The following is a 61,044-nucleotide window of genomic DNA, read 5'->3' on the forward strand; positions in this document are numbered from 1 at the left end:
GGGGAAGATCACACGCTCTTAATTAACTTTCTATAGTCATCCAAAATGGAAGTCTGTTCTAGTGATCCACAAACAAGCTCATCCGATATGGAGGAAGGCACTCAGAGCCAACGCGCAAGCTTGTTTGCATCACTTACAAACCAGTAATGGAGACCATGGGTTTTACTTAAAAATCCCTCTCCCACTTAGTTATTTATAAATAAGGAATTTTAACTATGCTAGCCTACTAAACATGTATACTAACATACACACAGCACAATATAAAAGCAATAAATAGAAAATCTAATTTTCAACTATTATGGCTTTTATCTATGGTTGTCCTCCGTGTGTTGTCATCCCAAGCTGCTGCCATATTTGGCCACCGCCACCGGGTCTAGCTGTCGCATTCATCTTGCTCCTTGTTCCGTTGCGCCTCTGGTCCTCAGAAGGTTCCACGCTTTGCAAGATTCGATCCGCGACATAAATAGAATTTTACAATTTTGATCTTATATTCCATAAAAGGAATGTACATGTATCTAGATCAAAAATAAAATCCTAATAAAATTAAATACAGCTCCTGCTGTATTTTATAATACAATCATGCACACACATATAAATGCCCTTGACATGTCCAAGGGTCCAATCACACACATAAAACTATAAGCCATAATAGTTGGATCCTGCATCCATAAAGTTAGCACATCCTACTATTATCCTGCCTAAATTATGTATGACATGTGCATAATTAAACTAATACCAAATACACAGAGGCAAAACCCTAGCTCTGATATCAATTGTTGGTTGCTACTCGGAAAACCTAGAGGTTCTACTGTACAAAATTTTTGTACAAAGGTCTGAACCATTTCCTAGCTACCATGTGTTCTTTTAAATTAAATTTTGGATCGCCTGCGGAACTTAACACGTTTGATCCAAAACTTAATCTATTCGTTCTTTTAGGTTTTGACTTGGGTCTCCTGCGGAACTTAACACGTTTGACCCAAATCACCTTAAGTTATTAATTCCATTAAATATTAATTTCCATAATTGGTTCCCAGTACTGACGTGGCGAGGCACATGGCCTTCTTGGATATGCGAGCAACCACCACCGACTAGACAAAACCTTTTATGGAAAGCTAATATTTAATTTCCTAAAATAACTTTAGGTTAACCGAAAAGAACAATCAAATCACAAGAAAAAATAAAACAAAAGAACACAACATCGAAAAACATATTCGAAATACTAGAATCGTAAGCCTCTTGTATTTGGTATTATTTCCATAAATAACTAGTATGATGCGGAAAGGAAAAATTACTAGTTATACCTTCTAGAAAGACCTCTTGATCTTCTACCGTATTCCTCTTCTAATCTCAGACGTTGTGTGGGCAACGATCTTCCGAGATGAGAAACCACCAACCACCTTCTTCTCCTCCTAGCTAGGTTCGGCCACAACAAGGAAGCTTTACCAAGGATGAAGAACAAATCACCAACCAAGCTCCAAGGGATGTAAGCTTTCTCTCCTTCTTCTTCTTCTTCTCCAAGTAGTATCCGGCCACCACAAGAGCTCCAAGGGAGATGAAGAATTCGGCCACCACAAAGAGGAAGAAAGAAAAAGAGAATGGTCGGCCACAACACCAAGGAAAAGAGGGAAAGAACAATAGAAGTTATCACCCATGAAGGCACCCCTACCCCTTCTTTTATATTCCTTAGCTTTGGAAAATAAGGAAATTTATTTATAATAAAATTTCCTTAACTTTCTTTGACAATAATTAATTAAGAAAATTTTAATAAAATTTCTTAATCAACTAATCATGGTCGACCACCTCAAATAGAAAACTTAGGAGAGTTTCAATCAATAATTAAAACTTCCTTATTTGTCTTTGGAAATTTTTAAAAATAAAATTTCCCTTTATAATCCCTTCATGGTTGATAAAAAGAAATTTCTATAATTTTAATTTTTCAACATGTGAATAATTTTTAAAGAGAAAAAATAAAATATCTTTCCAATCTACAAATAAGGAAAGAGATCTAATCTCTTTCTTTAATCTTTTGTAGATCCTTTTAAAAGAGATATTTTAATTTTAATTCTCTTTAATAAATTATATCTTCCACATAAAAAAATAAAATTAAAATTCTTTTTAATTTAATTATGGCCGGCCCCTCTAGCTTGGGTTCAAGCTAGGGTCGGCCACCCTAAACCATGCTTAGGCCGGCCCTAGCTTGATTCCAAGCTAGCTTGGCCGACCCCCTTTAGGTGGGTATAGAAGGTGGGTATAGGTGAGTATAGTACTCTATAAATAAGAGGCTACGATAGGGACCGAGAGGAGGAATTGGTTTTGGTCTCCCGATAAAATTAAGTATCCCGTATTCGCCCCGAACACACAACTTAATTTTATCAATAATAATTCATTCTACTAGAGAACTATTATTGAACTACCGCACCAATCCCAAATTACATTTTTGGGCTCCTTCTTATTATGAGTGTGTTAGTCTCCCTGTGTTTAAGATATCGAATGTCCACTAATTAAGTGAGTTACTGACAACCCATTTAATTAATATCTTAGTCCAAGAGTAGTACCACTCAACCTTATCGTCATGTCGGACTAAGTCCACCTGCAGAGTTTAACATGACAATCCTTATGAGCTCCTCTTGCGAACATTATCAACCTAGTATCTCTAGGACACAGTTTCCTTATATAATCAACAACTCACACTATAAGTAATATCATTTCCCAACTTATCGAGCTTATTGATTTATCGAACTAAATCTCACCCATTGATAAATTAAAGAAATAAATATTAAATATATGTGCTTGTTATTATATTAGGATTAAGAGCACACACTTCCATAATAACTGAGGTATTTGTTCCTTTATAAAGTCAGTATAAAAGAAACAACCTCAAATGGTCCTACTCAATACACTCTAACTGTACTAGTGTAATTATATAGTCAAGATAAACTAATTTCTAATTACACTACAACCTTCCAATGGTTTGTTCCTTTCCATTTTGGTCGTGAGCTACTGTTTATAATTTATAAGATACTGATAACATCATCTTCTGTATGTAGCACCACATACTATGTTATCTACAATATAAATTAATTGAACAACTACAACTAAATGTAAACAATTTGACCAAATGTGATTCTTTATTCAAAATAAATGTTTACAAAAGCTTAGGCTTTCAGTATACACTCCAACACCTCTGGCGTCCGCTCAGACGACTCCGGGCCGGCGCCGCACTGTTAGGGCCACTTTGCACCTCCCCACCGAAGCGTTCATGGCTGAGTCTAATCGGCCAACGACCCCCGAGCATATGATTACTATGAAGGGGCCTCTCGCTGAGATGTGGGCGGACGCTAGGACCCGTGTGGCCATGATACCGCTCGACAAGCTAGCCGACAACCACATGCAGCAGTCCACTGGGGTAAGGTTTACTTCTTTATGTGGTTTTCCCAATCGGCCTCCTTAACCTTTTATTGTCCATCAGCGCTGGGTGGAAGAGATTGTTGTCTCCAACCGCTTGGCGATGGTGGAGGACGAGCTGAAGAGACTGAAGAGTCAGGGCGGCCCGCATCCTCCCGAGGCCCTTCTTATGTCGAACTACAGAAGGAGCTTGACAAAACCAAGGCTCTATTAGAGGCCGAGAGGAAGAAGACGGCCGATCAGGCCTACATGTTAGACCAGCTAGACAAGAAGGTCAAATCCTATGATCGCAAGATTGAGCTGGCCACCACTCGAAAGAACACCGTCATCGCCGATCTGGATAAGAAGAACGTGGAAGCCCACGCTTTGGAGCAGCGCGTGAATGAGCTAGCCGAGCTGCTAGAAGGCGAGCAGAAGGGTCGCTCGGAGGAGGTGACTAAGCTCAAGGGCGATTCGAAGGACCTGCAGGCATCTCTTGACGCTTCCCGTGCTGCCTTCAAAGAGTACCAGGAGGCGGAGCTGGGCCGCGTTGCCGCCTTGAGGCAAAACTACATCCGCTCGGCGGAGTTTGTAGAGAAGGTGTGCGACCGGCTAGTCATCGCCTTCGAGTTGGCCATCACAGCCACGGTGGATTATCTGAAGACCAAGGGTCAGCTCCCCGAGTCAGTGGTCATCCCTGCGACGGAGCACTCAGCGCTCCTTACTACCATCCCAAAGCATGTCTTCGACTTCCTTGAGTGAAGTATTTTCAGGAGTGCTTCCGATCGGCATGTCTTTTATTTTCATGTGGCATCTGTAACTCTCCAATCTATCTTTAAATGAATGCCCGTTCATGCTGTGTTAACCCTCCATTTCGGGTGTTTCTTTTAACTTTGCCGACCGACCGCTCTACCCTTTTCCCGCAGGGAATTTCTTAGCTTCGCCGATCGGTTAAACGACCTCCCACTAGGGATTTCTATAAGCTTTTTGTTGTGTTTTCCTTTACTACGCCGATCGGTCAGACAACTTTCCACTAGGGTTTTTTATGTGCACTTCGCCTAGCGTTTCCCTTTACTGCGCCGATCAGTAGGGCTCTCCCGTAAGGCCTTCCATGAGCTTTTCGCTTAGTGTTTTTCTCTATTGCGCCGATCGGTCAAGCGACCATCCACATGCCTTGGGATTTCTATGAGCTTTTCGAAGTGTTCTTCTCTATTGTGCCGATCAGTCAAGCGACGATCCGCGGGTCTTGGGGTTTCTATGAGCTTTCCGTCGATCGGTCAAACGGAAAATCGTTTCCGTTTCTCATGGACCTTCCGTCAACGTATCGTTGAAGTGCCTTAACGCGACGCTGCCTCATCTGGGGGGTTTATAGTCGCCAGTCTGACTCTAAGGTTTAACGTCGGAGCTCGGCGGTCTTCAAGCCGGGGGGTTTATAGTCGCCGGTCCGACTCTAGAGTTTAACGTCGCCGCTCGACGGTCTTCAAGCCGGGGGGTTTATAGTTGTCGGTCCGACTTTAGAGTTTAACGTCGCCGCTCGACGGTCTTCAAGCCGGGGGGTTTATAGTCGCTGGTCCGACTCTAGAGTTTAACGTCACCGCTCGACAGTCTTCAAGCCGGGGGGTTTATAGTCGTCGGTCCGACTCTAGAGTTTAACGTCGCCGCTCGACGGTCTTCAGAAATGAGTATTTAGCTTAGATAATATACGCTCGGCCGAACGGCACGAGGTCTTCACCATCGAGCATTTGGCTCGGATAATATACTCCCGGCCGAACGGCACGGGGTCTTCACCATCGAGCATTTTGCTCGGATAATATACTCCCGGTCGAAAGGCACGGGGTCTTCGCCATCGAGCATCTGGCTCGGATAATATATTCCCGGTCGAAAGGCACGGGGTCTTCGCCATGCCTTTATACAATTATCCGATGGGCGCACAGTGCTCATGTCTTTGCTTTGTTCTTATAGCTTTCATTCCTGCAGCCAAAAGGTACATTCGAACGGTATATTCATGAAATACATTACATCGGCGCACCTTTCATCCGCCCCGATAGGGCTGGAGGTGGTTTGCGCTCCATGGCCTATCCAGCCTTCATCCATCCTCATCTTCCAAGTAGTAGGCTCCCGACCGGAGCTTCTCAACGACTTTGAATGGTCCTGCCCAGGGAGCCTCCAACTTGCCTACGTCCCCGACCGGCTTCACTTTCTTCCAGACCAAGTCGCCCACCTGGAATACTCTAGGAATCACGCGGCGGTTGTAGTTCTGCTTTATTCTCTGCCTGTAGGTCATCAGTCGGACGGACGCTTTGGCTCGCTCCTCGTCGATCAAGTCCAATTCTAACTATCTCCGCTCGGAATTATCTTCATCGTAGTTCTGGATCCGGACGGACTCTACGTCGACTTCGACTGGGACGACCGCCTCGCCTCCATACACCAGATGGAAAGGTGTTACTCCCGTTCCCTCTTTAGGGGTCGTGCGGATGGCCCATAAGAATCCTGGCAGCTCATCCACCCAGCTTCCTCCCATGTGGTCGAGCCGAGCCCGAAGAATTCGGAGTATCTCCCGGTTGGCTACTTCAGCTTGACCATTGCTTTGGGGATACGCCACAGACGTGAAGTGCTGCTCAATGTCATATCCCTTGCACCATTCCTCGAGCTGATTTCCGACGAACTGTCGGCCATTGTCCGACACGAGCCGACGCGGAATGCTGAACCGACAGATGATGTTTTGCCAGATGAATTTCTTGACCATGTGCTCAGTTATCTTGGCCAATGGCTCAGCTTCCACTCACTTGGAGAAGTAATCTACTGCCACCAATAGAAACTTCCTTTGTCCGGTTGCCATAGGGAAAGGTCCTACATGTTCATGCCCCACTGGTCGAACGGGTAAGACACTGTGAACGCTTTCATTTCCTTCGTCGTCTTATGCGAGAAATTATGGTACTTCTGACAGGAAAGACACGTTGCGACAGTCCGAGCGGCGTCCTCATGTAGCATTGGCCAGAAGTATCCGTCCAGCAGGATCTTCCTAGCCAAAGATCGGCCGCCCGGATAACCTCCGCAAGATCCTTGGTGTACCTCCTGGAGAATGTACTCTGCGTCTTATGAGCTGACGCATTTTAGCAGCGGTCGGGATAAAGCCTTTTTGTAAAGTTGATCTCCGATGAGAGTGAACCGACCAGCTCTCCTCCTTAGTAGCTGGGCTTCCTCCCGATCGGACGGCGTGGCGCCCGAGCGCAGAAACTCTGTGATGGTTGTTCTCCAATTGCTCGGGAAGGTGAGGCCATCCATCCGGTCCACATGCGCTACCAGAGATACTTGCTCGATTGGTTGCTGGATGACGACCAATGATATTGAGCTTGCTAGCTTGGCCAATTCATCTGCTGCCTGGTTCTCCACTCAGGGTATCTTCTAGACCATCACCTCGGTGAAGTTAGTCTTGAGTTTTTCAAAAGCCTCCGCGTATAACTTAAGTCTTGCATTATTTATCTCGAAGGCACCCATGAGTTGTTGAGCGGCAAGCTAGGAATCTGAGTGGATCACCACCCGACTAGCTCCAACATGTCGTGCGGCCTGTAGTCCGGCTATGAGAGCCTCGTACTCTTCCTCATTATTTGTTGCTCGATAGTCCAGCCGGACGGATAAATGCATGCGCTCTCCCTGAGGCGAGAGTAGCAGGATCCCAATTCCGCTTCCGAGCCGAGTAGACGATCCGTCCACATATATTTTCCATGTAGCTTCGAGCTCGGGCTTTTGTACCTCGATCATGAAATCTGCCAAGGACTGTGCTTTAATCGCCGAGCGGGGTTGGTATTGGATGTCAAATTCGCTTAGCTCCGTCATCCACTTGATGAGTCATCCGTATGCTTCAGGGTTCAGGAGTACCCTCGCTAGCGGGCTATTCGTTATCACAATAATGGTGTGCGCCAAAAAATAGGACGCAACCTCCGAGCGGCCAGAACCAAAGCGAAAGCCAACTTCTCGAGACCAGTGTAGCGAAACTCAGCATCCTTTAAGATATGGCTTAAAAAGTATACCGGTTGCTCCTCGCCGCTCGACCTTACTAATGCTGAGCCCACAGCATGCTCAGTTGAAGATAAGTAAATGCGAAGCGGCTCACCTACGGCTGGTTTCGCCAACATGGGTAAGGAATTCAGGTAAGTCTTCAATTCCTCGAACGCCCGATCGTACTCCTCGTCCCATTGGAACTTGGTGGCTTTACGGAGAATCTTGAAAAATGGCAAGCTCCGGTCGGCGATCTTAGAGATGAACCTTGACAGTGCCGTTATCCGACCGGTGAGACGTTGTACCTCTCGGAGATTTCTGAGAGGTTGCATGTCCTGCAATGCCTTTATCTTGCTGGGGTTTGCCTCTAGGCCTCGCTCGGTCACAATGTAGCCCAGGAAGCGCCCGCCTTTTGCTCCGAAGAGGCACTTCTGAGGGTTAAGTTTGACGCCATACCTTCTCAATGTTTGGAAGGTTTCCTCCATGTCCACGTAGAGATCAGCCGCCCGGAAGGACTTGATAAGTATGTCGTCTACGTACACTTCCAAGTTGCGTCCGATCTGCTCCCTGAAGACCTTGTTCATCATACGCTGGTAGGTGGCTCCTGCGTTCTTCAGCCCGAATGACATTACATTGTAGCAGTAAGTGTCGTCCGCCGTGACGAAGCTGACCTTCTCTTGGTCTTCTCGGGCGAGCGGCACTTGATGGTAGCCTTGGTATGCATCCAGCATGCATATCAGCTCGCACCCAGCCGTGGAGTCTACCAGTTGATCGATCCAGGACAAGGGGTAGAAGTCCTTCGGGCATGCCTTGTTCAAGTCTCGGAAGTCGATGCAGACTCTCCACTTGTTGCCCGGCTTGGAGACCAGAACCACATTGGCAAGCCAACTTGGGAATTGCACCTCCCTTATGTGACCGGCCTCTAGAAGCTTTTCGACCTCCACCCGGATGATTACATTCTGCTTCGCGCTGAAGTCCCTCTTCCTTTGCTTCACCGGACGAGCGTCCGGCCGGACGTGAAGTTCATGCTGCGCTACGCTTGGCGAGACCCCAGGCAGCTCATGGGTCGACCAAGCGAAGACGTCGCAATTTCGCTGGAGGCATTTGACCAACTTCTCCTTCTGCTTCTCTTCCAAATCAGATGCAATGAAGGTGGTGGCCTCCGGTCGGGATGAGTCAATCTGCACCTCCTCCTTTTCTTCATAAACCAAAGAAGGGGGTTTGTCGATTATAGCATGTACCTCGACTCGTGGCACTTTTCGAGCAGACTTGGCTTCGGCTCGGACCATCTCCACGTAGCATCTTCGAGCTGCCAATTGGTCTCCTCGCACCTCCCCTACTTGATCTTCTACCGGGAACTTAATCTTCTGGCAGAAGGTAGAGACGACCGTCCGAAACTCGTTGAGAGTCGGTCGCCCCAAAATAACGTTGTATGCAGAAGGAGCATCAACCACGATGAAGGTGGTGGTCCTTGTTATTCTGAGCGGCTCCTCGCCCAACGAGATAGCCAGCCGGACTTGGTCGACCAGCAAGACTTCGTTTCCAGTGAACCCGTAGAGGGGGGTCGTCATTGGCAAGAGTTCAGCTCGGTTTATTTGTAGTTGGTCAAAGGCCTTCTTGAATATTATGTTGACCGAGCTGCCTGTGTTAATGAAAATGCGGTGAATAGTATAGTTAGCTATTACTGCTCGGACGATCAAGGCGTCATCGTGTGGGACTTCGACTCCTTCGAGGTCCCTAGGCCCGAAGCTGATCTCAGATCCGCTCGCCCTCTCCTGGCTGCAGCCGACCGCGTGGACCCTCAGCTGCCTTGCGTGTGCCTTTCTGACTCTATTGGAATCTCCGCCGGTCGGGCCTCCGGCGATGATGTTGATCTCTCCCCGAGATACATTGCCCCTATTTTCCTCCTCCCGAGCGGAAGGTCGAGGTCGTTCATGCGACACTCGATGGTGGGCTCCGTGCTGCTGACGATGATGTCGCTCGGGGGATCGCCTTTCTATCCTTTGCACGGGGCTCCATTGTCGATGTTGCTGGTCTGGTGAAGGCGATCGGCGGCGGTAGCTCCTTGGCACAGGATGAGTGATGGGGGGTAGGCTCCGACAGTCGCGGGTATTGTGAGTGGCCGACTGATGGAGTGAACAGAACATCAGGGTCCATACCTTCCCCTTGGGCTTGGGTCGATCAGCCACGACTTGCTGGACGGCATGCGGCCGAATGTGCTGATGAGGATGGGCGGCTTCGGCTCTCAGTCCTCTGGGTGGCTGGTGACTGACTGGCTGCTTCCGCTCGGCGGAAGCCGGTTGGTCGCTCTGGGCTTCCTTTCTTCTCGCCGCCTGGGCTTCCTCCACATTGATGTATTCGTTGGCTTTGTGCAGCATGTGGTCGTAGTCTCGAGGCGGCTTCCGGATGAGCGATTGGAAGAAGTCACCGTCCACGAGCCCTTGCGTGAACGCGTTCATCATCGTCTCCGAGGTGACCGTTGGAATGCCCATGGCCACCTGGTTGAAGCGCTAGATGTACGCTCAGAGCGGCTCCCTCGCGCCTTGCTTGATGGCAAACAGGTTGACGTTTGTCTTCTGGTGGCGCCCGCTGCTTGCAAAATGATGGAGGAACGCCGTTCGGAATTCATTGAAACTTGTGATAGACCCGTCCGGCAATCTCCGAAACCACCGATGCGCCGATCTGGAAAGCGTCGTGAGGAACACTCGGCACTTCACACCATCTGTGTATTGATGCAGAGTGGCGGTGCTATTGAACTTACTCAGATGGTCGTCTGGGTCGGTTGTTCCGTTGTACTCCCCGATTGCGGGGGGCGCATAGTGCTTCGGTAGTGGATCGCGAAGAATGGCGTCTGAAAACTGCTGGTTGATCCGCTCGGGTGACGAGTCCGTTCGGGGCGCCTTTCCTTTTCTGACGTCCCGGACGGGTGCTTCGTCCGATGAAGATCCCTTCTCTTGATTAGCTTGCGCCACCTCCGAGGGCGTCTGGAACAGAGCCCGATGAAAAGGTATCGGGGCGGGCGGCGCTCTCATCTGTGTGCCGGCCGGCCCCTTGTTTTGCCCCCATATTGAGAGCTGCTCCTGCCTGTCTTCGGGTGGCGCTCGGCCCCCCGAGGCTGACGTCGCCTGCTGTGCTACCCGCTCAGCTTAAGCTTTCTGTTGCTGCTCCATGATTTTTGCGGCTCGCACTTGGACGAGTGCTTCGAGCTCCTCAGGAGAGAGCGTTACCAAAAGTTGACGTCCAGCTTCTTCCATCTTCTTGACTCGGACTCAGGTGCGTTCCCACAGACGGCGTCAATTTGATCCTGTCCGAGCGCTGAGTCGACGGACGCTGGGGACGTGGCACGCTCCGCTGTCTCCGACTGGTGGTGTAGCTCTCCGACGAACCTGTAAAGAAGCCGAGCCGGGAGGGGTTTCCCGGCGACGGCCCTCTGACGTTCAAGTCAGGCAACGAGAGAGGTAGCGTAATGAGGCTACAGTAGAGATGTGTGTATACCTTCGTCGACGTTTGGGGGTCTTTATATAGGACCCCGGGGGAAAGCGGGCACGCTTCTCGATGCGTACACGCTTCCCCAAACATACCTTAACGAGCCTGTGTCAGAAAAGTACCTCTGGCGTCATTCCGCAATCGTCCGAGCATATCCCGGATGTGACGGTGGAAGCTTCCACCGTATAATTCTGTGTACGGCTCGGCCGCCAACTCTGCTGCTTGTCAGCGGCAGGTGTCTCGAGGATCATGTTATCCCCTGTCTTTGTTGTCCTCTTGTGTTCCCTGCCTGTTCCAGGGCTGAGTGGATCGGCCGCTCGGCAGGCGTATCACTTCTGCATCGGTCATATGCTCGGATGAGACTGCTCCTGCCTGTGTTGCCTTGTGCACCGGCCGAACGGACAGCCCGCTCGACCCTTGAAACCTTTTTACCTTGAGCATCGGAAACCCGACCTCTAGTCGGGTTGTCTGTTATTCGGTTCGGGGGATTCACGGCCGGTCGGCCTGTGGTACCTGGTCGGTAGGCCTGCTTATTCCAGTCGGTCGGTCTCCAGGTTGACTCTCTTGACCTTTGACCTCCACGTGTCGTTGACCTTCCACCAACAAGGATCCCCCGTCCTTATCACCGGATCACCCAGAAACTATCATGATTCCAGATTTTCCAAAAAATCACTAAACATCAATTCAAACATCACTATACACAGCGCAGTTACAATATTGCATGAATATCACAGGAAGAGGAACTCCATAAGAAACTCACACATAATGATCACACAAAAGAAGAGAACACCAGAAAATCAGTGAATATATTCCTCCCATGTCCAAATAGAACATTTCATAAAGGTCCAAAATGAGAAGAAAACAAACTAGGAACCATACAAAACCACAGAGTCCTCCAGCAAGCATAGTGAACCTACACAGAAAAAGAAGACCAGCAAAAACTAGCCAGGTTTACAAGATATGGTAACCACAAAAGTTCCACAAAATATGCAGCACATGAGTTTTGAGGAGTTTGCTTCATTACATATTTGTTTGCATTCCATTGTAATTTGATGTCGACGATGCCTATATTGACATCAATCACTCTTTGTGGTGTTCTTTAGTTGATGTGCATTCCATTGTAGCAACATCCACACCATTGAAGCACCTGGAGAGAAAAAAAAACAAGTAAAGCCATGTAAGTCTACTAAAAATGGCAGATGCTACTAAAAATCTTATCAAATATCATATATATAACATGAAAAGATACTAGAACTAGTGAAGTTTGATAAGCAGCACATACTATACTATCACAATATTAGTGATGGCATATTATTATCCTCATGTGCAATGTGCAAGTCTACTAAAAATGGCAGATAGAAATTTAACTCACCCTCTCATGTGCATGTATACTAGAAATAAAGTAACGATAGGCAAATTGCTATCAATTTGCCAGATTTCAAACTGTGCTAACAAGGTGTTAACAATAAATGTTTAAAACATGGTTAAAAATGGTACAGCAATGGTGTAAACATGGTTAAAAAGCATACTGATACAACAAATTGAATCTTATGACAAATGGTTAAAAAACAATAAAGGTGTAAACATGGTTAATTTCTTACCATCCTTCCCGATTATTTGTTTGAAAATAATCATTATCAGAGTGAACCTGAGATAGTTGTGTTGACAAAAGTGGTGGAAATTGAGTTTCGGCCATACTCAAACCTTCAACACAGTTATAATTTGTAGGCTAAAATAATAAAATATAGTTTTAGATAGTGATAACATAATTATTTTAGTATACTAAAGTAAACCTTAACTTGATTGATCATCCGTTGACATTCTACACTTGGCATGCTCGATATACTTTCATAATGCTCTACTACATCCTGTTATAAAAAAAAAATAGAATGATTTAATTCTATATACTTTCTCAAATGTAACGACAAAAAATAAACAACACTTTAGTAAGAATGGGGATGAAACCTTAACAATTGTTGAAGATTGGTTGGTTCTTCTTGTTGCTTTCCTTTTCTTTGAAATTTTATCTAAGCCACCTTTCAACCTCTTACCTGAAATTGTTTTCTTCTTTGTTTTAATTCCTTTGACTCCAAGAGAATTTCCTTCACCTATTTTGAACTCTCTTTCAATTGAGTGTTGGGCAGTTGGTTCATTAACTTGTAACCTCTCATCCACCATCTTAAACATACTCAACAAACCATCTTTAACAACCTTGTAAGTATCTTCCCTCTCCGCTGCCTTGGTAACCAATTGAACATACAACCCACTTAATTCTTTATATCGCAAATTGGAGCAAGCTTTTGGATCCAAACTACCTTTGTTTGCAATTAAATCAATAACACCAATGTATCCATCTTTTGCTTTTCGTGTCCACCTCTTCAATATATACTCACTTGGGATCTTCATGATATTTTTCATTGTAAATATTTTCAAAATATGAGAACAAAAAATCCCAGCAAAATCATATTTTCTACAGCTACACTCAATTTTTTGACCCGATGAATCAAGTGTCACTATATGATGGTAACTCTTTTTGTAAGAAGTAACTTTATATTTTGTATGTGATCCAACATCTTCACAAATTTCTACACTAGAATCATGAGATTTGTACCACTCTTGTTCAAAAAACTTGTATACCTCAGGAGTATAAATACAACTTTCATGCTTTAAAATTTGAATTGGATACAATAAACATGGAACACTTGTATTTGATTTAAAATCAGCTTTTAACTCCTCATATCGACGATCATCAAGCAGTCTTTGGAAGTAATTGAAAAAGTCTAAAAACTTGTGTTGATAAGTGACGTATCTTTTTACAATACTATTCATGCTCTCACTTCTTTGGGTTGTAGTCATATCCGCACAAAACATTTGTCGCCCATAAACTAAAGTCCATTTTTCCTTTATGCGAAATAGACGTCTCAACCAATCGTTGTCTTCAAGTGCATACTTGGTCAACATTATGTTCCAAGCTGAAATAAAATCTTCATCTTCATTAAAATCATATATACATGAGGCAAAATCTTTAATAAACTCTTTGAACTGAGAAAAAACTCTACTCAAATGTATTGCAGCATTTTGATAAATGTGCCAAATACACAAATGATGATGTGTTTTAGGCCATCTGGAAGCTAAAGCCTTTGCCATTGCTGCATCTTGATCTGTAAGAATAGTTATTGGTTTTTTCTCACACATAGCCTTGGTAAATGTATCAAACAACCATTCAAATGTCAAAGATGTTTCATCATATAATAAAGCTACACCAAAAATTATGGATTGCTTGTGATGATTAACACCTACAAATAACGTAATTGGGCGACCTTCATTATTCTTTCTGTAGGTTGTGTCAAAGCAAATAACATCTCCAAAATTTCCATAATCAGCTCTCATCTTAGCGTCACACCAAAAAATATTAGTTATCAAATCATCTTCATCAACTTGAATAGCATAAAAAAAATTAGGATCATCGAACTGCATTTTCTGCAAAAACTCTAATACACCTCCTGTATCACCAACTCTCATATTTCTTGTTCTTTTGGATCGCAAGTAGTTTTTATAATCTTCAGGAATAAAACCTAAATTCTCTCTCCTACCTACTTATCTCACCATAAGATCATGAGATGCTTTTGGGGGGATTCCCACATCACTTGCCATCTCAATCTGTATCGCCGCAGAAGAAGATATATTCCTATGACATCTATAAAGGTGAGTTTTGTTTGGACTTGAAAGATAATGATTATGCTCTTTAACAAATTGCTCCACAGTCAAGTTGCCATTATTTCGACAACTAATCTTCATTTTAGCCTCACAATCAAATCTTGTTTCAGGACGACTTGATTTCACATAAACATCTCGTTTGTCTTTTCCCCTTTTACCTTGTGCAGTACAACAAAAAATTCTGTCAACTAATTTACCCGATTTATTATTGTGACTTTTGCTCCTTCTTACACCAAATCCAACTTGTTTAGCATATTTCAAATAAAATTCATAGGCTTCCTCTTCTGTCTTAAATTCCATACCGATTTTTGGTATCAATTCTTCTGTGATAGATTGGTCAGAACTCATCAATAACATGGTAGAGTCCATATCCTCATTAATAACATCAAACTCATCATCCTGACAGTCTTGGTTTACATCAAAACTCAACCTACGACAACTTGTAGATTCAACCAACGACAACTCCATGATAATTACAATTAGGCCTGAAAAAAAAAACAACCAACCAAGAAATGTATATTCATAAAATTAGGTGCAAAAAGAACTCATGTAGTACCAAGAAAATGAACTGGAGCAACCACCAAAGGTTATTAGGTGCTGTGTTTGGCTGAAATGATTTAATTTCAGTCCATTAAGCCATGTTTAATCAATTTAACAATCCCTAAACCTCTAAAGCGCTTGGGTAGCATTTAAGGATAAAGGAATGCAGTAGCAATGCAACAGCAGCATATTAAAATTTCCCACAACAAACTATCTAAACAGTATCAATTAAAATTGGAATTGCAGTCACCTCGATATTATATAAGAATATTTTTTGAAATTAATCATTCATTGGATAACCATTTCTAAAACTTGAAAGATCACCACATATTTGTGCAAGAGCCATGATCATTTTGATGCTAAAGAAATTAACAAAAGGCAAGGATTTGATTAGACTAACTATTATTGGATTTGAATCATGTAGAATTATGCTCTGTGAAGTGGTAGAGATAGCTAATAAAAGGTTGTAAAAAGTTTAAAATTTTTGAGGACCACGAAGGGAGATACATACCTGCTGGAGTCGACGAAGGGAGGGGAAGCCGGAGCTGCTGGAGTCGCCGAGATGGCTACTGGAGTTGCTGGGGAGGAAAGGTAGACACCGGGTTGCTGGAGTTGGGGAGGGGACGGAGAAGGTTGTCGTCGAGTCCGAATGCGACGGCGGAAGCAGTGGGGTCGGGATGGCTGCTGGAGTTGCTGGGGAGGAAAGGTTTTAGGGCGTCGCGGGCCGCTGGAGTTGGGGAGGGGACGGAGATGGCTGTCGTCGAGCCCGACGGCGACGGCGGAAGCAACGGGGTCGGCTGGAGTTTGGGTTAGGGCACAGCTTTGGAGTTGCTTTCGGGAGAAAAGGGCTTCGGCGAGTGTTTACACGGCACAGAGAGCGAAGGAGCAAAAGCACGTGTTTGGCACGTTTTTTTGTCGTTTTCTGAATGGGACACGAGGACAGAGGCATCTTCGGGACAGAGGATCCAAACTGGACGGGTTCGGCTTTTTATTCTCATTCGTTACTAAAATAAATTAAGAAACGCTAATCAATGAGCGATTTGATCTCACACGAATTTTTTTAGTTGACATCGGACATAGATTAATATTTAGGAATATAAATAAATCAATGTCACTCGTGAGCTATTCGAAGTTCGATTCGATAAAAGTTCGTTTGAGCTCGTTTAATGAGGTTCGTTAAAATAAATAAATCAAGCTCAAATTTCACAATATTCGACTCGTTAGCTCGTGAACATATTCGTTAAGCTCATGAATCAATTTTTAAATGACAAAATTAATAGCTTTGATATTGAATTTATAGATTTTATACTCTATTTATGAAAAATATAGACAAATATATTAAATTTATTTATTAGAATAAAATTATAAATTTTAACAAGAATATTATAAATTTTAACTAAAATATTATAATTTTTTTAAAAATATATAATTTAATTTTTAATGAATATTTAAATTTATAATTTATATTTATTAAGCTCGTTTAAACTCGATAAAAGTTCGAATAAGCTCGTGAGCCATGAATATATTCGTTAAATAAAGCTTGAGCTCGGCTCGATTATAAATGAGTCAAACTCAAACATTCAAAAATTCGACTCGGCTTGACTCGATTATATCCCTAAATATTAGGATAATCGACCTTCCACGAATTTTTCACCGACCATCAAAACCGTTAAAAGAAATTGATCGGTTAATTCGCAGTTACGACAATGGAAGAATATGAATGAGAGGCATGAGATACGGAGGAGCCCTTCCTCTTCCTCTCAACTATCGCCATGCCAATGCGTGTCTCAGTTCTCTCGTCTCCCTCTGCGGCAGAGAGAGGAACTATCGTCTCGGGACATCGTTTCATGCTGCTATTCTCAAAATTCTCGACCCTTTCGCCCTCCACGCTCGTAGCCACGCTATCCACGTCTGGAATGCGCTCGTCTCCATGTACTCCAAATGCGGCCAAATGGTCGCCGCGTCCAAGGTGTTCGATGAAATGAGGCTTAAAGACTCCGTCTCGTGGAATTCCGTCATTTCAGGTTGCTTGATCGGGAATGACTGGGAAAGAGGGATTGGCTACTTCAAGCGAATGCATCAGTCGGGGATCAGCCTTCCCGATCATGCTACCTATTCCACAGTTTTGTCAGTCTATGTCGAAATGGAGCTCTTCCTGGGGATCACCATGATCCATGCTTGCACAATTGTTAGCGGATATCTAGTAGTGGTTCCAGTAGGCAATGCCCTCGTGACAGCTTACTTTAGGTCCGGGTCTCCGAGTTGTGCCCGAAAGGTGTTCGACGGAATGCGGTGCAGAAATGTGGTTACTTGGACCGCCATGGTTTCTGGGCTCGCTCAAAACCTTCTGCCCGAGGATAGCTTAGCTATGTTTCACAACATGCGATTTGTGGAGGAAGCAAACTCTCTTACCTACACAAGTGTCCTCCTCGCTTGTTCTGGATTGCGTGCTCTCCCCGTAGGACGACAGATTCATGGTCTCATTCTAAAGACTGGGTTTCATATGGACCTCCATGTTCAAAGTGCTCTAATGGATGTGTACTCAAAATGTGGCATGATGGAAGAAGCACTTGAACTCTTTCAGGCCTGTAAAAAGACTGATGAGGTATGTGTTACACTGATTTTAGTGGGTTTGTCACATAATGGATTCGAGGAAAAGGCATTCAAACTGTTTGCTGAGATTGTCAGATCAGGGAAAGAAATTGACGAAAACATGTTCTCTGCTGTTTTGGGTGCATTTGGTCCCTCGGCACACCTCTCTCTAGGCAAGCAAATACACTCAATGGTCATTAAGAAGTCACTGGGATCAAATATTTTTGTTTCTAATGGGCTGATCAACATGTATGCTAAATGTGGTGAACTGTGGGATTCATCCAAAATTTTTACACGGATGGAGGTTAAGAACTCGGTGTCGTGGAACTCGATCATAGCAGCCTTTGCCTGTCATGGATACGGTGGGGAAACACTCAAGCTATATGAGCATATGAAAGCCGAAGGCATGGAACCAACAGATGTCACCTTCTTGTCTTTGCTTCATGCTTGTAGCCATATAGGTTCTATCGAGAAAGGCATTGAGTATTTAAAATCAATGCACTTGCATCGCGGGATCGTACCGAGGATGGAGCATTATGCTTGTGTCGTGGACATGTTGGGTCGAGCAGGGCTTTTGAACAATGCAAAGAACTTCATTAAAGATCTTTGTGCAGTTGCCGGCCCTAATGCTCAAGTTTGGCAGGCATTGCTTGGTGCTTCTAGCATTCATGTTGATTTGGAGATAGGAAGATATGCTGCAAAACGTTTGCTTGAAATTTCACCAGAATGCCCTGCAGGTTATGTTTTGTTGGCAAACATATGTTCATCGAAGGGAAGATTGGTCGAGAGAGCTAGAATCCTCAAGCAGATGAAGAAGAAAGGAGTGAAGAAGGATACAGGAGCAAGTTGGATTGAAGTGGAGAAGGAGGTGCATGTTTTCGTCGTCGAAGATAGGGTTCATCCTCAAGGCAAGGTGATTTATGAAGTATTGAACAACTTGGTTGCTGTTGTTAGGGACCAGGAGCATGAGGCGCACAAAAGGTCTTTGTTGTATGATTTGGAAATAACTACCATGAAATGATTGTTTAATGTAGCATTTTGTATCAAAATCTTAGAATAAATTACTAGAAGAAATGATCATAATTCCCATTTCATTTTATTTTGTTTCACCCCACCAAATCTCCATAAACTTATGTAAAACTAATAATATCAATGTTATTCTTGGAATCACATATAAATAATCTGAATGGTCTATATTTTGATTAAGATTTGATTAATAGGATAAAATTGAAATACCTGTATGTATATTAATAAAGATTTATAATTTTTAAAATGATAAGTTTAAATTTAATGACTTTTAATATATATAGAAATGTTCTTCTGATGCAGTTTTTATTTTTTTTTATATATTTTTTATTTTTTTAAAGTTCCTAATTATGACAATAAAATTTTACCTTTAAAATTTATTGGTTAGATTATAGTATTAAATATATTTTTTAAAATCTATTTTTTTTATTTCTTATTATGATAATAAGATTTTGACTTTAGAATTTAAAGTTGGACTATAATATTAAATATTAATAAAAAATTAATTGTGCACAGAGTATGCAACATAAAGTCTTTAAGGTATTATTTATATGATCAAATTTTAAGGGGAAAAAAATTAGGACCATCTTATTCAAATTATCAAAAGGATTCCTCCATCAACCTCTTGTAAAACAGTTTAATTCTTCTGTCCCGAAACTTCCCCTGTCCCTCTATCCCACACAGTAAACGACAAAGAGGAACAGTGTTTCTCGCGTGAGAAACACGCGACGCCAAAGAAGAACGAGTCAAAATCGTCGAAAACACTGCGACGCTAGAAACCTATTCGTGAACTCACGCCGCCCTCTCTGTGCCCTAACGGTCCTTCCCACGCCGTCTGTCCCGATGAAGGCCCACCGATGCGCAGTTCAAGCCGTCTTCCAACTGTCAACAGCAACAGAGACTCCCAATCGACAGTTGAATCCCGACGCAGCCCTCTTTATGCCCCAATAGGTTCTCCTTCCCACGACGTCTGTCCCGACGAAGCCCCGCTAGCGCCAAATCCCGTCGTCTTCCAACTCTCGACGGCAACCGGTTTCCATGGAGGTCAATCCCTTCTCCTTCCCACTTGCCCTCTCTGTGCCCTAACATTTATCTTCCTTGAACCTAAAAAAACCATTTAACAATTAGTTTGTTGTTAATTGTTTCTCTATGGATATCTGTTCGACTCTTTCGTATCACGTATGTTGGAATCTTGTATTCAATTGTTAATTGTGCACATTTGCTTTGCTTTGAAGCTAGGCACAATTCATTCTGTTCTTTTGATTTATTTAGAGAACTGACCATGAGTTTAAGCTTCTGTCTTGCAAATCTTCATAATATTTCCCTACTACTTCCATGGTTCTACTTTCATTCGAATCACTGTTGATGCAAAAATAGCTCAGTTTTTAATTATCTATAACTATTTTGTCATCACATTTTAGAATCCACATTGTGATATGTGTAGAAAATATATACATTTCTTGATTTTTTTTTTTTTTTTTTGTTCAGGATCAAGCTAATTTTAATGGAGTTGTCGTTGGTTGAATCTACGAGTTGTCGTAGGTTGAATTTTGATGTAAACGAAGATTGTTGGGATAATGAGTTTGATGTTATCGATGAGGGTACGGACTCTACCATGTTATTGATGAGTGATGACACATCTATCATAGAAGAATTGATGCCAAAAATCGGTATGAAATTTAAGACAAAAGAGGATGCCTATGAATTTTATTTGAAATATGCTAAACAAGTTGGATTTGGCATAAGAAGGAGTAAAAGCCACAATGATAAATCGGGTAAATTAGTTGACAGGATTTTTTGTTGTTGTGCACAAAGAAAAAGGGGAAAAGACAAACGAGATGTTTATGTGAAATCTCATCGTCCTGAAACAAGATTTGGTTGTGAGGATAAAATGAAGATTAGTTGTCGAAAAAATGACAACTTGAGTGTGGAGCAATTTGTTAAAGAGCATAATCATTATCTTTGAAGTCCAAACAAAACTCACCTCTACAGAAGTTATAGAAATATATCTACTTCTGCGACAATACAGATTGAGATGGCAAGTGATGTGGGAATCCCCCCAAAAGCATCCCATGATCTTATGGTGAAACAAGTAGGTGGGAGGGAGAATTTAGGTTTTATTCCTCAAGATTACAACAACTACTTGCGATCCAAAAGAACAAGAAATATTAGAGTTGGTGATACAGGAGGTGTATTGGAATATTTACAGAAAATGCAGTTTGATGATCCTAATTTTTTTTATGTTATTCAAGTTGATGAAGATGATTTGATAACTAATATTTTTTGGTGTGATGCTAAAATGAGAGCTGATTATGACAATTTTGGAGATGTTGTTTGCTTTGACACAACATACAGGAAAAACAATGAAGGTCGTCCAATTGCGTTGTTTGTGGGTGTTAATCATCATAAGCAATCCATAATTTTTGGTGTAGCTTTATTATATGATGAAGCATCTTTGACATTCGAGTGGTTGTTTGATACATTTACTAAAGTTATGTGTGAAAAAAAAACCAATAACTATTCTTATAGATCAAGATGCAGCGATGGCAAAGGCTTTGACTTCCAGATGGCCTGAAACACATCATCGTTTGTGTATTTGACACATTTATCAAAATGCGGCAATACATTTGAGTAGAGTTTTTTCTGAGTTCAAAGAGTTTACTAAAGATTTTGCCTCGTGTATATATGATTTTGATGAAGAAGAAGATTTTATTTCAGCTGGGAACATGATGTTGATCAAGTATGCACTTGAAGACAATGATTGGTTGAGACGTATGTTTTGCATAAAAGAAAAATGAGCTTTAGTATATGGACGACATATGTTTTGTGCAGATATGACTACAACCCAAAGAAGTGAGAGCATGAATAGTATTCTGAAAAGATATGTCACTTATCAACACAAGTTTTTAGACTTTTTCAATTACTTCCAAAGGTTGCTTGATAATCGTCGATATGAGGAGTTAAAAGCTGATTTTAGATCAAATACAAGTGTTCCATGTCTATTGTATCCAATTGAAATTTTAAAGCATGCATGTTCTATTTATACTCCTGAGGCATATAAGTGTTTTGAACAAGAGTGGTACAAATCTCATGATTCTATTATACACATTTATGAGAATGTTGGATCATATACAAAATACAAAGTTACCATCATATAGTTACACTTTATTCATGGAGTTAAAAGATCGAGTGTAGCTGTAGAAAATATGATTTTGATGGGATTTTGTGTTCTCATATTTTGAAAATATTTACGATGAAAAATATCATGAAAATCCCAAGTGAGTATATATTGAAAAGGTGGGCACGGAAAGCAAAAGATGGATACTTTGGAGTTATTGAACTTGTTGCAGAGAAAGGTAGTTTGAATCCAAAAACTTGCAACAGTATGCGATATAAAGAATTGAGTGGATTGTATGTTCAACTGGTTACCAAGGAAGCAGAGAGGGAAGACACTTACAAGGTTGTTAAAGATGGTTTGTTGAGTATGATTCAGATGGTGGATGAGAGGTTACAAGTTAATAAACCAACTGCCCAACACTCTATTGAAAGAGAGTTTAAAAGTGGCGAAGGAAACTCTCTTGGAGTCAAAGGAATTAAAACAAAGAAGAAAGCAGTTTCAGGTAAGAGATTGAAAAGTGGCTTAGATAAGATTTCAAAGAAAAGAAAAGCGGCGAGGAAAAATAACCAAACTTTAATAATTGTTAAGGTTTCACCTCCTTTCTTATTAAAGTGTTGTTTATTTGTTGTCATTTCATTTGAAAAAATATATAGAATTAAATCATTATATTTTGTTTTATACCAGGTGATCCTGTCCGAAAGCTGAATCAACGGACGCTGGGCACGTGGCGCTCTCCAAGCGGCTGACGTAGATCTTCTGACTAGCCGCACGAACCTCCGGTGAACCTACACAGAAGTCGGGCCGGGAAGGGGTTCCCGGCGACGACCCTCCGACGCTCAAGTCAGGCAAAACTCGACAACAAGAAAGTGACTCCAAGAATCGTAGAGTGCGTACCTCCGGTGAAGGGTGAGGCCCTTTATATAGGGCTGGAAAGGGACTCACGCACACATATCGAGACAAATACGTGTCCTTAGCCCATACCTCCATATGGGCTTGTCAGAAAAGCTTACCTGACCCCTTACTGCTACAGTCCGAGCACATCTTTGATGAGACAGCGGACCCCTGTCATAAGATCCTGCGTATGGCCTGCTCCTCGGACATACCCGCTGTCAGAGGATGTTTCCTTGTCCTGTTCTCCTTACTATATGGCGAGTGTCCGGCCGGTCGGCAGTCCCTTTTCGTCTGGCCGGTCATACGTGCTGGACCGGGTGCTCGGCTGAGAGTGTTACATAGCAACGATGCTTTATGCTTCGGCCGAGCGGGCTATCCGCTCGGCCAGGTGACCCTTTTAACTATGAGCGTCGGAAACCCGCCCATGGTCGGGTTGTCTTCTGTCCGGCCCGGGAAGCTCCTGGCCGAATGTCAGGTCGGCTCGGCATCCTTCGTTCGGCAGGGCATCCTTCCGTTCGGCCCGGCATCCTCCGTTCGGCAGGGCATCCTTCCGTTCGGCCCGGCATCCTCCGTTCGGCAGGGCATCCTTCCGTTCGGCTCGGCATCCTTCCGTTCAGCCCGGCATCCTTCCCGTTCGGCCCGGCATCCTTCGTTCAGCAGGACATCCTTCCGTTCGGCCCAGCATCCTTTCGTTCAGCAGGGCATCCTTCCGTTCGGCCCGGCATCCTTCGTTCGGCCCGGCATCCTTCCGTTTGGCCCGGCATCCTTCCGTTCGGCCCGGCATCCTTCGTTCGGCCCGGCATCCTTCGTTCGGCAGGACATCCTTCCGTTCAGCCCGGCATCCTCCGTTCGGCACGAACTTGGGGTTGACCTCCATGTGTCTTTGACCCTCCTCCCATGAGGGTCCCCCGTCCTTACCACCGGATCACATGCCTCCCCTTCAAGTCTAGTCGAAGGAGGCGCATAGTCCAATTGACTAGACGCCCGTAGTGTTGAGCGGTGCATCCAAGAAACCATCCTCCGCTTCTCCTCATTAATTGCCTCTCATCCCACCTCTCTTGCGTTTTGCAAGGGATTTCTCACGAAGTATTTTGTATAACTAGTCCGCTCGGCTGAATATATCTCGTTTTGCAAATGGGATTTTCGTCAGATGTTTACGGGGTACTCTTGGTAACCCGCCCGCTTGCACACTTGGTCCGCCGGACTCGCTTAGTTGAATACATGCATGGCTTTAACTGGAATTACCGCTAAACAGCATTACTTCCAGCCGGAGGGTTTATAGTCGCCGGCTCATCTCTCGATTTTTAACGTCGGAGCTCGACGGTCTTCCGCTCGGATGATTTATAGACGCCGGCTCGTCTCTCAATTTTTAACGTCGGAGCTCGACGGTCTTCCGCTCGGATGATTTATAGACACCGGCTCGTCTCTCGATTTTTAACGTCGGAGCTCGGATGATTTATAGACACCGGCTCGTCTCTCGATTTTTAACGTCGGAGCTCGACGGTCTTCCGCTCGGAGGGTTTATAGACGCCGGCTCGTCTCTCGATTTTTAACGTCGGAGCTCGACGGTCTTCCGCTCGGAGGGTTTATAGACGCCGGCTCGTCTCTCGATTTTTAACATCGGAGCTCGACGGCCTTTAAGGCTAACTTTAACACTGATGACATACGCCCTACCGAGCGGCGAGGGGTCTTCGTCTTCGATGACTTGGCTCGGATAATTTTTACGCCCGGCCGATCGGCCCGGGGTCTTCGACATTGAGTCGGTGCCTCAGATCTTATACATCATGGAGATAGTCCGCTCGGCAGATAATGTCAATTACGTTTTAACATTTTGCTTCCTGCATTTCAAATATACAGCCAAACGGAAAATATACAACACACATTATATTGGTGCACCTTTCACCCTGCCCCGGAAAGGCTGGAGATAATTTGCGCTTCATGGTTGATCCAAGTCTCAATCCATCTTCATCCGCTCGGCGGTGCTCCCCCTTGAATGCCGGTTGGATCATTGTCTCAGGGGAGGCGTCCGCTCAGGGATCATTGCCTCCGCTCGGCCACCTGATGCTGACGTTGTTTGTTGCTTCAGCCGCTCGGCTTGCACATTCTCTCTCTGTTGCTCCACGAGCTTAGCTGCTTTTGCCTTGATTAGAGCGTCGAGCTCCTTCGTGGAGAGCATCACCGTGGGCGGTCGTCCAGCCTCGTCCATTGCTTCCGATCAGATGCAGGAGCGTTCCCACAGACGGCGCCAAATTGATCCTGTCCGAAAGCTGAATCAACGGACGTTGGGCACGTGGCGCTCTCCAAGCGGCTGACGTAGATCTTATGACTAGCCGCACGGACCTCCGGTGAACCTGCACAGAAGTCGGGCCGGGAAGGGGTTCCCAGCGACGACCCTCCGACGCTCAAGTCAGACAAAGCTCGACAACAAGAAAGTGGCTCCAAGAATCGTAGAGTGCGTACCTCCGGTGAAGGGTGAGGCCCTTTATATAGGGCTGGAAAGGGACTCACGCACACATATCGAGGCGAATACATGTCCTTAGCCCATACCTCCATATGGGCTTGTCAGAAAAGCTTATCTGACCCCTTACTGCTACAGTCAGAGCACGTCTTTGACGGGACAGCGGACCCCTGTCATAAGATCCTGCGTATGGCCTGCTCCTCGGACATACCCGCTGTCAGATGATGTTTCCTTGTCCTGTTCTCCTTACTATATGGCGAGTGTCCGGCCGGTCGGCAGTCCCTTTTCGTCTGGCCGGTCATACGTGCTGGACCGGGTGCTCGGCTGAGAGTGTTACATAGCAACGATGCTTTATGCTTCGGCCGAGCGGGCTATCCGCTCGGCCAGGTGACCCTTTTAACTATGAGCGTCGGAAACCCGCCCATGGTCGGGTTGTCTTCTGTCCGGCCCGGGAAGCTCCTGGCCGAATGTCAGGTCGGCTCGGCATCCTTCGTTCGGCAGGGCATCCTTCCGTTCAGCCCGGCATCCTCCGTTCGGCAGGGCATCCTTCCGTTCGGCCCGGCATCCTCCGTTCGGCAGGGCATCCTTCCGTTCAGCCCGGCATCCTTCCGTTCAGCCCGGCATCCTTCTCGTTCGGCCCGTCATCCTTCGTTCGGCAAGACATCCTTCCGTTCGGCCCGGCATCCTTCATTCGGCCCGGCATCCTTCGTTCGGCAGGGCATCCTTCCGTTCGGCCCGACATCCTCCGTTCGGCACGAACTTGGGGTTGACCTCCACGTGTCTTTGACCCTCCTCCCATGAGAGTCCCCCGTCCTTACCACCGGATCACCAGGCTAGAGAAGATCATTATGAAAGTACAAGTTGCATGCCTAGTGTTGAAGGTTTGAGTATGGCCGAAACTCAATTTCAACCACTTTTGTCAACGCAACCATCTCAGGTTAATTCTGATATTGGTTATTTTCAAACAAATGACCCGGAATGATGGTGAGAAACTAACTCTTATAATGGATATTTAATTGTTTTATAATTTGAAATGATTTAGAGAGTATCTAAGGAAGATACTTGTCTAGATATCTTGAACTGCCAAGATCATGGTTTGATTTCCAATACATTTGGATATGCAGTAAGTAATAATTTGTTCATATTCATGTTTTTCATAGAACCTTAGTTAAATCTTGATACTGAATCAATGCACTTATAATGGTAATCAAGTTCACTAATATGACTTCTCAGAATCTTGATATCATGTATTCAGAATCTTTGAATGTACCAGCTGGCTTTAGTGCTTGAATTACTAAAAGTTCATTAATTAAGTACTTTCTTTTGATACTAAAGTATTGTTGGTTTTGAAACTATTTTCCCTTGCATTGCAGTTTCTTCAACGGGTTTTTAGTATAGATACAATTGTGAAACCTCTTCCTCCTGCTATGCAATATAACGTCTCCAGGAATCTGAGTTTTTTTACTAGGATCTTTACATAATTTTGGGGTAAGTCTTTGGTATGGTTAACTTATTAAAAGTGTATGATTATACAGATCAACTTCAGTAGCTGTTAGCTAACTCTACATTCTTGGTAACCTGATCCAGCCATGACGAGGTATGCTTAGTTAGGCTTTGGTGGACTGATCTAGTGTGTGATCATCAAATGGAGATTTTCATGAGGCGCTGGCTGTCAGATTTATTGCAATGTGGTCTTTCTTTTGTCTTTAAATAGCATCAGAAAAACAAATCCTTTCTAGTTGAAATCAGTTCGATGTTAGCATTGATGATGAACCAAATTTAACATTGCAACGCTGAAAAGGCAAAATTGAGGTATGCTTAGTTAGGATTTGGTGGACTGATCTAGTGTGTGATCATCAAATGGAGATTTTCATGAGCCGCTGGCTGGCAGATTTATTGCAATGTGGACTGATCTTTTGTCTTTAAATAGCATCAAAAAATTTATTGCAATGAGAAAATTTATTTCTTTTGTCTTTCTTTTCATGAGTCGCTGGCTGGCAGATTTATTGCAATGAGAAGTTAGCATTGATGATGAACCAAATTTAACACTGCAACGCTGAAAACACAAAATTGAGGCTTAATATGGGAGTTTGTGTTCATCGAGCAATAAATTTTTGACGTTGTAACATGGAACAATAAAATATGGGAGTTTTCTTCTTCTTATTTTTTTTAAATAAAGTTTTTTCTTAATTTTGAAGAGCCGTTAAAACAAATTATTTTATAATTTATTTTTTTTAAAAAAATCATTATTGTTGTATGGGTTTGGTGAATTTAAATTGGGCTTTAGCAAAAAAATAAAAAATAAAGTTCACTGTCCGAAACCTACGCACATTTTAAGAATTTTATTTAATTCTGATCAGAAATCGAGAGTACTTTTGTCGAAATTCAATCCTTATTAAATTCTGCAAAGCTCGTCATAAAGATATCTCTTCGATGCGCCTTTTAAATGCTCGGTATATTTTTTCCTCACGCTCGATCTAAATGACATGAGACTAACTCATCAATCTACTTAACAAATGACTATCAATCTAATTTGGTCATAAATTAGCAGAAAATCTGGGCCAAAATTATGTTCATTATTTGAGATTAACAAAGAACAATTCAAAGTGGGAAGCAATCTCGGCAATGCGTGCTAAAGATAGCTTAGACATAGATAAGCAAAGATAATATCATAACATCATTTGTTGACATACGAAGCTAACTGAAGAATACATAACTAATGTCCATCCATAAACAATAAAAGCACATGTCAATATCATCCATAATTATATTTCTTTATCACATTACTACTAAACTAGACCAACTAACAAACAAAACAAATATACAGCCAAAAGAAATAAGTCCACTGTCACTAATATCCAAATGATAAGCGGTACATTCCAATTTCTCATATTGTGTCTAGGATACGCAATGTATTCACTTCCTACCCTCGGCTCCACTCTTGGCAACATCCTTGAATGTATAGCACTGGTATCTTCATTTAGTCTAGTATCAGACCTCACCCACTTTAACCATCCATGCTGCTTACATTCATAATATAGTCTTCCTGGGTTGTTCATTGATCTAGATACCAGCACCAATGCTCTTAGTCCGCAGTACCTGCATTGTACATTTTCAAATTTGGTATGGTCGATACTGCTGTTACTTGATGATGTCATTCAACATCAACCTAAAAAATAAAATTCAACAAAATTAGAACTAATTAAAAGAACCCCTTCAGAGTCCGAAATGAGACAAATTGAATCTTCAAAGTAAAGGAAAAAACATCATCTAAATTATGTGCAACTTATAATGATGTACTTCATTATGATAAGCATGCTACACAAATTATGTCCCTTCGACTGCTATAAAAAAAACATATATTTTAGAATCCTAATTCAGAGATGAATCTGTGAGTTTGCTAGTTCATCTAAAGGTAGCATTCAAGACAAAGGTCTTCCATCCAAACATCAACAGCAATGTCAACATTTGCTTGGACATACTCAAGGATCAATGGAGTCCAGCTCTCACCACCAGCCAACTAGCAGCTGGAAGTCCATTAAGGCGTGTCTACTCCAAACTCAAGTTTAAGATAGTATCTATTTATATAGATTGATGTCTTCAACTATCATTTAAAAGTGTGTAGGAGTAGATCTCTCATAATATTATCAAGAGATAACTATGTCACAATCTACTTGATAGCACCATCAAAGCTCAAGTGTTCTTCAACTTGAATTTGCATTGTACCAATCTTGAAACGTGCATGAGAAAGTTCACTATCAATAATAAAATCAAAAGAACAGAATGAATTGTGCCTAGCTTCAAAGCAAAGCAAATGTGCACAATTAACAATTGAATACAAGATTCCAACATAAGTGATAAGAAGCTTAAACGGTTAAATGATTTTCAAGAAAGAGTCTAAAAAATATCCATAGAGAAATACTAAAAACAGATTAATTGTTAAATGGTTTTCTTAGGTTCAAGGAAGATAAATGTTAGGGCACGACGAAGGGTTTAGGGAAGGAGAAGGGATTGACCTCCACGGAAATGTTAGGGTACGTCGAGAGTTGGAAGACGACGGGATTTGGCACCGGCGGGCCTTCGTCGGGATATACACCGTGGGAAGGAGTCTCTGTTGCCGTCGACAGTCGGAAGACGACTTCAACTGCGCACCGACAAGCCTGTGTCGGGATAGACGCCGTGGGAAGGAGTCTCTGTTGCCGTCGACAGTCGAAAGACGGCTTGAACTGCGCACCGGTGGGCCTTCGTCGGGACAGACGACGTGGGAAGGACCGTTAGGGCACAGAGAGGGCGGCGTGAGTTCGTGAACAGGTTTCTGGCGTCGCAGTGTTTTCGACGATTTTGACTCGTTCTTCTTCGGCGTCACGTGTTTCTCACGCGAGAAATACTGTTCCTATTTGTCGTTTACTGCGTAGGACAGAGGGACAGGGAAAGTTTCGGGACAAAAGAATCGAACTGCTTATAAAATGGGAGGATACTCTTTCAATACATTGTTCGATATTATCATGTCCTATTAATTGATTCTATCAGTTAGTTGTATGAACCAAATAAGTTCATATTATAATAACTACGATTTACTTGTTTAACATGACAAATTCGAGTTTATATATTAACCATGCGTCAGTTACGAAATTATAATTATTATAATCATTATAACTATTATGATTTCGTAACCATTATAATATGGGCCATAATATCATATGGAGTGGGATGGAAGTCCTCTGGGGACGGTGCGATGGTTAAGACATGAGGTGTTGCCACATGAGGTCTTGGGGTTGAAATTCGATGTGATCGAGCATGACCTCCCTCATATCTTAGTCATCGAATCGCCTTTTGCCACATATGGAGTGGGATGGAAAGGAAAAAAAAAATCCGTTCCGCCATTATTCCCCAATTTTAAGTCAATTTGAGTTTGGTTGGTTTGATTTAACTCCATGCTCGAACTGGAATCAAATCAGGATTAAAATAGGGATTTCAGGGTTAAACCAATTTAGAACCAGAGTGAACTGAACCAGAGGCCGATCGGAATATCTCGAAGGCCCGTCTCGCCCGCGAGTTCTCTTCCCCCTTGATCGAACCGTTGCCGCCGGAAAGCCCTAGCGCTTCTGTTCGTCGCTCTTCGCGGTTAGGTATTGCCGGCGAAGTCGTCGCTCGCAGCGGCCGCTGCCTGCGGAATCTTTTTCTTGGTTTGTACACGAAACCTTCCTTCCCTCCCTTTGTCTCGGTTTCGGCAGGACCTTCCCTTGAGCTTGTGGTCGTCATTCCTCTGCTGTACATTGTCGTCGACCCGACCTTGCTTCTCACATGACCCGCCGTCGCACACTAACCCTACTGCTGCCATGTGATCCCTTCGCTTGCATCTAATCGTATGATCATTTGCTGACACCTTATAGACGCCATGTTGCAACCCATCCATCTTATCAGATCGTGTGCTGATAGTGATATGGTTCCAAAACTTTAATTTAGGATTTGTTTTGGCGTTTTAGATGGTGGGATAATAGTGATATCGTCCATTAGGATGTTTCTTGGAGGAAATCAGATAAAGTAAGCAAATGCATCGAGAATCATCTATTTGGATTGCGGTAGATTCACACCCTATGAGGCGAATCTAATTATTGTGTTGCCATGCAGTATTGATGGTTTGCCATTTATACTTGTGGTGTAGGAAATAAGGTTTGAAGCATGACTTTTTGACAGAGTTTGGGATTGCATCCTGCCGACACTTGGCTTATTTACCTTTAACCATAAACTTTGATAATTAGAAAGCCAATTAAATTAAGATTTTTGAGAAACCAGTTAAAATAAGAACACTATCTTGACCAATGATTATATCATATACCAAAATGAGTAGCATGCTTTGGATAAGAGCATGCATTCTTACTCCTTTTTTTTGGGTAGTGCTCTCTCAGGTTCCCTCTTTTCTGTTTCTCTATTTTTATGGTTTCATTTCCATAGGATCAGTCATAGGGAGCAAATTCTTTCCTATCTTGATTTATTTGAGACTGTCCTGGCCAATCGAGCCTTATCTCAGCTGGGACCATCAAATCAGGCCTATCGACATGAATGACAAAGTAGTGTACCCATGTTGACACTATAATGGTATTGGTCGGCAACCCTAACACTATGTTTCTATGTGTTGACTGATATCGATAATGTTTGAAGCTATGGTATGAAAAACATAAAAGTTTGAGCTTAAAGAAGAAAGAGAATCTAGGAGAGCTTTAAGGAGATTGAGAAAGATCAAAGAATGTTTTCAGAGAATTGAATGTTTAGAGATTAGAGAGTGAATCTGATGGAAATAGGTGTTATGAGGCTTGCATAAGTGTATAACAACATTAGAATGACTGTCAATGCCTAAAATAAGCATTGGAGATGTAGGAGAAACATAAAAGTTTGAGCTTTGAGGAGAAAGAGAATCTAGGAGACTTTTATGGAGACTTGAGAAAGATCAAAGAAAGTTTTCAGAGAATTTAATGTTTTGGAGACTGGAGAGTGAATCTGATGGAAATAGGTGCTGTGAGGCTTGCATAAGTGTACAATAACATTAGAATGCCTCTCAATGCCTAAAATAAGCATAGGAGATGTTTGAGGTAACACACAACAACTAAACCCACTACACGAGCTAATAGGGATTTCACTGGGAGGTTGCACCCAATTTTACTTGTACAACTTATGTCTCTACCAATCATTTATTGAATCATTACGTGTTATCCCTTATTTGACTAATAAAAACCTCTTCTATGCATCAGCGCATTCCAAGAAATGAAATTTTTTATGTAATGGTTTAACGTGCAGTTGAATTGACACAACCAAAATTAGGAACAAAAGGGGCAGAAAGGATGTTACTACGAGTCAGTTGGGACCTGGCTAAAGCTGGCCTTGGTAGCAGAAATCTCACCCTGTGGAATATGGCTTCCAAGCTTGGACTCTTGTCACTGAAGCTCTCCACTACTGCTGTCAGCAGCAACAAAGTTGTAGATGCAGCTGCTCAAGAAGGTGAATTTAGGGTGTTCATAGTGGCTGGAGAGGTCTCTGGAGATTCTATTGCTTCTCGCCTAATGGTATCCCTCAAGAAGCTGTCTCCATTACCAGTCCGATTTGCTGGAGTTGGGGGGTCAGTTCATTTACTTCTCTTTAATTCTTCTTCAGCATTGATTATATGTATGTTTGAGAGTGATTTTTTTTTTTAAATTTCTATCTCAGCACTTCATTCTAGTTCAACCATTATGTTGAATCTGATTTTGATTATCATGCTAGGTTCTTGATGTCTAAGGAAGGTTTACAAACCCTGTTTCCTATGGAAGAAATTTCAGTAATGGGCTTATGGGAATTGTTACCACATCTAAATACATTTAGGGTGAACTCTTCAGTTATACTTTATATGTTGTGTTTACTGAATGAAATATTTGATCAATGTTTTAAGGTTTATGTTTCAGAAGAAGTTGAAAGAAACCACAGAAGCTGCTCTTCTTTTTCGACCACATGTTGTAATTACTGTTGACTCAAAGGGATTTTCTTTCCGCTTACTAAAGCAGCTGAAAGGTGCATAATTCTGATAATATCTTTCATATAACTTAATTTAAAATTGTCAAGTTGATAATGTTTTTTTAACAGCAAAATATTTGCTGGAAGACACATGTCCTGTTCATGTTCACTATGTTGCACCATCCTTTTGGGCATGGAAAGGTGGTGAAGCTAGGCTTCAAAATTTATGTAAATTTGTGGACCATATGTTGTGCATTATTCCCTTTGAAGAAGAAATTTGCAGGTTGAATGGATTAGCTGCTACGTATGTTGGTCATCCATTGTTGGAAGATGCTCTAATGCTTAACTTGGTAAGGATTGTTTATTCCAATTTTTTTCCTAATTTGCATAACTTTTACTATTTAGCACTTGCTATTCATATGTTGCCTCTGTGTGACCTAGAGGTCACGAGTTCGAGTCTCAAAAGCATCCTCTAAAGAAAGGTAAGGCTGTGTACAATAGACCCTTCGACCCCGCATTGGCGGGTTTAGTGCATCGGGCTGCCCTTTTGGGCAGTCAAACTGATGAATTGCTGAGTTTGATTAATATCCACAAAGATGGATTTGACATTGAGTTAGAAATCATTTCTCATGAAGATCAAAGAAAAAAATTGGAGATTTGAATTAGTTAGCTAGAAAAGTTCTAGACCCACTACAAAATAGATGAAACAATCTAACTTCGATCAAATCAAGTGTGAAAAGGATGGAAGTAGTTAAAAGTTTAATCAAATTAGGTTTGATAGGAAACATGCTTGATCTGCAATTTTTTTTAATCTTGGCTTAAGTCCTAGCTTAAGCAAAGATTAAAAAAAATTGCAGATCAAGCATCGTGCACCGGGCTGCCCTTTGCTTAAGTCCTAGCAAACACATAATTGGTCACAGAATCTTCATTGTTTGCTTGCTAGCTTAAATTATTTAGCCTCACCATGATTTGAGATATACTGTGACTTAAGATCAATCGTTCAACTACAAAGTAGATGAAACAATTGAACTTCAATCAAATAAAGAGTGAAAAGGATTAAATTAGTTAAAATTAAATCAAATTAGGTTTGCTTTAGAAAACATGCAGACTTTTTTTATTACCTTTTCATATCTTAGCAAACACTCGTGGTATGAGGGAGACAGTCTTCAACTGTTGTTTGCTAGCTTAAATTATCGAGCCTCACTGCTACATGAGATTTATTGTGAGCTTAAGGTGGATCATTCAACCTTCTCACTGGCAATTTACCACTAGCTAAAGCTAGACTAGTGCTTCATCTACCTCTATCATGCTCAATGTCGATTGAGAGAGAATATGCCTTTCTTGATCAACACTGATTGTAATACACCTTATGAATTCGATTTGGAAAGGATTGAAGTCTCAACTAAGTCCTCTAGATATAACAAAGCATAATAATCTAATGAAAATAATTCAATGTGATAATTTTATTATTCATTATGATATTCTTGATAAATCGTCTTATAGATATACATGTATATTAATAATCTAATATCGTGTAATATCTATATTATAAGCAAATAGTAATACTAATATGATGTAACTCATCTAATAATGCTAATAATATGATATTGTCAATATTATGGGAATATATTATATGTTACTATCACTGATTTAATTTTAATAAATTCTACTATTAGTTATATACACATATTATATGTCTGTAAAAACATAATATGCATCTTTTGTTGTCTCTTATCTGACAATATGTTATTTTTCTCTTTTGATGGCCTTCATGGAAGCTCACTTAATATGATGTTTGCCCAATGCCCTTGAACGTCAAAGTGAAGAAATTCAACCAACTGTGGGTAATTGGTGTGAGTAATTATGACTTTCTTAAGGTAGTCAAACTCCCTCATCTAATTAATGACATATATGAATAGATTAATTAAATTTCCACTATGTTTGTCTACTGTCCAACAAAACCACAGCCAAGCCTGGCAAAATCAGCAGGGAAAGAGGACTCTGTTGAGCTTGACGCTAGTCCAACTTTGTCAAACAAGACTCTGCTGATCTTGACCCCAGTCCAACTTTGTTAAATGATTTGAGAGGTGTAGAATAAGAGGGAGCTGGCTCGCCAAATCACTAACTAAACTTTATTTGAACAAAGGAGTTCTGAAGCAAGGTTTTAGAGCTACTGACCCCCACAATGGATTGGTGCCTTGGAGGCTGTTGAAAAGGTAAAACTTCCTTCATAGCTCCACTACCAAAAATACTGATCAGATGCAAATTTACCTCCAATGCTTGATTCTATTATAGTTCTTTATCAGAGTATCTTTAGCCACTGGTCAAGAGAACTTGAGCCTCTACAACGGCTGCCAGTATTGGATACCCACTACAATCATCTTTGAGCCACAGGAGACAAACATATCCTGAGACTGATTGCAGAACACCCTTTTATCCATCACATAAGCCAGAAGAGCTCTTGACTCAAGACACTTGCTTCAACTGGTATATTAGAGTAGCAGAAGTCCCATGCCTGCATGAATCCCTGCCATAAATGAGACCATTTGCCATCAGCTGATATTACCATCCAATAGCCATTTTGTAGATATGTGACTTAGTAGTTGAAACCAAGGCAGCAATGGCTTAATCAGCCATTTCTACCACCACCAACACAATAAGGCTAGATTGAACTCAACAACCCTATTCCACTTTAGTCTTGGCCAACAAAGAAATTTCTATGATGCCAAATGTCAAACTTTAGAGCTTTTCATTGTATTCTGTTGTCCAAAAAAGTTCCTCAGCATTTGCTTCAGTTGCTTCGTAATCCTTTGTGGCAAGACACAAACTAGTAAAGAAGATAGGTGCTATATCCTTCTCTTAGGAAGCTATCTTATCTTGATTATGTTTAGCGTGTCAATCAGTCCATACACCAACTAGTTAAGTATGATTTTGTTTTTCATTTGCTGTGCTATTAATAGTCGTGTATCATCATGATAATTTGTTATTACTAATCTGAGTGTATTTGTTTTTTAATAATTTGTTTGTTTGTTTATTGCTATTTGATCTCATTGATCTTACACATAGATCTTATGATTCTCGCCCAACAAAGTTACATTATCAATGGATTTTACCTACTCAATTCTCCTATAGGAAGAGTGACAACCTTTCCCTCAATCACCCTGAAATCATTGTCACTTCAGCGATCAAATTCCTTTGCAGTTGTCACTCAATGCCTCTTTAATCATCCACTGTTCTACCTCCACTTCCACCTTGCTTTAGCTTAACCGGAATGAACTCCTCTTCTATGAAATCTAATGCTTTTTATCCATTTTTAGATCTATTCTCATCTACATTTTCCTCTTTTTACCATGTCTATCCTTAGTTGTATACATTAAAAGACTATTGATTGAATGAAACAAGAGATTTTGATCGATTCATCCAACTTGTGTCCAATTACAGTCAATATCTCTAGTTTCCTCATGGTGTGTGATCAATTGATCAAGAAATTGGGAAAGCACAGCCTTGGTTATTTCCTATTTTCAATCTATGGTTGGTGTTCTCATCCGACAAGTATTAATGATATATGGCTGACATGTTAAATATGTTATTATAGTTAAAGGTGGCCGACAGGAACTTATGAAATATTCACATATTGCCAAGTAGATACAACATGCAACCTTATGTGCAGATTCATAAAGAATATACCAGATTAGTTATATTCACAAGTAGTCTAATTTAATACCACTAATAATTTAGTCAAGATAACCTATCTCATATCCAAATTAAGGAAATGCTAATAGGATCTATTTTTGCAATAACCTAAAAATGTGTTGCCATCATTGCTTCCTTAATGCCATCATCATGATAATCACCGTTGAATTCTTCACAGTCATCATGCTTAGAGAGTCTATTAGCTCATAAGGAAACCATATCTCCCTTAAAAGTAAGTCTAACTTTGGTCTCTTATTGCTCTAAGCCATCAATCTCTTGTTCCTTTGCATTTGTCTTGTCTTTGTACTCTAACCTAATGATCTATTTGGTTTTGATCAACCCATGTCTGAGATAATCAAGCCATTCCGACTCAGCATTTTTTGACATTTTGTGTTGTTTATTCAAGCTGAAGATGAGCTTTCTGATTATTCTATATTTTATTGCACATAGCATCAATTAAGCCTTGAGCCATTTGTATGTTTGATACTGTCATGCTCATTGGAACTGGTTTATTAGGAATCTGGTTTCATGTCAAATAATTTGAAGGTGCATAAGTCTGGTGATGTTTTTCGTCGTGAACATGGGATACCTCCTGGTAAGATTACTTTCCTTTGATAATCATTTTATTACTGTTTCCTCGAGATTAATATTTCTTGATTATAGATGGAAAAAAAAATTCAAATCTGTTGTACACTTCTCTATTTTTATACTGTGGGGGTCCAGGGCTTGTACATGGCTCAGATTTTAATAAGTTAGAGATTGGTTATCCTTGGTAATGCTTATGTGACAATATGCAGTAGTATGGTTTCTCACTCAATAAAAGCAACTATTTTGAGGCTTTTATTACTGTTGTGAGAAGCAAGGGTAGATAAGTCTTTTTATCTTTTGTTAATAAGTTGATGCTTAGGGTTGTGTGGCTATATAAGCATATGTAATTCTCCTGAAATATGATGAATATTAAAAACTCTTTATTTCAACATGGTATCAGAACAAAGTTCCGATCCCTAACCCTAGCCGTCGGCGCATCTTCTTCCTCTTTGCCCTAGCGCCGACCAAGCTTTCCTCTTCCTTTCTTCATCGCGATCTCCTGGCGCCAACCAAGCTTTCTTCCCTTCTCTTTGCCATGTGCAGATCTTCTTCCCGAAGGTGCCCACAAGGTTGCCACCGCCCCAACTTCACCGGCAAAGCTGCAGTGATCTGCTAGTCACCGGAGAGCAGCAGCTTCTTCAAACTGCTGTGAATTCCTGCACATCACCTTCTCTCGAATTCTTTTTCTTCAGCCCAGTCTACTGCTGCCGCCCCTTCTAGAAAAATTTTAATGGCAGACAACGCTAGCGAAACCTCGGGGATTTCTGCGAACCCTATGTCTTCTTCAGGACAGGTACAACCGGTTTTCACAATGGCAGGCACTGGAGGGTCCGGTCTTTAGATAGTATCAGAAAAATTGTCTGAGACAAATTATGCATCTTGGGCAGTTGTTGTTGAACTTTATGTCGAAGGTCATGATAAACTTGATATTTTTCATGGCACTAAAGTGAAACCAGATGAAAAAGATCCTAGTTTTCGCACTTGGCGACGTCACAATATTCAATTAATGACTTGGATGCTTAACTCTGTTAATTTTGGCATCAAACAAGTCATTCTTCATAACAAAACAGCATACGACATGTGGAAGACACTGTAGCAGATGTATGGACGTCGACATCATATGCTGTGTACTTATCAGATCAGCAGTCAAATTTTCAAACTTGAACAAGGTTCTATGTCAGTCACCAACTATTTTGCTACTCTGAAGGGACTCTGGGATGAGTTTGACTACTACCGGATGGAAAATTGGAGTTCCACTGATGATCATCAGAGATATTTAAAGCTTCTGGAAAAAGACAGAATTATTAAATTTTTAGATGGACTTACTGCAGAGTTTGAGAGTTTAAAAGGGCAAATTCTTAGTCTTGATCCTACTTCTCTAGAACAGGTTTACTACAAAATTCTAAGTGAAGAAGGTAGAAAAAAGACCATGAACAATAAGGGGATTTCCACTAGAGGTCCTCCGATTGGGGAGACCTCTGTCTTTATTGGTTCTGCAAACAAGTTTTGGCCTGGGGGAACTAAAAGACAAGGGGACAGATTTTGTCGGCACTGCAAGAGAACTAATCATGATTCAGATTTCTGTTGGGAAAAATATCCGAAAAGAAACCTGAAAAATTTAAGCACAATGCTAAGAAGGCTCCTAATAGTAGTAATATTGCTATCCAAAAGTTAGAAAGTGAAGAGACTATTGGTTCCTCTGTGTTCTCTGTCATGGGATATTGTTAACCTCCAACATCTTCTCTCTCAGCTTCAGGCTTCATCTTCGGCCTCTACTCCTGCAGATTCTACTCCATTTCAAGCGTACACAGGTATCCGTGGCCTGGGATTAAGTGTTACCGGTCCCGGTTCTTACAGCCCCTGGGTCATTGATTCAGGAGCTACGGATCACATGACAAATGCTGCTAACTCCTTTATTTCTTATTCTTTATCTTCTGGGCAGGAGAAAGTGATCATTGCAGATGGAACCAAAGCCACTGTTGCTGGCAAAGGTTCCATAAAACTTACAGATCATTTTTTCCTATCCTCTGCACTTCACGTTCCTTCCGTCTCTATTAATTTACTTTCTGTTAGTAGCATTACTAAACAACTACACTGCTCCGTAACCTTTTTCCCTGATCATTGTGTCTTCCAGGATCTCGAGACCAAGCAGATGATTGGGACTGGCCGTGAAGTAGGGGGTCTTTATTATTACCAGCTTGAAAAAACATCTGCTCTGAAATCTGCAGCCAAGTGTTTGGGAACTAAGCATCAAGAAATTCTTCTATGACATTCTCGGTTGGGACATTTGTCTTTTCAGTCTTTGAAAATTTTATTCCCTAGTCTGTTCCTTTCTGTTTCTCTTCAGTCATTTCAATGTGAAATCTGTCAGTTATCCAAACATTGTAGAACACATTTTTCTGAGTCTTTAAAGAAAAGTTTGTCTCCATTTGATCTTGTTCATTCGGATGTGTGGGGGCCCTCTCCTGTGACTTCTTTGGATGGCTATCGATATTTTTTATCTTTTATTGATGACTACACCCATTGTACATGGCTTTATTTGATGAAAACTAGGGAAGAAGTTCCTCGTCTCATTCAAAATTTTTGTAGAATGGTTGAAACTCAATTTAACTCAAAGGTGAAGATTCTTCGTTCTGACAATGCCCGTGAGTACTTTGCACAGTCTCTAAATACTTTTCTTGAAGACTCAGGAATTCTTCATGAGTCATCTTGTCCCTACACACCACAACAAAATGGAGTGGCCGAGAGAAAGAATCGTCATATTCTTGAAACAGCCCGTGCACTTTTATTTCAACGTCACTTACCCAAATATTTCTGGGCTGATGCTGTTCTTGCTGCTGCTTATCTCATCAATCGATTGCCATTTAAAGGTCTCGGGAACCGGTGTCCTCTCACTATTCTTCATCCTAGCGTAGAGTTGTTCTCCCTTACACCTCGGGTTTTTGGTTCACTTTGTTTTATATATGTTCTTGGTCCCAAATCTTCTAAACTTGATCCTCGTTCTATACGAGGAGTTTTTATAGGGTATTCCACTTGCCAGAAAGGCTACAAGTGCTTTGATCCTATTACTAGGACGAGATATATCTTGAAGGATATTACTTTCTTTGAGTCTGAGTCTTATTATTCTCCTCAGTCTCATCCTCAGGGGGAGAATATTACCTCTTCCTTTGTGCCTCAAGTGGTCGTTCCTCAAGTGGTTTCTTCTCATATTCCACTGGATGTCATAGAAAATAGAAAAGATGCCCCGTCACTGGGAAAAGATGATCCATCACTGGAGCACAGTCTTCATCAGATATTATTACTTATAAACGACGAAGACATAAGCAAGAACCTCCTATGGATCGGCTGGTTGAATCAGATGCTCTAGCTCCTGATCCTGTGAAACAGTTATCCTCATCAGTTGAGTCAACCGCACCTCTAAATATGAACGAGCTGGACCTTCCGGTTGCTGTTAGAAAAGGTGTCAGGTCATGTACTCAACATCCTATCTCCAACCATGTTTCATACTCTCGTTTGTCTCCTTCATATCATGCATTTGTTTCACAATTATCAAACCATGCTATACCTTCTTCCTATTATGAAGCTGTAAGGGATTCAAGGTGGCAGGAAGCAATGAACGAAGAAATGGAGGCTCTTAACAGAAATGGTACTTGGGAATTAGTTGATCCCCCAAAGGGGAAGAACTTGGTTGGTTCTAAATGGGTCTATGCTATCAAGTATAACTCAGAGGGTGAAGTGATTAGATATAAAGCCAGACTTGTTGCCAAGGGATTCACCCAAACATATGGGGGTAGATTACTTGGAAACTTTCGCACCAGTTGCAAAGCTGAACTCGGTTAGGGTAATTCTTTCTCTTGCTGCTCAATATGATTGGCCTCTATTTCAGTTAGATGTTAAAAATGCCTTCTTGAATGGTGACCTTTATGAAGAAGTATACATGTTGCCACTGCCTGGAATTGAAACAAAAGGAAAGGTTTGCAAGCTAAGAAAAGCTTTGTATGGGCTTAAACAATCTCCTAGAGCATGGTTTGATAGGTTTTGCAAAGTCATGATATTGTTTGGTTTTAAACAAGGGAATGCTGATCATACACTCTTTATAAAAAGGAAAAAGGATAGCACTACCATTCTTTTGGTTTATGTTGATGATATGATAGTTACAGGGGATGATGAGGTAGAAATCCAGGCTCTTAAGTCCAAGTTAACATTAGAATTTGAAATTAAAGACCTTGGATCATTGAAGTACTTCCTGGGTATTGAAGTCGTTCGATCAAAGGAAGGAATCTATGTATGTCAGAGAAAATATGTGTTGGACTTACTCAAGGAGACAGGGAAGCTGGGTTCTCGGCCAGCGTCTACTCCTATAGAAGTAAATCATGATCTTACTAGTTCTAGTGGGGAAGATCTTACAAGTCTGGAAAAGAGAACGTATCAAAGGCTGGTTGGAAAATTACTCTATTTATCTATGATTAGGCCTGACATCACCTATGCTGTTAGTGTAGTAAGCCAGTACATGCATGCTCCTAAAACTATCCACATGAAGGCTGTTGACAGGATTCTAAGGTACTTGAAATCATGTCCTGGAAAAGGCTTGCTGTTTAAAGGAGGTGGTGATCTGAAGGTGGAATGCTATTCTGATGCAGACTGGGTTGGTTCTCCAGATGATAGAAGGTCCACTTCTGGCTATTGCACTTTTTTGGGAGGAAACTTGGTAACTTGGAGGAGTAAGAAACAAAATGTTTGTGCACGGTCCAATGCTGAAGCTGAATATCGAGTCATGGCACATGGTCTTGCAGAGATGTTGTGGCTGAGTTTTCTGTTGACAGACATAGGATTAAAGGTTGAATTACCTCTCAGGTTGTATTGCGACAACAAGACAGCAATCAATATTGCAAATAATCCAGTACAACATGACCGGACTAAACACATTGAGATTGACAGTCACTTTATTCGGGAGATACTTGATTCTGGAGAGCTATGTCTGCCTTATGTTAAGTCTGAGGATCAACTTGCTAATATGTTTACAAAAGCTATACCCCAAGTTGTGTTTGACTCTTCGCTTAGCAAGTTAAACATGTTTGATATATATGTTCAACTTGAGGGGGAGTGTTGTGAGAAGTAAGGGTAGATAAGTCTTTTTATCTTTTGTTAATAAGTTGATGCTTAGGGTTGTGTGGCTATATAAGCATATGTAATTCTCTTGAAATATGATGAATATTAAAAACTCTTTATTTCAACAATTACCAATCTCAATTTCAATCGTTATGCAAATCTGAAGAATAAATTATTTAGTTTTTACTTCAGTAGAGGTCATCTAAGTATGTTTTTCTGCTGTTCATTAGCCTTGATTTGTGGGAATTAGTTTACCTAACCTGAATTTACCTGGCAGGAGCAACAATTATTACTTTACTTCCTGGAAGCCGACTCCAAGAAGTTAAACGTATTCTTCCAATATTCTTGAGAACAATAGAAATAATAAGAAACTCATTCTCAGAGTTATCAGTTATCATTCTTGTTGCACCAAATAATCATGTGAAGGACTTGGTGGACAAGATAATCCAGTCATCATCATTGCCAGCCATACTTGTCCCTGGTGCATCATTAGACCAGAAATATGAGGCATTCAGTGTATGCTTTATTATCTTTCCTCGGTGAATCTAGTTTTATTGATTTGCTGGGCCTACCATTTTTGAACAATTTTCCAGGTGCTCTTGTTCTTGTTTAGTTTATCCACCTTCATTCTGTAGTTAGATATGGATATAGAGATTGATTGGAATTTAAAATTAAAACTTTTTACAAACTTAATCAGTAAAAAAATTTTTAATTATATATTCCAGTTTCATATCTACAAAATTATTTTGAAATGAAATATTTCTCCCGGGCTGCCCATTTTTTCCAGCCTCATGTACATAAAATGTTCTTGAAGTGAAATATTTATTCATATATCTGAAATAAAATAGTTTTACTAGAACTTCAATTTGGAACTTGGTTTTCAAGTTATTTAACCTCATATATGCATTTCTGTTCAACGTGTGCATAATAAGCTGTTCTGCACATGCACCAATGCCAAAACCCATTGAAACATGAACTCTCAGGGGAACATTGGCACATAGCCAGGACCACATTAAAGGGTGTCCGTTGAGTCGATCTTAGTGGGGGAGCATGCAGGAGAAGGTTTCAGGGTGGGCAAGTTGTCTTCTCCCAGAAACAACTAAGGTAAAGTTTCACTTACCAATGCACCTCTCAACTGAATTTAAACTCCATCTCCTAGCATCCCTTAGAACCCTAAAGATAAATGAATTATCAACTTCATACTCATTCATTTGGTATTAATTGCTTGCACCTCAATCAACGTCAACCTATATCGATCATCTTCTTTATAGTTAGTCAACTTAAGTCTAACTAGTATTCAACTCGGTGAGCTCTTCCCATGTTGTATAGCATTCAGGCCAGACTTTGGTTATCCTAATAATTTGTACCAGTGTGTTAGTTGAATTAACCTGCAATTCATGCTTTATTTATGGGGAAATTGTTGAAGCTAGAATGTCATTGGCATGATTTCTAGTACACCCAACCAATCATGAGATTCTGGGTTGTGGCCTGGATCAGAAGGACATTCTGGTTACATAGCTAGGTTATAGAGATTTATTTAATGTTGAATGTCTCAGTTGTTCACATTTGTGTGTCTTTATCATGACTTTGGAGTTGGTTGTTTTTGACATTCGTCTCATAAATATTAATGATTCAGGATGCTAATACCTTATTTTTCCATGAGGGATTAAACTTGACTGCAACTGTCACTGAAAGTTAAATCCAGAGTGTGTTTATTAGGGCATCCACAATGCTATAATGTTATAACACCCACCACCTCATCAAAAAGCATGGGGCCTACTGCCACATACTCATTATAACAACATCCTTCTTTCACCCACATCCCTTTTAACATTAACACGGGCCCCACCATCCACTCATTCACCCCTTTTATTAGTTTTTTAAATAATATTAAAAATTTTATAATTTAAAAAAGAAAAAGAAAATATTAAAAAATTAAGAGAGAGGGTGTTTAAAGGTGTTCAAACTTTGAACACTCTCTCTCCTCTCTCTTGCGAGTGGGCATTATAATGCCCACTCACAATGGAGAGGGGGTGTTAAATGGGCATTATAATGCCCATTTAACACCCCATTGAGGATGCTCTTATAACTTCTGATGTGTTCAAGCGATTCTTATTGGGACCTGCAACTTGGTTTGTACTTTGCTGCAGGCAAGTACGGCTGCTTTATGTGCTTCAGGATCAGCTGTTATTGAGTTGCAACTAGCAAGGCTACCTTGTATTGTTGCATACCAAACTCATATTTTGACAGAGTTGGTAATTCATTATAGAACAAAGTTGAAGTATATATCACTTCCAAACATTCTTATGAATACATCCATTATTCCAGAGGTCCTTTTCCGAAATTGTACACCTGGGAATCTAGCCACTATCTTAAGGTAATTTATCTTGTTTGCCAATTCTGTACTTTGCTGTTTCTTGCTTATTTTTATGTATTTTAGTTTTCTGAAATATAGCTATGCTGTGATTAGAATTCTTGCTCTGTAAGGACCTTATTCTCACAGTAACTACAAGCAACTGGTAAAACCAATCTTTTTTTTATCTAGTTGTATTAGCAGTTGTGAATTGGAGCCTTGGTGCAATGGTAAAGGTGTTGCTTTGTGACCTAAAGGTCATGAGTTCGAATCCTAAAAACAGCCTCTTGCAAGAAAGCAGAGTAAAACTACCCACATGGCGGGAGCTTCGTGCACCGCGCTGCCTTTAGTTGTATTTGCAGTTCTTAATACCATAAATAAGAAGCTAGGCTGATCTTTTCAGTACAGGAGAAAACAGAACTTTAAGGTGTTTAGCATAAAGGGAATGGAAATAGAATGATAAATTCATTATGTTTGGTTGAACTATAGAATGGAAGTGTGGGGTCACAAGGTGCACGTTCACCCATTGTTTTAGAGCCCGTTGTTCCACAAAAGCATCACATGCAGAAGAGCAGAAGAAAATGAAAATTTGTTCTTAGTGCCATGATCTTGTAAAGGTTGAGATCGAGATCTGCTAGAAGCCTCCGCAATAATGAGGAAAACTGGGTGGACTTATGAGCTAGCTCGAGATATAGCATCATGGCCTTGCCAACAACCACTAATGGTGAAGAGGAAGAGTTGAATTCGAAAGCATTGTTGCTACTTGGGCTAGAGTGATTCAACACAAGAACAAAGTTCGAACATGGGAAATTGCCTTGTGGCTGTGGAACCAACATGTGGCGTTTTCATAGGCACATGCTGCCTCCACTGCAGTGCCAAAGGTGCCCGGCCACACAGCTCCGTTACATGGTGTCACAGCACCATGTATCAACCCACAGTTACTTCCTAACGCCATGGAATGCTAGACCAAAATAAGTTCCCATATCTTCTGGTCTAAAAAAGGCATTATGATTAGCACAGATGTGTTGTTTCATATCCCTAAGATTTATTATTTTGCTTACATGGTGCTGGAATCATCATCATGAACCCTTGTTGATCTCTATTACTATTTTAGTTCTAAAGTGAACAAGAGATCCTCCCTTTATTCACACATTGCGAAGACTCCTTGGACATACTTAAATATTAAAGAGTTCTAATAACAACACATTCTACTTTCTTAATTCCTGGGGAACTTAATTAGTAAGGATGATAACAAGAAGGATTTTCTTGTAGTATGAAGCAAATGAATCATGTATAGATCAAACACTGATGAGTTTCATCAAGACAAGCACTAGTATCCTATCTCAATTCTCAATTGTTCTAAATTGTTCTTTTGAAGGGGAGTCTTGGCGCAACGATAAAGTTGTTGCTTTGTGACCAAAAGGTCACGAGTTTGAATTATGAAAACAACCTCTTGCAAAAATTAGGGTAAGGCTGTGTACAATGAATCCTTCCCCGGACCCTGTATAACAGGAGCTCTGTGCACCGGGTTGTTTTTTTTTCTAAATTGTTCTTTTATTATTGAGAACCTCTCGTATTCCTCATGATTATGAAAGATGAAACCCCTAGTCTCCTCATGTTATGCTACCCTACATTATGACCTTTCTTAAAGACATCCAATTGCACTAAACCCCCTCTAATCGAATGCTTTTAACTCATTCCTTTTAATTTTGTTGATTATATTAGGTCTATATTGGGCTAGATCCAACTAAATCATGCCCCTACAAATTCATAGCTAGGTCCTCAAAATTTAAGGCATCCAGCCAAGTTACAGTCAAAGTAAAACAAAAAAAAATCTCTAAAAAGTTCAGAAAACATTTGATATAGGTACCTAGGTAATTGATTTGATTTTGATCCTCATTTGGATTAACTTTAGGGGTGGCAAGGGAATTCATTGCTCCTCATTGTTATTGTTTTGATTACAACAATCTCACATGGACTTCCACCTATATTGACATGTTGACCATCTGTATTAGTAGGTAATTGATGTGGACCTTTAATGTTAATTGTTTTGATTATTCCAAATTTTTACTCCACTTGCCATTTGAAAAGTGATCTCAAATACAGTTTCAACTGAATCATGCATAAATCTGCCGTTCTTTTTTTCCAATTTCTTAGTAATGAAAGTATCTGAATGCAAATATGGATTACCCATAGAAATGAGCATCTGTAGGTTTGTGTAAAGTTTTTATCCATTAAGCAGTGTCTTGTTAGCTTGTAAATCCTAAAGACAGCCCCTTTGTTTGTGTAAGGTGATATGCCAAATCCTTCAATAACTTCATAGTTTTAGCCACCCTTGTGTCAAGGTCTACTTCTACCTTAATAAACCATTGCAAAATCATTTAACAGCAGTGGGAAGGAAAAATGAATGCATATTATTCTGTAGAAATTGTGACATTCAGATTTTAGGGTGAATGCTTACTGTTGCTGAATCATTTTACACTAATTGAAAGGCAAAATGAATGTATATTATTCTCTAGAACAACCATTCTTTGGATCATCTATTTGAGCTGATGACCTACTTGGTATTACACGTTTATTTTGATATCCATATGCTTGTTGATCTTTTCTGCTCTCCTCTTGAACAGATTATAGAGTTTTGATTTTGGTTCTGGTCTGAACTGTTATGCTGGATAGAAATTGTGTATTTTGGACTTCTTGTAATATAAGAATTTGTAGGAAGTTATGCAAGTCGTTGCCTTTTTTATTCCTTCCTTTCCGGTGTAAGTTGTCTGGCATAAATCTTTCATGCTGTTGAAACTGCAGTGAATTGATTCTTGATAAGAATATCCAAGAACAACAAACTTCAAGTGCTGAAAAGTTCCTAGGGCTTCTCTGTCCTCCCAGTAAAAATGTGAACATGTTGCGTGGAAATTTGTCATCTGGAATCATTTGGTGCCCTAGCATGATTGCAGCCTCAACCATATTATCCATTCAGAAACAAAAGCGAGACTAGAATCAAGTTTGTTTCATTTCTGTTGTTACATTCTTTGTTGTTGTTTCGATGTGCCGACCTAGCCCAAGAGATTCACCCTTTAGCTTAGGGTCTTTGAACAAGTGTGATCAATAAATTTATATATATTTTAGAAATCAAAAGAAGTCTCAATCAAATTCAACCCAAAGGTGCCACTAATTTAATGTCGCTTGAATAATAATTTTTTTTATGCAGCACTCAGAAATTAAACTTTATATTTTATACTCATTTATCCAAAAATCCAAAAAAAATTATTAGTCAAAGGGAGTTTCATTATGAACTTCAGGTTTCGTCTTTCCCATATGGCACTCCATAGAATATCATGTTAGTTCCATAAAAAGAATTGTGTTGCTGGGATTACTAACCAATTAGACTAGAACACATTTATATTCACATTTAATTATTTAATACTTAATTAATAGTTTTACTTAATATATATATATATATATATATAAATAAAGAAGAGTAAAAAAATTCCTTGCGATTTAGAAGTTATAGGTAAATAAAATAAGTTCTCATCATGTTGAGGGAGAAGGGGAGGATATATTTTTAACGGTTTAAATTATTTAATATATTTTATCATGACAATGTTTATTATTCTCCAAAATTTATAAATAACAAATTAATTTTATTATTTCCACACTTTCTTCATTATTTCTATCTTTCAATTTTAAAACTTCAATCATTTTTTACTTTAATTTTTTATTTATAATGAAAAAAAGAGGTTCATTATCTCGATATTCAATTTATTGATAATAAACTCACAAATTTTGACACTCGAGGAAAAAATAATAATGATAATGATATTCTAAGGTTCAGAATACTCATTTGAAATTATAGGGATATATAGACCATTGCAAGTCATTTTTTATATTTTATTATAAATTTATAATTTATATATTATTTAAAATAATAATAATTTTGAATCGTGATGATGTTAACTGTGAACTGATGATTTCAAACTACAACTATTTTAAACGATTAAAATTAAGGATTATCAAATTTACGATTTAACGTCAATTCTAAATCATCAAATTCAAATAGTGGTCAAGATCTAGTGTCATTCCGCGCAATTGTAGCCTCCCCTTCAAATTTGTATCGTTAAACATTAAAATATCATATTTAATCAGTAGCTACAGAAATGTTTCAAACATCGTGCTTTTATAAAATATTTTTAAAAAATAGTTTGTAATGCGATTTTTTTTTTCAGATTTACAGTCATATGATGGAATTGATGGAATTATATATATATATATATATATATATATATATATATATATATATTTTGATCCGGTGATAACCCAGGAGGTCCCACCTCCAAGAGAGTTCAATGCTTGGGTGGTCGTCTAAGTCAAGAGGTGGTCAGCTAAGAGACTGGCCGAGCCGAAGTCCCTACAAGCCGATCGACCGGAAGAGTTCGGAGAAGGTGGGCCAAGCCTACAACCTGATCGGCCAGAAGAGTTCGGATAAGGTGGGCCAAGCCTACAACCCGATCGACCGGAAGAGTTCAAAGAGGGTTGGCTGATCCTACAACGCACAGAGACCAAGGGCACTCACGCCGATCGATCTAGATATACTCGTAGGAGGTCAAAGAGTTGGTCGGCCATATCGATCAAGGGAAGTTCAATCAGACTAACAACCGACAAATAAGATGGGGGATATGTGTCAACATCCTTTTGGGAGTCAATGCCGCCGGCTAACGGCGTGGATGGACAGAAAATCGTACGGAAGAAGATTCCGCCTCCTTGGCAGAGATGCGTTAGCCCCGTTATGGTAAGATGTCAGGGATGCTTTCTCGATGTTAGCTTTTGGGGAAAGTTTGGGGATGCACATCCGCCCGGGAAGTGTGTAGTCAGCCCGTCGAAGCTCTATATAAGGAGGGAAGCAGCCATCTGCGGATGTACGCGCATACGTCCTCTAGAACCACCATTTACTTCTTCTTTGCTTCCTCTATTCTCTTCACTTGCCGTTGTGTGACTTGAGCGTCGGAGGGTCGTCGCCAGGAACCCCCTCCCGGCTTGGCACTAACGACTTGTGGTTGCAAGAGCGAGGGAGCATCAGTGTAGACGAAGAGCCACCTCAGCGTTGTTCCCCGGTGGCCATCTACTCAGCTTCAGGGCAAGATCAAATTGGCACCGTCTGTGGGAACTTCAACCTGAACCCGGAAGCAGAAGATGGAAGAAGTCGGATGACCTACGATCGTAACGCTGACGACAGAAGAATTGGAAAAGCTAATCCAAGCGGGAGTGGCAAGAGCGATGGAGCAGCAGCAACGAGTGTTGGCCGAACGCTCAGCACAGGAGCCAGCCGTCTCAGGATCTGGCCAACCTGGAGACCCAGGTCGCAAAGCTGAACCCGTGGCCGACCAGGAAATCCGCAAAAAGTCGGACACGTTCGGATCGGCGCCCAACGCACCAATCCCCTTTCACCGAGCGTTGTTCTGGACGCCCTCGGAGGAAGGAGGTCGAGCCCGCTGAGACCGAGGCTCCTCGTCAGATGAGGCGCCCGAAAGGGATGCTAGGAAGGGAAAAGCGCAACGAGACGAGGACTCGCCTGAAAGGATCAACGATCAATTCTCAAGAAGAATTATGGAGGATCCCCTACCCCGACATTACACTCCATTGGCGATCAGGGAATACAATGGGAGCACCGATCCTGACGATCACTTGGCCAAGTTCGACAATGCGGCTACGCTGCACCAATACACCGATGGAGTTAAGTGCAGGGTCTTCTTGACAACCCTATCGGGGCCGGCGCAGCTGTGGTTCACACGATTGCCGAACGGATCCATCCGCAGCTTCAAAGATTTCCGAGCGGCCTTCCTGCACCATTTTGCAAGCAGCCGCAGACATCAGAAGACAAGCGTCAACTTGTTCTCGCTGAAGCAGGGCCTGCGAGAAACGCTCAAGGCCTATATCCAGCGCTTTAACCAAGTCGCGATGGATATACCCGCAGTCTCTTCGGACGTACTGGTAAATGCTTTCACCCAGGGGCTCGTGGGAAGGTGAGTTCTTTAGGTCACTCATCCGCAGGCCACCACTAGATTTCGCTCATCTACAGCAGAAGGCCACGAAGTATATCAACGTGGAGGAAGCACAGGCGGCCCGTAGAAAAGAAGCGCCCATCGAGCCCCATGCGCCATTCGAACGGAGGGTACCTAGTAGTCATCAGCCCCCGAGAGAACCCCGAGCCGCAGGAGCGACACAATACCCCGAACCAAGGACACATGCGGTGCATTTGGAGACCAATCGGTAGAAGAAGGGCAAAAAATGGACGTCAATGTTTTGTAAGTTCCATCAGTCATGAACACACAACGCATGGGAATGCCGTGGCGACTCCATGGTTCATCAGCCCAAGCCCAGGGAATACCAACACCGGTCACTCAGCGCGGATCGGCATCCCGAACGCAAAACTGATCAGAGAGCCGGTGGTCAGAGGACGCGCGAGCGGCAGGAGCATCACTCGCGAGACCGGAGCCCCGCTCGAGTTTCCGCCGAGCGGAACAGACATCCTGTTGGTGCGGTTAGCACTAATGATTTAACCCAGGTTTTGATGAATGACAAATCAGGTTAAGTTAGTCTGTTGTTGTCTAACACTCTGATTGAGTGCGCAGGAGAAGTCCAGACAGGTCGACGGGCTGACCGGATGTCTGGCACGAAGTCCAGCTAGGTCGACGGGCTGACCGGATAGCTGGCGAGAAGTCCAAGCGGGTCGATGGGCTGACCGGATGCTTGGCAAGAAGTCCAGCTAGGTCAACGGGCTGACCGGATAGCTGACAAGAAGTCCAGACGGGTCGACGGGCTGACCGGACGTCTGACAGGTAAGTGAGGTAAGTCACTGGAGGGGAGTGACTGCGAGGACGCGTTCTCGGGAAGGGAACATTAGGCGTCGATCCGGCTTAGATCCATTTCGGATATCTAAGTCGAGATCGTGACTAGATTTCGGTCTCGAAAAGACGGAATCTAAGTCATATTTTTACTGTTAATTCTATTTCATAAATTGTGCTAACAATCTGTGTTGCAGAATACATATGTGCCTCGGACTAACTTTGTCTTGCAGGAAAAGGGAGTTTTCTGGAACAAGGTGGTCCGGGCGCCCGGAAAGCAAATTATATCCAGCCAAGTCGTCGCCACGTGGAGCATCTCGGTTTGAGCAGCTACGTCACATTCCAGGCGCCCGGAAGGAATCCAGGCGCCCGGAGCAACATATAAAAGAAGCCCCAGGCAGGAGCTTCAGAAATCAATAATCAAGCTGAGAACTCTTCTACTGCTAGTCCTGCTGCTCTACGTTCCTGCGACGCCAACAAAGCTCCGACAAAGTGCTCCTTCGGTTTTTAGTTAATTTCTTTGTCGATATTACTTTGTTTCACTAGCATTTCCTGTATTCATTTTGTAATTATCTTCGAATTACTAGTGATTGCCCAACGAAAGTGGTCAAGGACCACGGGCCTTCGAGTAGGAGTCGTCACAGACTCCGAACGAAGTAAAAACAACTGTGTTCATTTACTTTTCCGCTGCGTAGTTTTACTCGACTTTTCGAATCGATATTCACCCCCCCTCTATCGAACGATCACGGTCCTACAAGTGGTATCAGAGCAGGTACCGCTCTGATTTGGTGCAACCACCAATCAGGCAAAGGTGGGGGACTTTTTGAAAGAAAAATTAGATATCGTTTGTCTTTAAAATAAAACCTTACGCCTTTCGTTTTTTCCCTCCAAAACTGTTTTTGAAAAATACATCGTCATCTCTTCACCATTGCTTAGTATTGACAAAATATTACATTTTCAAAATTTTGAAATAATATTTTTTTATTAATATTTTAATAATATTTTATTACTTTTTTTCGAAAATAGTGAAATATTATTTTTTTTCAGCACTGCTAATCCAAGACCAAGTCTTGGGATTTTTTTGTTTGTTTCTCTGTGTGCAAGAATAATGACTCTTCTAGAAGGACGGAACCCTCACGAACCTCCACCATACGATCATGAAGACTTCAACTACTGGAAGCGATTAATGGAATGCTTCTTAGGAAGCGTAGACATCGATTATATGCTAATTTTGAGGAAACCTTCTCAAAACTCGGAACTGAACAAAAAGGTAAGCAACATTATTTGTAATGTTTTACCTAACAATATTTTATGCAGATTAGAAAAGTACAAGAATGCATATGAGCTGTGGACCCAGTTGATCAAGCTTCACGAGACGCCGATGGAGCTAGAAGATCAAGTTAAAGTCAAATATGGACTCGAGTCAAATCCAACGGAGAAGCCTACTGAATTAGGGGTTGCGGTCAAAGTTAGTAATATTTACCAAAATACCCCTGCTAATAGTAGTTTAAATAATCAGCATGATGATAGGTATGAAATTAGTCCAAGTATGGTGCATGATAATCTAGATTTAAATGATTTAGATTCAGAATTACAAAATAATCTAGACTCTGATCAAGTCAATCAAGACTCTGATCAATTTGGCATCAACCTTGACTTGGTCAAACAGAACAATGACCAAATCAATTCAAATAATTTAATCAATTCAGAAAATTTAAAACTAGGTGAGCATTTAGACATAAATAAGTCAAACATTAAAATAAATTTGAATTTAAATGCTAAAAATGAGAAAATGGATAAAATCAATAAATACCTTGATAAAATATTTAGTAATCAAGATAAAATCAGTCTAGAAAATGCTATCCAAAACCAAGATAATTTAATTAATAAAAAATTAAACTTTAAAATAAAACTAATCTAATATATTCAATTAACCATATCAATTTGAAAGGCAAAGAAAATATAAGGATAAAATCAAAACGGAATTTAACAAACTTAAAATTAAATGTTAAAGATAACATATTAAACAAAAATAATCCAGAAATTTCAAAATTAACAATTAATAAAAAGCTAAAAGATAAACCGTTAAGAAAATATAATTCAAACAGTTTAGTTAATTCAAATTTAAAAATAAATAAAAACTTAAACTTTAAAAATAAGCTATTAAAGAAAGATAATTCAATTAACCCAATAAAATTGAAATTGAAAGAAAATTCAAATATTAAATATACTCTCTTAAAGAAAGATAATTTGACCCATTTAATTAATTCAAAATTAAAAACTTAAATTTAAATTACAAATTAAACATTAAAACTTAACTAAAACCAACTCTAATTATACAAAAATCTTAAATTAATGGCCAATAATTCAGGGGGAGGCTCCAGAATAGCTGGCACCTCCAAAACTAATCTACCTGAAAAGGGAAACCCCAACCAACCTACCCGACAGGGTAATTAGGACTAGTTAAAGAGGGTTAAAGTTTAATTTGAATCATGGTACTGGTGAAGTTTTTTGATGATAGTACGTTGGGGAAGCTTGGGCATCGCATGTCTAGAAAGATATGGCTTCAATCTGGTGCATTTGGCCAAGTGGAACCGACCGAAGCTACCTTTAAATGGATCCTAACTAGTTAGACCAAGGTTTAGTACTAAGCTTCGTGGATAGGACTATTCGGAAAACCTCGAAAGGTTGGTTACTTCTAATGACGTCCAAGTGACTCATCAAGCTTAGAAGTTTATCCGAAGAATGCCTATTTGTTGAGGCCAAAGCTAAACTTGAATCTAACACAAGTTAAACCAAACTCTGTAATTAAATCTAATTCATCTCACAAAATTATAGGATTCCCTGATTGATAATCTAGATCGGGTGAGATGAATAAGGATTAAATTAATTAATTTTCAAAATAAATTAAAATTGATTAAAATTAAATTTCAAATTTCAAATTTCAAATTAAATTAAATTAAATTAAATAAAATTAAAATTAAATTTTTAAAAAATCTATTTTAAAATTTAATTATTTCAACTTAAAAATTTATTATTTTAACTTAAAAATTTATTTTAACCTAAAAATTATATTAAATGGAAATTTTATTTTAACCTAAAAATTATTTTAACTTAAAAATTTATTATTTTAACTTAAAAATTTATTTTAACCTAAAAATTATTTTAAATTAAAAATTTATTTTAACCTAAATATTTTTATATTTAACTTAAAAATTTAACTTTAAAATCTTTAAAGTATTTTAAAATTATCTTCAAATTTCTTTAAAAACTATTTTAAAAATTTAAAAATTATTTTAAAACATTTTAAAAATTATTTTAAAACATTTTAAAAATTATTTTAAAACATTTTAAAAATTATTTTGAAAACTCTTTTAAAAATCATTTTAAAAAAAACTTTAAAAAATTCTTTTAAAAAAAAATTATTTTAAAATATTTTAAAAATTATTTTAAAAACACTTTTAAAAATCATTTTAAAAATTTTAAAAAATTCTTTTAAAAATTCTTTTAAAACCTTTTAAAAATCATTTTAAAAACTCTTTTAAAAAGTATTTTAAAAATTATTTTAAAACATTTTACAAATTATTTTAAAACATTTTAAAAATTATTTTGAAAACTCTTTTAAAAATCATTTTAAAAAAAAACTTTAAAAAATTCTTTTAAAAAAAAATATTTTAAAACATTTTAAAAATTATTTTAAAAACACTTTTAAAAATCATTTTAAAAATTTTAAAAAATTCTTTTAAAAATTCTTTTAAAACCTTTTAAAAATCATTTTAAAAACTCTTTTAAAAAGTATTTTAAAAATTATTTTAAAACATTTTAAAAATTATTTTAAAACATTTTAAAAATTATTTTGAAAACTCTTTTAAAAATCATTTTAAAAAAAAACTTTAAAAAATTATTTAAAAAAAAATTATTTTAAAATATTTTAAAAATTATTTTAAAAACTCTTTTAAAAATCATTTTAAAAATTTTAATAAATTCTTTTAAAAATTCTTTTAAAACCTTTTAAAAATCATTTTAAAAACTCTTTTAAAAAGTATTTTAAAAATTATTTTAAAACATTTTAAAAATTATTTTAAAACATTTTAAAAATTATTTTAAAAACGCTTTTAAAAATCATTTTAAAAATTTTAAAAATTCTTTTAAAACCTTTTAAAAATCATTTTAAAAACTCTTTTAAAAAGTATTTTAAAAATTATTTTAAAACATTTTAAAAATTATTTTAAAAACGCTTTTAAAAATCATTTTAAAAAATTTAAAAATTCTTTTAAAAATCATTTTAAAAAATCTTTTAAAAATTATTTTAAAAATTATTTTAAAACATTTTAAAAATTATTTTAAAAATGCTTTTAAAAATCATTTTAAAAAGTTTAAAAATTCTTCTAAAAATTCTTTTAAAACCTTTTAAAAATCATTTTAAAAACTGTTTTAAAAAATATTTTAAAAATTATTTTAAAACTTTTTAAAAATAATTTTAAAAACTCTTTTAAAAATCATTTTAAAAATTTAAAAATTTAAAAAATTCTTTTAAAACCTTTTAAAAACTTTTTTAAAAAGTATTTTAAAAATTATTTTAAAACATTTTAAAAATTATTTTAAAAAACTCTTTTAAAAATCATTTTAAAAATTTTAAAAAAATTCTTTTAAAACCTTTTAAAAACTCTTTTAAAATTTATTTTAAAACATTTTAAAAATTATTTTAAAAACGCTTTTAAAAATCATTTTAAAAATTTTAAAAATTCTTTTAAAAAAAATTATTTTAAAACATTAAAAAAAAAACACTTTTAAAAATCATTTTAAAAATTTAAAAAAAATTCTTTTAAAAACTTTAAAAATCATTTTAAAAACTCTTTTAAAAATCATTTTAAAATTTTAAAAATTTTAAAAATTCTTTTAAAACCTTTTAAAAACTCTTTTAAAAAGTATTTTAAAAATTATTTTAAAACATTTTAAAAAGTATTTTAAAAAACTCTTTTAAAAAGTATTTTAAAAATTCTTTTAAAAATTATTTTAAACCATTTTAAAATTATTTAAAAATTACTTTTAAACTCTTTCAAAAATCAGTAAAAAAAAAATAAAAAAAAAGTCTTTTAAAAATTATATCTTTAATGAATCATTTTGAAAAATTCTTCTTAAGATTATTGTTCAAATTATTCTTATTGATTATTTAAACTTTAAAAATTATTATTTAGATTTTAATTTATTTTTTTTTCCTTAAACATTATTTTAATCTTAAATTAAAACTCATTAAAACTTAATTTAAACTTTACTTTTCAACTTAATTTAACCTAACTGAAAATTAAAACTTAAAAATTTAACTTAAACTTAAAACTTAAACCTAAATTAATCACTGATATTAATTTAAATCTAAAATCAAAACTGAATTGAACGTATATTAATTGTCATTAAATAATTATAAAAATCATTTTAAAATCCTGTTATAAATCCCTTAAAAATAATAATAATTATAATTCTTTTAAATTCATTTAAAACTTAGACACCTAACTTAAAATCTTAAATTCCGTTAACTTTAATTTTAAACTTAATTATGTAATTAATAAGTAGAACTTAACTATTTAAATTTAACTTTATTTGAGAACTAAGCTTGATTTAACCTTAGTAAAAATATTAAAAATTACTCTAAGTCATTTTTTTTATCAACCTTTAAAATATTAATTATTTTTATTAAAACATAATTAAAGTTTGACTTAAATTGAACCTTACTTAACCTTGTTTAATAACGAGTATAACTTCAAATTATCACCAACTTTAAACTAAGTTAATCCAACTTAAAAGGAAGTAAATGAAAAGTTAAATTATAACTAACACCTTCATCAATTAATACAAAATTTAGATTTTAGCAAAATTTAATCAATAAATTATTAATATTGATTAATTATTGAATTAATAACAACTTATCTTACTTAACATTACACTAAAGGTTAACTCACTTTAACTGATTACGTTTAGTCAAATTTAAATAAACAATTGTTATACAATCGCCTAAAACACTTAGATACGAAAATTTGTTACGGTTGTAAAATTTTATATTAAGGGGGAGTAATAAATAAGGAGGATTAATAAATTAAAGGAGTATCAAATTCAGGGGGAGGTTTTTAATTATCTCCTTAAGTGTTATTTTTCAATCTTTTATTTAAAATCTCTCTAAAAAATTCTACCTCAATTAAAAAAAAATCTACTTTGAATATTTTTAGCAAATATTTTCAAAATTTTATGTCGGTTCAGGGGGAGGAAATAATTAAAATTTTCCCTCTATTTAAAATATTTTAAAATTTGTGTTTGAAAATATTTTCTTAAAAATTTCTTAAACCTATTTTTGAAAACTAACTCTTATAAAACTAAGTTTTTTTTAAGAATTGGGTTCTACTTTTTATTGAAAATTGATTTTGAAAATTAGATTTAACTTAGTTTTGAAAATTGAATTTAAAAATCTAGTTCTTAAAATTTGATTTTACTTAATTTTGACAATTTGATTTGAAAGTTAAATTTTACACAAATTAGTTTTAAAAATTGCTTTGTTATTGAAAATTGTGAAAATTAGATTTTTCAAAACTTAAGTTTACAAACTAAGCTTCTCAAAATCATTTTCCTTAATTTTGAAAATTGAATCTTTTACAAACTTAGTGTTGAAAAATAAATCAGTTTTGGAAAAATAAATTTTTCAAACTTAGTTTTGAAAACTTATGTTTGAAAAGCGTTTCAAAGTTGAAACTTGTTTTGAAAATTTAAAACTTGATCTTGAAATCTAGAACTTATACACTTGTGTTTGAGATTTTGTCTATTTAGACTTAGCTATTTTTCTAAAATCTAAAAGCTAACGCTTTAAACAAGTTTTTCAAAAGTTTAAATTCCCCCAGATTATCTTGACATTTCAAAAAATCTATGCTTATTTAATCAATGCTTATTTTTGATGAATGCCAAAGGGGGAGGGTTAGTGGTTAAGTTAGCTAAACCAGAGTTGAAAATATAAACTAAAAAACCCTTTTAATGCTTGTGTTTTTCTTGCATATGTTTTCACTAACTTAACCAGGTTGTCATTCCATCAAAAAGGGAGAGATTGTTGGTGCGGTTAGCACTAATGATTTAACCCAGGTTTTGATGAATGACAAATCAGGTTAAGTTAGTCTGTTGTTGTCTAACACTCTGATCGAGTGTGCAGGAGAAGTCCAGACATGTCGACGGGCTGACCGGATGTCTGGCACGAAGTCCAGCTAGGTCGACGGGCTGACCGGATAGCTGGCGAGAAGTCCAAGCGGGTCGACGGGCTGACCGGACGCTTGGCAAGAAGTCCAGCTAGGTCGACGGGCTGACCGGATAGCTGGCAAAAAGTCCATACAGGTCGACGGGCTGACCGGACGTCTGGCAGGTAAGTGAGGTAAGTCACCGAGGAGAATGAGGACGCGTTCCCGGGAAAGGAACATTAGGCGTCGATCAGGCTCCGCTCCATTTCGGATATCTAAGTCGAGATCGTGACTAGATTCCGGTCTCGGAAAGACGGAATCTAAGTCATATTTTTACTGTTAATTCTATTTCATAAATTGTGCTAACAATCTGTGTTGCAGAATACATATGTGCCTCGGACTAACTTTGTTTTGCAGGAAAAGGGAGTTTTCTGGAACAAGGTGGTCCGGGCGCCCGGAGGGGATCAGGGCGCCCGGAGGTCCGGGCGCCCGGAAGGGATCCGGGCGCCCGGAAAGCAAATTATATCTAGCCAAGTCATCGCCACGTGGAGCATCTCGGTTTGAGCAGCTACGTCACATTCCAGGCACCCGGAAGGAATCCAGGCGCCCGGAGCAACATATAAAAGAAGCCCCAGGCAGGAGCTTCAGAAATCAATAATCAAGCTGAGAACTCTTCTACTGCTGGTCCTGCTGCTCTACGTTCCTGCGACGCCAACAAAGCTCCGACAAAGTGCTCCTTCGGTTTTTAGTTAATTTCTTTGTCAATATTACTTTGTTTCACTAGCATTTCCTGTATTCATTTTGTAATTATCTTCGAATTGCTAGTGATTGCCCAACGAAAGTGGTCAAGGACCACGGGCCTTCGAGTAGGAGTCGTCACAGGCTCCGAACGAAGTAAAAACAACTGTGTTCATTTACTTTTCTGCTGCGTAGTTTTACTCGACTTTTCGAATCGATATTCACCCCCCCCCCCTCTATCGAACGATCACGGTCCTACACATCCTACACGAGAAGAAGAAAACAGAAGAAATGCTTCCCACAGAGAGATTGGAATGTTCTCAGGCGACCCGACTGGAGGAGACTCCAACCGAGCCAGAAAGAGTTATGCTCGGCAGTTATCCATTCACGCAGTGGGATACAGCAAGGAGAAGGCAGAAGGGCCAGAGATCAGTTTCGGTCCCAAGGACTTCGAAGGAGTGGAGGTCCCTCATGATGATGCGCTAATCATCAAGGCGATGATCGCCAACTACACAGTCCACCGGACTTTTGTCGACACAGGAAGTTCGGTAAATATTATTTTTAAACAAGCATTTGATTTATTGCAAATTGATCGGGCCGAGCTCCGACCCATGACAACCCCTCTATATGGCTTCACCGACAATGAAGTCATGTCGATCGGGCAAGCAAGGCTAGCCATCTCGCTCGGAGAGGAGCCATTGGTCAGGACGCGCACTACGAATTTCATCGTAGTGGATGCGCCATCGGCGTACAATGTAATATTGGGCTGACCAACCCTCAACGAACTTCTGGCCGTAGTATCCACTTATTACCAAAAGATCAAATTTCCTGTGGGGAATCTAGCGGACGAGGTCCGGGGCGACCAGGTGGCGGCTCAGCATTGTTACGTTGAAATGGTCAAGTCAGAAGCCAAAGTAGTCAGGAAATGCCCCCGGTTAGAAGTGAACGCCATCAGAGAGAAACCTCCCACGCTGATGTATGACAACAAGGAGGAGGTACACATTCACCCGAGTCGCCCGGAGGCTACTACTTTCGTAGCATTCGATCTGCCGGACCAGCAGAAGGAGGAATTGGTTGCCTGCCTTCGAAAGAACCGTGACGTATTTGCTTGGTCGACTCACGAGTTGCCCGGAGTCGATCCAAGCGTGGCGCAGCATGAGCTGCATGTCCGGCCAGATGCCCGACCAGTCAAGCAAAGGAAGCGCGACTTCAGCACCGAGCAAGATTTGATCATCTGGGGCGAGGTTGACAAGCTGTTGGAGGCCGACAGATCAGGGAGATTCAATTCCCTACTTGGCTCGCCAACGTGGTATTGGTATCTAAGCCAGGTAATAAATGGCGAGTGTGCATTGATTTCAGGGACTTGAACAAGGCATGCCCCAAGGACTCCTACCCCTTACCGCGGATCGATTAGATGGTGGACTCGACAGCCGGGTACGAGCTAATTTGCATGCTTGATGCCTATCAGGGCTATCATCAGGTGCCCCTCGCGCGCGAAGACCAGGAGAAAGTCAGCTTCGTCACGGCTAACGGGACGTTCTGCTATAAGGTCATGTCGTTCGGGTTAAAGAACGTCGGTGCCACCTATCAGCGGATGATGAACAAAGTGTTCTGGAAATAGATCGGACAGAATTTAGAGGTATACGTCGACGACATTCTCATTAAGTCTCTCCGATCTGTCGACCTGTGTGCAGACATAGAAGAAACTTGCCAGACGCTGAGAAAGTACGGGATCAAGCTCAACTCGATGAAGTGTCTGTTCGGTGCTAAAGGCGGACGTTTTCTAGGCTACATCGTCACCGAACAGGGGATCGAAGCGA

General features: G+C 39.7%; 2 protein-coding genes across 5 annotated transcripts; both read left to right on the forward strand.

Annotated features, from left to right (window-relative positions):
- Nucleotides 1–16,816: 16,816 nt before the first annotated feature.
- LOC122028572 (pentatricopeptide repeat-containing protein At3g05340-like) lies at nt 16,817–18,837 on the forward strand. The gene has a single exon (XM_042587416.1). It carries the CDS (start codon nt 16,847–16,849, stop codon nt 18,737–18,739), a length of 1,893 nt encoding a protein of 630 aa, XP_042443350.1. The 5' UTR covers nt 16,817–16,846; the 3' UTR covers nt 18,740–18,837.
- Nucleotides 18,838–30,209: 11,372 nt separating this feature from the next.
- On the forward strand, nt 30,210–47,462 carry LOC122028815 (probable lipid-A-disaccharide synthase, mitochondrial). 4 transcript variants are annotated; one of them, XM_042587735.1, is made up of 9 exons: nt 30,210–30,397; nt 32,007–32,325; nt 32,469–32,568; nt 32,648–32,753; nt 32,826–33,046; nt 36,906–36,984; nt 42,364–42,602; nt 44,237–44,463; nt 47,245–47,462. In XM_042587735.1, exons 2-9 carry the CDS (start codon nt 32,051–32,053, stop codon nt 47,432–47,434), a joined length of 1,437 nt encoding a protein of 478 aa, XP_042443669.1. In that variant the 5' UTR covers nt 30,210–30,397; nt 32,007–32,050; the 3' UTR covers nt 47,435–47,462. The 4 variants fall into 4 exon arrangements, with proteins under 4 accessions (XP_042443669.1, XP_042443670.1, XP_042443672.1 ...); XM_042587736.1 differs by having other exon boundaries at nt 32,651–32,753; XM_042587738.1 differs by lacking the exon at nt 44,237–44,463 and having other exon boundaries at nt 47,245–47,408.
- The last annotated feature ends 13,582 nt before the right edge of the window (nt 47,463–61,044 follow it).

The sequence above is a fragment of the Zingiber officinale genome, chromosome 10B (assembly GCF_018446385.1).
Source record: "Zingiber officinale cultivar Zhangliang chromosome 10B, Zo_v1.1, whole genome shotgun sequence".
NCBI classification, from domain to species: Eukaryota; Viridiplantae; Streptophyta; class Magnoliopsida; order Zingiberales; family Zingiberaceae; genus Zingiber; species Zingiber officinale.

Coding starts and splice junctions, on each gene's coding strand:
- LOC122028572 (XM_042587416.1), top strand. CDS start 16,847: ATGAGAGGCATGAGATACGGAGGAGCCCTTCCTCTTCCTCTCAACTAT.
- LOC122028815 (XM_042587735.1), top strand. CDS start 32,051: ATGTTACTACGAGTCAGTTGGGACCTGGCTAAAGCTGGCCTTGGTAGC. Junction 32,754..32,825: donor CTTACTAAAGCAGCTGAAAG/GTGCATAATTCT, acceptor TTTTTTTAACAG/CAAAATATTTGCTGGAAGAC. Junction 33,047..36,905: donor ATGCTCTAATGCTTAACTTG/GTAAGGATTGTT, acceptor CTGGTTTATTAG/GAATCTGGTTTCATGTCAAA.